Consider the following 72089-nt stretch of genomic DNA (forward strand, 5'->3'; position numbering starts at 1 on the left):
TTAACTAAAGGTTTTCTAAATAATTAATAACAAAATTTTCATTGTCCAAGTTATTTTCAATAACAATATATATACTAATCTCTCATTATATTAATTTTTAACGCTTACAGATATAAAATATATACCTCATCGAGTATAGATATCTGCTCAAAACTCGCATGCAATGCCATCTGGATATACTAACGTGTTTGTTTTTGCATCAAGAACGTTTCTCTGGTCTCGGATCGTCCGTACGACACCTCAAAACCTACATGCACTCGTTTTAAGTTACTAATTACATTATGAAATATGACCAGTAACTTACGACGTTTATAACTCACAACCCAGACATCTGATCATCAATTCCTTTTGTGAAGACAAAGATCTATGGGTTAGGAATGCTCACCCAAAATTTCAGCTCGATCCTACAGTTGGATCTACAAGAATCTGCATTTCTTTAGAGCTGCGTTTTCAAAATCCGCCAAGTGAACTGAACCCGAAAACGAGTCTAGAAACCCAACTTAAACTACTTCAAAATGATTATCTATGGGTTATGAACCCTCTGTTCATCTCCACCGTTCAAAATGATTATCTATGGGTTATGAACACTCTGTATACAAATAAAGATGATTGGACCGTTAGATCTTAAGTTATGGAACGATCTTTACAGACATGCAAAACTTATACAATCTATCCGGATTTTAAAACATTTTTTTAACGAACTTAAGCTCAAAATTATTACGACTGGAGCTTACCATCATGTTCAGGACGTCAAAAGAAGCTTCCGGATAGAACGTGCACCCCCTCCGGTCGCCGGCCACTTTGTCAGAATCCTCTTACCTCTCTCTACTCTCTCTCTCTCTCTCTAAGTTTTTCAGCTGCTATAATATTATGAGAGAAAATGAGTGTGGTTAGTCTTTTATACATACGGTTTTTAACGCGTTTTGCGGTCGTGTTTCGGTCTCTCACTCCAACGAATCCGCTACTTCAAGTGACGTTATATTTTCCAAATATATTTCGTCAAAATATTTATTTCTTTCTCAAGCTAAATTTGTCTCGTTGGCCTATTATCTTCGCTAATAAATTATTGTCGATCTTTATCCGTTATCGGTTCCGTGTTACTCCGAACTTAATAAAACCAGGGTAGTTGTTTTTCCCAAAATCAACTCATCCAAACTTATGGTGTCTATTCGATTTATTTTATCCAAACAATAAATCTCAAATACGAAGATAGTATTAAATTTAACAAGCTCCTCGGTGTTTGTGCTTTAACGACCACGCTTGAAAATACTAATGTGCATTTTCCCGCTTCGTTATAACTCAAAATTGAGTCACATTTTGGCATTCGTTCTCGATTTTCAATCCTTTACACTATTTAGTTGGATCCACCTATGAATCTCGAAAGTCGGGTTGAATATTATCACGTTTAGCCGAAAGTGTTCATTTCTTCTAATTTATCACCAAAATTTTTTTATTTAGTATAACTTCTCACATGCTTTCCGTTATATATATTACCTTCATTCTTAGAATAAAATAATATTTTAACTTACGGTCTTAATTTTTCACTTAATTCGGTCTAAACATGTCTTAATATCGATTATGGAATATAATAATACCTTTTATTTTACCGGGTGTCACAAAAGGGGCGGTCAATGTAGGTTATGACGGTGTTTGATGCATGAGAGAAGAGGTTGACAATGGTGGGTGGTAATCATAAGTAAAACGGTGATTGAGAGGATAGACCGGTGACAGAGAATATGTAGACGAGAGAAATTGTATTAACGTTTGATGTTAAAAGGGGTTTCACAAATAAATGAGATCTTATAACCAGTTTAAGGGTCATCCGAGTTTGGTGAGATCCATGAACCGTGATTATCCGGGTATGGTAAGACCCATACCTGCGAATTCGGGTTTGGTGAGACCCATGAACCATGTTTCAGAAATAATTGAGATCTTATAACCCTTTAAGATTATCCGGGTTCGGTAAGACCAATACCTGCAAATTCGGGTCAAATGTATAAGAAGCCACCATTCAGGAATGAAGCATTCTGGTGGTCCGAGAGGGGGTGGGGAGCAACCACATCGTAAAACATAGGATTTTTATGTAGGCAATTATATATATATATATATAATGAAAAACCTAAAATGTTTCCCTCGTCAGTCCGTAAAAAACTGACGAAAAGACACAATAATGAAAATAAACAAAAAGCACAATGATATATTAAAAAAAAGACACAATAGATCGTAAAATTTAACACAATGCTGATCGGCGAAAATATGACACAATGTTGAGTAATATAATACAATATCAAGAAAAAAAAACACAATGTTAAGGAAGAAAAACACAATCAATGACGAAAATAAACTAAATGCATAATGATAAATAAAAATACACAATGATTTTTTTCCTTAAGATTGTGGTTATTATTATATTTTTTTTTGAGAATGAGGAAGATGGTGGACACAAATTTTTTTTACTTTTTCGTGTTTTTATTAAATTTTGAGTTATGACTTTTTTTAATTATTTTTTTATTATTTTTTAGAGGTTTTCTTTTTTTGGCTGTAAATCCTTATCATTTTTGTCTCCACTTGTAGAATAGCTTGACCTTATACACACACACATTTATATATATATACGGTAAGAATCATAAGAAAACTTTGTAAAATTGAGAACTTTGATAATCATTTTGGACATAAAAAAACATCTTAAAAAATATAACAATAAAGTTATAAAAGAAAAATGAAGGAAAAAAAATTAAAAACAAAAATAATTATCTAGCATCCCTCGGTAAAAAAATAAATCGCTTTAGCCGTTGAGTTTAGTCTCTCTATATATATATATATATGTGTGTGTGTGTGTGTGTGTGTATGTATGTATATTTCATTAAATCTCTGTAACGCCCGTTAACTCCGGTTTCAAGAATTAAAGCTTGTAGAGTATTTATAACTATCGGGACTTAACCGACGTTTCTTGGAAGCCTTTACGTTATCCCGGTACGTTAAAGAACCTAACTCTTCCTTCCATTTTGCCTTACACTTCAATCTGGAGGGGCTAGAGTGTAAAATATTATGTTATAACATAACCTAACCCAAGCCCCCACCATTTTCTGCGATCGGCAGGTAGAGGGTGACCCAAGACCCACGATTTTCTTTTTTGCAGCCAATTCTAAGCCTTAGAACTTCAATTCAAGGTATGTACTACGATTCCCCAAGTCTTTTACATGTTAATTGATCCTTATATTGCGCGTATTGATCGAAAAACGTCTTGTTGTAGGCTAACCGGGTGGTTGCCCAATTGAGCTTTTCCGGGGCTGTTTTGAATGAGGTTTTCGCATCAAAATCCCACTAGGTATGACATGTACATCATATTATAATTTCATTGCCATTGGAGGTGTTTAGGTCGGTCAATCGATTTTAGTTCGAAAACTAGGGTTTACCGGGTGTAAAATTGCAAATTGTTGAGTTTGATGCGTTAATTGATCGGTGACCGACCGAATCAATTTGTACAGACCTAGGGGGGTTTAAGGGCTGTGAAAAAATTATTTTTTTGATGCTCGAGGCTGTTGTGGTTAGTGCTTCGTCAATCGAGTCGGCGGTGCGCGAATTTTCGTTTAAACGTTAAAGTAAGAGTTGTAAAAAGGAACCGTCAACTCTATCAACTCAGGTGACATAATCTTGCTGAATGAAAAGATTTAAAATGGAATTTGGTCCATTTGGGGCTGATTCATTTAACAAATGGTTTTAAGGTTTATTACATGCGCATTCGACCCGATTTGATTACCCTTGGGCCTTGGGCCAAGTTGTTGGGCCTTGGGCCAAGTGTTGGGCCTTGGGCCATAGTGTTGGGCTTGAATGTCCCATTAGACAAGAGTGTTCTTATGGTCTAGTTTAGTAACGTGTTGTGTATAATTTACAGGCCCTTGCTTGTGATTGTGCACTTAGGGATTTTCCTAGCTCGTTGCAGGTGTTCGATTGATTTCAGGTGAGTTCTTGATGCCCTGTTTGACTATTTTTAAGTTTTGGGCTAGCATGCACACCTAAGTGTTTTTCTTACTTGATGAAATGTTTGAATGGTTTTACATAGGCTTGCTAGTATCGGTAGGCCTTGGAATGTTATAGAATGTGTATGTATATATATATTTATATATATTTAGAATGGCCAATATTTGGCGAATGTTGTAGTCGTCTCGACTACTGAATGTTGCGTATGCCTACCTTGTGTTTGCACGCTCCGAATGTTACGTGTTTGAATTGTACGTTTGCTTGACCCTGAATGTTTGTAGTCGTCTCGACCACTGAATGTTGCGTATGCCTACTTCGTGTTTGCATGCGCTGAATGTTACGTTTTTGGGTTGTACGTTTTCTCGGCCCTGAATGTTATTATTGAATGTTATATGTATATATATTGATATATATAGGAATGCACGTATAGAGATGCTCACACGTAAGAATGACTATTTATTGAATGTGGTAACCTAACCGATGTACTTCCGTTTGCTGTTTTAAAACCGTTGGAATGATTATTAAAAAACTGTTGCTACTTATTTAAAACTTGAACTCACTCAGCTTAAGCTAACTTTGTGTGCATGTTAGTGTGAGTTTAGGTTAGGAAGAAGATGCCTTATCGCTTGGACGTGCACAGAGCTACTTGGACGGTGAAGGGCATACTGGAATGAAGAATTACTTATGAACCTTTTATTTCAAAAGATTTTTAAAAGTTATAAATAAATTTTGATTTTGGGAACTTATTCATCTACTTACGTTTTCTGCCGAATTATACTCTGTAATGCTATTTTAATGCAAAGAATTGTTTTTAAGTTTATTTATTTTCACAAGTGTTTTGTATGATTACCAACTGTGGGGTTCCCGGGGTTCGGGGCCTTATAAGTTGGTATCAGAGCCTTGGTTCGAGGGATCCGAGCATCCCCGAATGCTTGGACTTGAATTGTAAGAAAAGAGACCAGTATGCCCACCGCGAGTAGCTGCACACCAAGAGGTAACTTTTAATTAATTAGTCATTCCTTTAAATTTAAAAGTTCCCGGTATGTGATTAACTGTTTAAGTGTTAGATGGAAGGATAACGAGGTTAGGGGCAGGGGGGTGGTTAGGACATGCGGGTAAAGTAAACGACTAATTACACTTGATCAACATCATTAGCAGTTTACCCTTACCTTAAATGTTCTAATTACCACTTGTACTTGACCGTGTTAAGATTCTGTCTTTGTAGGGATAAATCATGGTTAATACTTGAGCAGCTAAGAGAGGTGGCTCTAGTGGTCGTGGTCGTGGTCGTGGTCGTGGTCGTGGTCGTAAGCCACGTGTCGAAGCCGAGAGCGAGATTCCTACTTCCCAGCAGGACACCCCGATTTATGAGGAGGGGGATAACCCCGCCTTAGATCCTGCTATGCGCGCGGCTATCGTGGATGAGGTTTACCAGGTGCTCCATAGCGCCATTACTGAGATCGTTGCTGAGGCCGTCAGAGCCATATCGTTTTCACTTTCGGGTCGGGATGCCACTTGGCTCGATTCGCAACCTACTGGAGCATTCACTACTTGGGAAGCGCTTCGCAATGCATTTATCAAGAAGTACTTTCCACGTGCTAAAGCTTCTCGCCTCCGTAATCAGATTCACTCCTTTCACATGGATCCGGATGAGCCATATTACCAGGCTTGGGAGCGCTTTCAGAATCTCTTTCCCGTTGTTAACAGCATGGGCTCACACCTTGGGCCCTTGTTGAGAAGTTTTACAATGGGCTTACTTATGAGGCTCAAACAAGGTTTGATACAGCTGCTGGGGGTCATTTGATGGACAAGAAGAATGTGACCGAGTGTAATGAGATGTTTGAAAGTTTCTTTCAATCGGAGTACACGAAGAAGCCACGAGGCCGGAATTCCAATCTCGTCACCAGTACACCCTCATCTGCTCGAGGTTGCTGCTTTGGACAATCTTACCCGAGAGGTAAAAGAGTTAAAGGCTAAAGTGGATATGTGTGAGCTGTGTAGGGGTGGTCATGGTACGTTGGAGTGTCCGTTGATGAACAATCAAGATTTTGATTTTGTGGCTGGTCAGAACAGGTTCCCTAATGCTTACAACAACAACAATCGAAACTGGAACAACTACAAGAATCAGAACTAGAATCAAGGGCAATGTAACTCGAATTGGCGCCCGGCCACCAAGATGCCTATAACCGAAATCAAGGTTAGTATAACAGTGAAGGTTCGAATGGTTAAAGTTCGAATAATGGGCCAGATCTGAGTAAGAGGTTGGAAGAGATGATGCAGCAAATCCTTAATAGAGATCAACTTACTCAAAAAACTCTTGCCGATCATGATCTGCTTTTGAAGAATCAACAGTCGTCTCTACTCGACAAGCCGGGGTCCATTAGCGATATTGCTTGACAATTAGATGAGATACCCCTGGGACAATATTCACGTTCTACTCAGCAGAATCCGGCCGCTCAACTAAAGGCGATTACTACTCATAGCGGCAGGGTTTTGGTTCCCGAGGAAAGAAGAGGTGAGGTTGAAGCGGAATAAAAGGAGGTGATAGATGAAGAGGTCAAGATGGAAGTACCGGGTAAAGTACAGAACACCGCACCAGTTGCACCGCCAGCAGAGAAGAAGATGGTTGAAGTCCAACCATCACCTGTGATTGATCATTCTCATGTCCCGTATCACGCTCGCGTAAAACATAAAAAATACACGCTGGAGTATGGGCACTTTCTCGACAATTTCCGACAGGTGAAGATTAATCTTTCATTCATTGAAACCCTCCAACACATGCCGAAGTACGCAAAGTTTTTGAAAGACCTGTTGAAGAGGAAGGATAGGTTGGGAGAGGTTTCATCGATTCCCCTTAGTGGAGATTGTTCAGCGGTAGTGTTGAACCCCGTACCCGAGAAGTTTTCGGATCCGGGTGTGTTTACGATTCCTTGTTTGTTTGGTAGTGACGCGATGAGCCATGCATTGACGGATTTGGGGGCTAGCATTAATTTGATGCCGTATTCTTTGTACGAGAAGTTGGAGTTGGGCGAGCTTACACCGACTCGCATGTCCTTGTCATTGGCCAATCGTTCGGTAAAGTATCCGCTGGGTATAATAGAGAATTTGCTAGTGAAGGTTGATAAGTTTGTGTTCTCGGTGGATTTTGTGGTGCTCGACATGGAGGCCGACGAGAAGGTCCCCATCATTCTTGGTCATCCATTTTTATGAACTGCAAAGGCGCTTATCGATGTGTATGATGGAAAGATCACACTTCGGGTTAGTGATGAGGATCTTACTTATGACGTGGCAAGGTCGAGGAGGCATCCGGGTGATCAAGATGATTTCAGTGGTCCATGCCACTCGGTTTATTTTATTAACTCTTTTATTGTAGGTGTGGATAGCTGTTTTAACTATATTTGTGGTGCGGATGTCGTGGGAAGTAATGGTTTGGTCGATTGTGATGATTTGGTTGAGGATGACTCATGTGAGAATGATTCGGTTTGTGATGAGTTGGTTGGGATTTCCGGTTTACCCAAGATAATAGAAGTTCATGAGATTAGTTGTGAGAGTGAGACGGGTCCCGTGGAGAAAACCCGCTCCGTTAGAGTTGAAACTTCTCCCGTCACACTTGGAGTATGCGTATCTTGATGAGGGCTCGAAGATGCCCGTTATTGTGTCTTTCAAGTTGGTGGAAAAAGAGAAGACGAAGTTGATAGACGTGTTGAAGTTGCACAAGGGGGCGATAGCATGGAGACTTTCTGATATTCAAGGTATTAGCCCCGCTTATTGCACGCACCGGATTCTAATGGAGGATGAGTACAAACCGGTGGTGCAACCACAAAGATGTCTCAATCCAAATATGCAAGAGGTGGTAAAGAAGGAGGTGTTGAAGTTGATGGATGCTGGTAGATTTACCCGATTTCCGATTCTCCATGGGTGAGCCCAACCCAAGTTGTTCCGAAGAAAGGAGGTATGACTGTGGTGATGAATGAGAAGAATGAGCTTATCCCTTCGTGTACAATTACCGGTTGGCGTGTGTGTATTGACTATCGGAGGTTGAATGATGCCACCAGGAAGGACAACTTCTCGTTGCCGTTTATTGATCAGATGTTGGAGCGTTTGGCAGGTCAGCAGTTTTATTGTTTTCTTGATGGTTTTTCGGGTTATTTTCAAATTCCCATTGCACCGGAAGACAAAGGGAAGACAACGTTTACATGTCCATATGGTACATTTGCATACTGTCGCATGCCGTTTGGACTTTGTAACGCTCCGGCTACCTTTCAATGTTGTATGGTGGCCATCTTTCAGAATATGATAGAGACGTCCATGGAGGTGTTTACGGACGATTTTTCGGTTTACATAAATTCTTTCGATCAATGTTTGGCTAATCTTGAGAAGATGTTGAAAAGGTGTATTGAAGGGATATTAAATTGATGTTAAATTGTGAGAAATGTCATTTTATGGTGACGGAAGGGATCGTGTTGGGACATGAGATCTTGATAGACAGTATTGAGGTGGATCGGGCAAAGATTGATACTATAAGTAGACTTCCTCCACCTACGAATGTGAAGGCGAATAGGAGTTTCTTGGGTCATGCGGGATTCTATCGACGGTTTATCAAAGACTTTTCCAAAATTACCCGCCCGATGACCCGAATCCTCGAGAAAGACGTGCCGTTTGTGTTTGATGAAGAATGTTTGAAGGCATTCACGTATTTGAAAGGGAAGCTCGTAAGTGCTCCCATTCTTTGTTATCCCGATTGGAGCTTGCCGTTTAAGATCATGTGTGATGCTAGTGATTATGCGGTTGGAGCGGTTTTGGGGCAAAGGCGAGATAAACATTTTCACCCCATATATTATGCTAGCAAGACGTTGAGCGATGCTCAAGAAAACTACACCACCACCAAGAAGGAACTTCTAGCTGTTGTGTTTGCATTTGACAAGTTCGCTCATATCTCGTACCTTCGAAGACCACCGTTTTTACCGATCATGAAGCCTTCGTTTCCTCTTTCAGAAGAACAACGCGAAACCTCGTCTTATACGGTGGATTGTCCTACTTTCGGAGTTCGACATCAAGAACAAAGATAAGAGGGGTGCGGAAAATGTAGCGGCCGATCATTTATCCCGTCTAGAGGACCTGAAGAGAGAAGAGTTGCGTGAGGAGGAGATCGGAGATACATTCCCTCACGAGTCGATTGATTTTGTTATGGCTGAAAAGCAAGTATGCCACGGTTCACTGATTTTGCTAATTATTTGGCTAATGGTTTTGTGTTGGAGGGTATGACTACGCAACAAAATAGGAAGTTCTTCCGGGATGTGAATAGGTATGTGTGGGATGACCCGTTTTTGTTTAAGGTTGGTGGTGATCAAATTCTGAGAAGATGTGCGACGAAAGAGGAAGGTTGGGATATTTTCAAGAATGTTCATGAAGGGTTGGAGGTCATCATGGTGCGCATGCTACCGCGCAGAAGGTGTTTGATAGTGGTTTCTATTGGCCGACGGTTGTTAAAGATGCTGAAGAGTTTGTGATGCTTTGTGATGCGTGCCAAAGAACTGGTAATATCTCTTCCAAGAATGAGATGCCTCAAAACCCCATACAAATTCTTGAAATCTTTGATGTTTGGGGCATCGACTTTATGGGACTGTTTCCCACGTCGAACGGTAAGTATATTTTGGTGGCTACTGATTATTTGTCAAAATGGGTGGAAGCCCAAGCATTGACTACCAATGATGCACGAGTTGTTGTAAGGTTCCTTAAGAAGTTGTTTACTCGTTTCGGTACTCCGAGAGCTATTATTAGTGATCGGGGAACCCATTTTTGTAATACCGTCATGGAGAAAGCGTTGGCTCGTTACGGATTTCTCATCGTACCTCTACCGCCTATCACCCTCAAACAAATGGGCAAGTTGAGAATGCAAATCGATAGGTGAAGAGGATTTTGGAGAAGACGGTTGGGGTTAGTTGGAAAGATTGGTCGGAAAAGTTAGATGATGCGTTGTGGGCATTCCAAACCGCGTACAAGACTCCGTTGAGTACTACACCGTTTATGCTTATTTATGGTAAGTCTAGTCATTTTCTAGTTGAATTGGAGCATCGTGCTTATTTGGCATTGAATACGGTAAATGTCGATCTTACCGGGGCCGCAAGGAAAAGGTATTATCAAATTCATGAGTTGGAGGAGCTTTTGGATGCGGCATATTCCCAATCGTTGAACATCAAAGAATATTCGAAAGCCTTACACGATCGACGGTTGAAAGGGAGCAAGGAGTTCAAGAAAGGTGATAAGGTATTATTATTTAACTCTCGTTTGAAGTTGTTTGCAGGAAAGTTGAGATCAAAGTGGATGGGACCGTACTTGGTGAAAGTGTCAAGACCGTAGATCTGGTGCAAACCTTTAAAAGGTTGACAAGAAAACACAGATCTAATAACCCAAAGGCCTATTGAATATCCCGGCGGAATCAAGATATTCAACAGATGGGAACTAGGGTATGAGATAATAGCAACAAAACAAAAAATATAGTCAATAAGAACAATATCAAAGACAAAGATTTACTGCATTTAATGTATCATTTAATGTAACAGTGAAGGGAATGTCTAGGGTTTCGTGACGGCGGCGGTACGAGGAGACAAAGAGAATATTCATTAGAATGTTTTTGCTCTCATATTGCGTGTGTTGTCACTGCCCTAAATGGAAATCTAGGACTCTATTTATAGACCCTGACATTCGTTCTAGAATCCCCTAATCATTACATAATGAATGACAAATAAAATACAAGTGTAAATCTCCTCGAGCATGATATGTATCTTGTTCGAGCAGACTTGATATGCAGTGCATGCTCGATGAGGGACTTCGAGCATACTTTACATAGAATATTTTCTAATAGAAAATATTCTCCTCTAGCACTCTTCATTCTTCTTGACTAATCCATGCTTTGCTCGAATTTGTCCATCGAGCAAGCATATTCTTCTTGATGTCTTCAATCCTGCCTTGTGACTTATTGAGCAATCTTCAGCATGCTCGGATGTGAAGCTTGCTCAGAACTGAACCATGCTCGAAGTCTATACTTAGAACATATGACATCTTCTTATTGCATCCATGCTCGACACCAATGTGCTCGGACCACTTGTGCTCAGATCACTTGGCTAAAGCTTGAATGATCAAGTCGTTTGCTCGATTGGCAATCCGTAGTCGATAGAAGAATACTCTTGCTCGGAGAAGTGTAGCTTGCTCGTAGCCTTCAACACTTAGAAGAATTCACCCAAATAACTCTGGAAGGCCATACTCGAGGTAGTAAACCATGCTCGATGATCCAGGCTTGCTCATAGTCCATACTTAGCCGATTTCTAGAGGAGGTTGAGAAGATTCCAATCTTCCTTTGCACAAATCCGACTCAACAGAAAGAAGTTTTCCCGTATGGAGTGGTAGAGTTGGAGAATCCGGATAACGGAACATCTTGGAAGGTGAACGATCATCGCTTAAAGCACTATCATGGAGGACCAGAAGAATCAATCGAGATGGAGGAAACTCCTCTCAATCCAGCGCACTAAATCGTCACACGAGGTTCTTGAGTGGAAACTCAAATGTAGAGTTTGTGCATTCTTTCGCTTTTTATTTTCTGTTTCATTTTTATTTTATTTTCTTTTAGTCACTAACCATAGTTTTCGTAGTTTTGTTTTGTGATGTTGAGTCGTTTCTAGGAATCATTACCGACATAGAGAAGGAATTATCAAGAAATCAGAGTTCCATGTAAGTTTTATGCGTAAAAATGTCATAGAAAGGGTCCAGGAAGGCTTGGTATTTTATCTAAATTTTTTCTAAGTAAATAAGCCTTTCAGGCATTGAAACTCTCTGGAAAAATGCCCTCCTTGCGTCACGCGAGGAGGGTACATATACCTGGACGCGCATCACCTAATTATTAAAATAAAAGAAAAGAAAAAATTGGCCGCGTAGCGCGAGATCTTTGGCTTAGTATCCGCGTAGCGCGGCCTGGTGATCAAGCCAGGTCGCATGGCGCCACCTGTTTACCCGAAAAAATATACTAATTAAGAAATCATAAAATAACAATATTATCTAGATCTGCACATACATCTTCAAACCCACAAAACCATCTTCTTCCTCTTTCCCTCTTTCAAACCCACATAACCCTTACTCATTCACCACCAATTCCACCATTAAAACATCATTTATCTTCAACTTAACTACCCAAATCACCACCATAACACCCCACCACCATAACTTATCCATCAATTTCATTTTTTTTTTCACCACTAATCAAACCCTAAACTATACTCCGACTTAGTATCCCTTGTGTACTCATCTAAAAGGTATGATTTCTTGTACTTTTGTGTCGTAATTTTTGTATTTTTAAATTTTTAGTTTTGTTGTTACCTTGAGTCACGGTTAGATGGGTTTTGTTAGTTTGCTAGTTAGGGTGCTTTAGTTAATACTTGAGGTTATGGGTTGGTATTGGTTGATTTTTATTCTCGTTCGTTGGTTGCGGGTTGTTATGGGTTGGTTTTTGAATATTGGTGAAGTTGCGGTTGGGTTGGTTTGGTATATAAACGAGTGTCTATTTAGGTTGGGGTTGATTGGGATTGTTGGACATTGGTTTTTCGAGGTCGAAACGAATTGGGAAACGATTTTTACTATATGATGGTTTTATATATTTTAGTTTTCCATTCTTTTTTACTCAATCTCGGTTTATTTGGTACTTGTGTTTAATTAGGGACACTTAAAGTGCCGGGAGGAGGTAGTGGACATTGAGTCTTTGTTGTAAAGTTTGTAAATTTTTTTTTAACTAAGCTTTGTTTAAATTCGGAACATCTGTTAATTCTAAAAGATGATAATATTTTGTAAATCGGATTTCCAGTTTTTATTAAAGTTGTTCATTTTTTTTTATTTTTTTTCAGTTTTTTTATAATAATAATAATAATTAATAATTATTATTATCATTGTTATTATTATTATTATTATTATTATTATAGTTTTAACTTACTAATTCTCCTTGTTGTTTGTCTTGTTTCTAGAATGTCAGGTGAAGGATCATCGCGAGAAGTTGAGAAGCACAGGAGAGGACCACCTCCGCGCCCACGAGGCAGACCGCCAGAAATAGTAATTGCTCAACCAAAAAGAAGAAGAATAGCGTACAGTGAAGATGAAGTTGTTCCAACAAGTAGATGTATAAGTCCCATTCTTTGTCCGTTACTTCGATTTGCAAGGGACACAAAAGAATCTTCAAAACTAAAAAGTTTGATTCTCACGGAGTTATTGACGTTCTAAACTATTGATTGGAGAATGTTGAATACGGTCGGTCAAAGGGTTCGCATTGAAGAATTATTGGGTCCAAAGTTTAAGGCTATGTTATGCATTGATGTGCCGCAATATCAAGAATTGATGTTAGAATTTTTATGCACCTTCAAATATAAAGATGGTAATTTTGCTCAAAAAAATGCGGTGTTATTTGCGTTGGGAAGAAACACTTATCAGATGACCATTGTCGAGTTTGGGGTGACAAGTCAATTTTACACGCAAGACAAGGTTGATTCACCAGAATTCCAAACAAGCCTCGGGGGTGCTTTTAAAATCCCGAAACCGATGAGTTTAGTTAACACTGATTTGGCTGGATTCTGGAGCACTATAGCGAACTCCCCTTTTCTGGTAGAATGCTGAGTTCGGAGATTCGTGACCCAGCCCTTCGATTTATTCATAAAATCTCGGCAACTACATTGATTGGAAGGGGTTCAGGTGAGAATAATATTAACTGGTTGAATTTGTTTTGTTTGTTGGTTATGTTGAAGCAGAGGCCAGTGAATTTGGCTAGTGTGTTGGCATGGTTGTTTCATAGATTCAGAAGTAGAGGTTCAAAGATGCGAGCAAAACTGGATATGGGCCCATACGTTACTTTAATCGCCCAAGTTTGGGAGTATCTAATAGGTACAAGCCCAAGTATTTGAGAAAACGACCCGATGTTGAGTTAATGAGGGTTAATGAATTCAGAATGGCGGGTATTTTGAAACCATTTGATTCGCCTGCTTGGGAGGATGTTAGGAGAGGCCCGCAGGGTAACCCGTCGGAGGATTCTGAAGCTGCCGCAGCTATGCGAGCCGGCTTGCCACCTCGTCACCAGCGACCTCTTCATCGTTTAGAGAGGCCGGCTATTCAGTTCCCGATACGAGAGCCCCGTCCCAAGTCAGGTTTTGATCAGATGAGGGGCTATATGACTGAGCAATGTAATGGGTTGAGACAAATGATGAGAGAGAATCAGCAAAGGCAAGATGATACATTGAGGAATTTAATGACAGGTTTGAATATTGGGTTACCTGATCATCTTCGACAGTAGCGTGTGCTTGGACCAAGTGGGTCGATTTTCCCGAGTGGTTCGGGAAACTATGGTTATGGTCATGGGTATGATTATAATGCACTGTTTTATGGGTCGGGGTCACATGAGTTCGAGAATGCTGTACCGTACACGACATTTGAGGCCAGTGAGGAAGACGAAGAGGAAGAGGAGAGCGAAGAAGTATAAGTGTGGGGATGCATCGGTAGCAGCAGGAGAATCTGTATCTTTTATGCTTATTTTCCTTTTTATAATATTTTTATTTCGTTGGTCTGTAGTATAATATTGTTATGGACTTGTATGCTAGGAGGATGTGTTGGTTTGTGATGTTTTCCAAGACACCTAAGTAGACTATATTTTCTAGATTTTCTATTGTGTTATCGCTTAGGTATGACGAGAGGAGAGGCCGTGTTCATTGAGAGAATGAGATACATAAATAACCATGGTGAGCGGTCGGTAAGGAGAGCATTCATGGCTACAAGACAAGCAGTTTAACAGTCTTCCATACTACCAGCTAAGTCTTTTCCTTTTAATTTTGTTTTTATATTTTTAGGTTTTAATTTTTAGCTTTGTTTTGTTTTTATTTATTTTTGTATTTTTAGGTTTTGGTTTTGTTTTAAATTTTTGTGTTGTTTTTCCGTCCCTGCATTGAGGACAATGCAAATTTTAAGTGTGGGGATAGGAACACATGTCTTTAGTTTGTTTTGTTATATTTACTTATTTAAAAAAAATGAAAAAAGTTTTGAAAAATGTCCTTTGAAATTGTCTCTTTTTGCATTTAAATAGGAGATGAGGATACTTATCAGGAATCGGTTTTTCAAACTACTAATAATAAGATATAAGTAAATAACACGCACTTAACTTGGGATGTGTCAGTAGGCTCAGCCTTGAGAATGAAAGGGCAGTTTGATAGTTGGTTTTAAACGATATAATATGATTTTTAGTGGGAAACATGTTGAGTCTGTATAAAATACGAGATGAAAGGTCGGGCCATACTCAAGCCTCAATTTTAGTTTGATTGTAGAAAATTATGAATTTTAAAGAAATCTGAATACGTTATCATACGATGCTTGGGTAGGTTTAACGTTAGAGTATGTCGTGTAGCCAGTGATATAAACTTAAATCTTACACTTCTAGTTTTAGTGGTTAACACTTCATAGGCGTATGGTTTTAAAACATTAAATCATGTATTGATGGAATTCTCCATGGTGGGGAGACCATGGGTCTGTATGCAGTTATTCATCTGGGTATTCATATTTCCTAAGTGGATTTATGGATATTTCAAAAGCCTATAAAGAGCAAACCCGCAGTTTATCTGCCAAATTATAGGTCATTAAACATGATCACAAAGTGCTTTAAAAGTACAAATTCACTACTGACTTGATCATACACGCTCTTAGTCATATGAGGTCCCCGTGCTCGCGTCTCATTACCATTAAGAAATGGACCACACGGGACACGTCATATGTAAACCTTACAGATGAATTCGTGCATACTCAACTATGGAGATGGACTTTGGGGTATTGCTTGATAATAGGGGTATGTCATGTAGTGGGGAACACTAACTAGTTAGTTGAATAATTGAACTTTAATCGTATCTAATGGCTGCTTGGTAGACTTTGATGCTTAAACTTAGGTGGATAAACAATATCCTTGATCGTCTTAGCTATTCATGAAAAATGTGCAACAAAGTTTTAATCTGCTATTTATAAGGTTTAAGTCAAATTGGGGTGGTTTGATTCAGTAAAATCTAAAATAAAACGGGTGTTGACTGTGGGTTCCACTAGATTATATAAAAATAATAATAATTGGATCTTACTTGTCCCACTAAAGACAAAGGCATGGGTTTAAGTGGACAACAATATCGGAGATCGAAGTTTTTGCGTTGTTCTAAATTTTAAAGATAACCTTATATGTTTTTAAGACTGTATTTCTCCGATTCTAATCCCATTGCAATTAGACTTTTTCAAGGACGAAAAAATGTTAAGTGTGGGAATATTTGATATAACGTTTAATATATAAAAATCCCGTGTACATTTTATTTAATATTCTATTAGTTTTGTTCGGTTTTGTTTAAGATTTGTATACTACTAAAATGATTCTATATTTTAGATTATGGGACTTGTTCGCGGTTAAAAAGAGCGAAAAATAAGCAAAAATGAGCTAAACCGACGAACCGGACCAGATCAGGAGTGAACCGGACCAGGACCAAATTAATTTGGCCACGCTGCGCGGCCAAATAAGGAGTTTTGGTAGCATAGCGCAGCCAAGAGGGGTATTTTGGTAGCGTGACGCGACCAACCTAATTTCTAGAATATTCCAGGTTTTGGGCCTTAATCACTATATAAACACCCCTAAACATAACCCTAAATATACATGAAGTTGCTAGCCGAATTTGTAGAGTTCCCGAGCTTAGGAATTGCTACTTTTGGCGACTTTAGAGTTGAAGAATCATTTGGTGGTGCGCATATTGGTTGAAGACGAAGAACACGGGTTTTATCTTCTATTTTCTTTCGTTTTCTTTTATATCCGCCATGAATTTTTCGTTGTTTGTTTTGTTTAAAATTAAGATGTTAGGCTAAATTGCATGAACTACTTAGGCTTTTGATGAACCTACTTTGACGTTTTGGTTTGATTTGGGATTATTAATCGTTATGGTTTTTATGATTTAGTAAAAGATTTATTTATATTAAATTGATTCGTATGAATGCTTCGGATTGTTTGATGAGTTTTATTCCATTGTTTCTTGAATGTTGTTTGTCATATGATAGGTTGCTATTAGATCAATTACTTTGTGTTCTTGATTATTTTATGATTGATTTCGCAATAAGATCATAGGAATAATATTGTCAAATAAACCTAAGTGTGCTGCTAACCTAAAATCTGTAAAGTGCTAGGTTATTAATAGATCTTTATTATTTAATCTTGCTAGATTTAGTTCTTCGTAAGGAGTCCGTCTAGGTTTTATTATTTATTGTTGTCTATTGAATCAATTAAATATATTAAATTGCCTTTCATTTCCGCGCTGTAAGGTAGGATTTCATTATAAAGGAACTAAATCATAATTAATTAGGTGACCGTAAGGGAACTTGATTTTAATACTGGTATGCGTTAAAACTTGTTAGAAACCCATAGGTGTCTCTTGAAAAGGGTCAAGGGTCCTGCTCGGGTTTTCTTTTAAGTGTCTAATTTACGATCCCAGTCTATAACTGAATATTTTCCCGGTTAATTCATAACTGAAATTTAGGGGATTATAGCCTAGGTAGTTTTCTTATCATCATCTTATTTAAATCAAACTTTTGCTTTCATTTAAAATTACTTGTTTTCTTAATTAGTATTTAAGTAATTAGTTTAATTAGTATTTTATTTAAATCCCCCCCCCCCAAAATATATATAAAAATTAATAAGTCGTGTGTGTAGTCGAGTCTAATTAGCTAATAAACGTAATTTAGAGAGTCTCGTGGGTTCGATATCCGGATTTACTTAGCTTTACTAGAGTCGATCGGTTCACTTACCGGTTAGTAATTTAGTCGAGTTTTAGAGAGTTTAGAGTATTCTTAGTGTTTATTTTTAGTTAATTTAGTCAATAATTATTAAACTACTTTTAGCACATCAATTCTCCATATTTTCTTCCCTCTTCTTCAACACTCTAGGGCTGGAGACGATGGTGATGGAATGAAGGTAAACCCTCACCTACCCTTGTTGCTGCACCGGCGTCGACTATAGAAGTGACGTGTCTGGTGATGTTAAAGGTATCCTTGGTGACCTTAGCCTTCAATTGCAATGCATAATCCCAATATATTGTTCATCCATTATGATGCAATAAAAAACAATAATCTATATCGATGCTCATATGTTTATACAGTGACATGAAATTTGAGCCCATACAAAGGGAAGCTAGGGTATGTGATTTCAATCCTTTTCTATATTTGGTTTATGGTTTAGTCGGTTTGCCTTTTGTTAATGATCTGATTATGTTGTCTAGAGAGTTATGTAGTTTTATACCCGTTCAGTGGACGGGGTACGTGTTAATATAGAGTGTTACTTTAATGGATTACAAAAAGATTAAAACCATTATAGTAGTAGGCCCACTTATACCACTCGATAGCATCAGTAATAGTTTTTTTATTTTCGATCAATAAAAAACTATTACCATTAAGTGTTAGTGTTATCCTCAACTTTCACATGTTTCCAAAATTACAATAAGTTTGATTTGCATCATATGTTTCCAAATTTGGCGTTGGTCATAATAAATTCATAACCAAGATTTGTCATTTTTGTTGTTGTTCACCAAATGACTATTTATCATAAATACCACTTTCTATAGTATCATTCCCTGCTTACATTGAGCCTTGGTCCATTGACTACAAAACATAAGAACATTATATAATCTAGTTAAAAGAAAATCTCAAGAAACAACCATACATGGTGAATAAAAGCCAAACTGTGCGAAATATTTAATTAAATGTCCTTGTTGTCTGGTCATTAAATCCTCGTGGCATCTGATTTTTCCTAGGTATGAGTTTTCCATGATATTGATCTGGGTCACGTTCTGTTGATGTGGTGGGAACTTTTGCATCATCCTCAGTAGCTTCTAGTTTAGAAATGACAGAAGTTGTCTCGTCTTCATTATCAATAACTGCCTGCAATTATTAGTCAATAAAGCATTAGATTGAAAAAGAAACAATGCATAATACAACATGAAACGTAAATATACCGATGAAGTGGTTGTAATAGATGAGACTAATGGAATGTGTGGTCCCGATAACAGTTCGTCTGCGAATTCCAATTCATAAGGTGTAATCTTTGCAAGAAACTCGGCGTGTTCATCTTCAACATCTTCTGAACCATCATCTTGGGGATGCGTCCACATGTAGCAACGACAGAGGTAATGCTATCTTTCGGTACCAAGGCCATATGATCACCAATGTATTTTGACATTGTAAACCGGCAAGAATAAAGAGATGCGAAATTGTGACCATCAATCTTAATCCTTAATATGACACTTGAACAAAGTAAACTTTCAAGCAAATAATTTTTAGCCCAAGAAGGGTCATCAACACCCTGTACAAAAATGACAACATCAGTATGTAGAAATATACATGGGTGAGAATATAAAAACATATACAAGAAAACACAAAAAAACAAACCCAACAAAGAATATGCATATACTTATGTCAAAAACAAACACATAAACACATAGCTGGATATATATATATATAGGCCTATATAAATAAATACATATAAGATTAAGAAGATTGATTTTAATTGTAAACCAGCAAGTTTGCAGCTCCTCAGCACTTATATTAAGAAGAGCAATGGCAGCATCGTCGAAAAGAACACACGTCATCTCTTCATCTTTATCACGCATGATGACAACAACTTTGTAACTATCCAAAAATCATTGTTAGGGGAAAAGAATAATTTTAACTGTCCAAAAATAAGTAACACTTGATGAAAGAGCGTTGAGTGTTTGTATTCTATCACATACCCGTGCGGCCGTGTCCATAGTTTCCTAACTGCAGGTTCTTGAACAATTTGCTTATTTGAAAGCTCCTGATCTATATAAATTGGAAGGAATGATGGTGTATAGATTAAACAAAACTAAGTGGTAAAAGTCAAAAAAATCATGTATTTTCAATTGAAAAAAGGAAAATATAAATTTAAAGAGAAGAAATTTTTATTGATTTACCTTCCAAGATGAACAGAATTGTTTAAAAGATCATGCAGAAACTGAGGTTTCAAACAAATATTTCTTCGACAAGCATTAAACAAACCTTAACTTTTAGTTACTTTTTGGTACAAATCCTCCTGCACATGAACACATAAATCATAAAAAACAAATATATTGATTGATGGCCAGTGAGTCATAATTTTGAATTTAATAATAAATAATAAGCTTGCAAATTAAGTTTTAGATACCTTTAGTTGAGATGCAGCATCGTCATTTGTACGTATTAGAAGGTAACATGCTCCAAAAACTGAACATAACAACATTATTTGCATTCAAATTACTGTAATTGTTATACCCCATGTGTATCTATTAGATTAGAAGGTGGTCCATTAGCATGCTTCATAAACTGAACCAAAATAAAATTACATGAAATTAAATCAATAAGGAAAACACATAAGCTAGGTATTGTGGATGTACCTTAGGAGAAGCAGCAATTGATGACGGAATTGAAGGAATCAGAGAAGCAATTGGGTAAAATTAGGAAGGGAGTATAAATTACAACTACATGCAATTATGAAATCCAAAATCAAAACCAACAAAGTTGATCTGAAATCGATGGCTACGAGACAGAAATCGACCGAGGTTCCTAGAAAAGATTTGGGGAGCCGGCTCTGATCAATTGGGGATTATGAAGAAAGTGAATTCGTATTTACTTCCCGGTGATTATTGAACTTTAGCGGTCGCTCTCTCCAAATTACATTATCAATACTATATATATAAACTGATTTCAACATGGTAATACTCCACGCAATTAGGGGGAGTGGGTTGGAAACAGTAACTGCAGCAGGCGAGGAAATTCCCTCACCGTTGAATATGTGGAGCTCGATCAGTTTTTTTTTGGCTGAATTTGTGGATTTGAAGAGAGAGACAATGGAACTTCTTTGAACCGCCTCTTTTAGAAGCTTTTTAGGGGGTTTGAAGGGCTGAAATTTAATCTTGTGAACTTTGAATGGTCAAGATGATGTCAAAAGTTAGTTTTAAATATGAAGAACAATATATTATTTAATTGTGTTTGTTTTTCTTTCAGTAAACCTGAACTTTCAAACATATTGTTATTCTCCCACTTGCTACTTGCAACATTCCAAGAGTTTGGCATTTTAGCACAAACCTTTCAGATTTTAAGTTATCATTGCCTTTATTTATATAAAGCCCAGATCCGGGTGTCCTACACTGGACATTAGATTTACTCATAAACACAATTCTAAATATCAAAGTGAAATATAAATTTTCACGGAATACATAACATTCAACCATATCTTACATAACCATTCGCTTCTTGTCTTAATTAACATTCAAGTTGTCTTAGATAAATAAATACATAACAAAAGAAACATCATCACATTCCTCTTCAAGATGCCAGCCTCTTCAGTACAATGTCATATGTCTCCCTCAAGCTAGATGCTTTAACCTATTTGCTTGTGTGCATACTAAAACTCAGCTACGCTAAGTAAGTTCTAGTTAATCAGGCAACATACTTTACATTCACATACATGTTAAGTATGTATCACTACATACTTAACATGTTTACCTTTCATATATACATACATACATTCTTACTTTCATACTTTCAAACATTCGTACTTTCATTCTTTCATGTTTTCTTGTTATAGCTTACTTAATACATACGTAATTACCTCTACGTTTTAATGAGCCTTTCTCCCTATAACCTCACAAATATTATTAGGGTCTGTTCTCTACATTCGCAAATATTTTTAGGGCTTGTTCCCTAAATTCGCATATATTATTAGGGTATGTTCCCTTCTTTCCATACAACCATACACCTTTCCCTTACATGAATATATATCATTCAATATTTCTATATCATTCATAGAACATTCGCATAGCATACAATTACCACTTAAAGCAGGTCTATTAATTAATCACATAGGAGTATGCACACAACCCCGAAAAACATACAGAGAAAGGGTCAGAAACTCACATGAATCCTGTTCCTTTCTGAGTTAATGGTAACTCCTCTCTTCAAATAGGCACGAGTAACTGCTTAAAAAGTATATGTGTGAAAAAACTATCTATCTAACTAAACCATACTACCCAAACTAGGGACTGATTTAACTTAGTGAATGGGCTACTGCTCCGAATTGACTCTCACAGGAAAGCAATTGCATTGTATATTTTATTTAATCGCATCACATAGGCAATTCAATCGCGTCGCATATGGGACCAATCGGATCGCATATGAAACCAATCGGATCGCATTATGAAACCAATTGGATCCCATTTCAACCAATCGGATCACATTTGGAACCAATCGGATCACATTTGCAACCAAGTGAGTAAATGGTTTATAAGAGAGAAAAAGTTTTTTTCTTCTTTTCTTTTTAGACAGAATTACAAATTTTGTCCTTCAAACATATGCGATTTATGGATCGGGTCCTTTAAAAAGTTTATTTGCATACAGTGTCCTTTACGTGACAAGTTTGTTCAATTTTCATCATTTTGACTAACTGTCATCTAAAAACTCAGTTAAATATTGGCATGTGCTACACATGCGAGGACATAAATGTAATTTTCACCTGTTTTAATAATTAATATATAAATATAATATAAGAAGAATATTAATATATAGATACAATTAAATTAATGTGGGTCCCACACCTTCATCCCCATCAACCCTCTCATCTGAACATTCACCACCATCAAAACTCAACCACCACACAACAACCACCTACAAAATTTGATTCACTTCAAAATCCATCTCTAATCGATCGATGCTTCTCGAGCCTCCAGATTCGTCAAAATCCAATATCACTCCGCTCTGCTGTTGTGACAAGTTGAGGGCCGGCCATTTCCGATCTAGGGTTTTTTAACTCAAAATCTTTCTCCAATCTAGGTTTTTTTTAACTTGTGGCTTCGTTTAGATCTAACTTCTCCTCTAACGATAATACCGGCCAAAAATCGTGAGCTTGCTAATTGGTAAAAACCCAACTGTATATTCGATACCTTCCCCAAATTCTATTGTTAGTGGCGACCGAAGGAACAACATTCGCGCCCGTGCGATGCTAAGGTTGGGATATGGATGTCGATCAGGTAATAAAACGGGATGATGGTATTCGTATTTCCAGCAACCACGAGCCGCAGTTGCAGGTGGTGGTTGTGTGGTGGGTGGGTCTTGGTGATGGTGAATGTCTAGAAGAGAGAGTTGATAGGGATGAAGGTGTGGGACCCACATTAATTTAATTGCTCTATATATTAATAATCCTTTTATTTTATATTATATTTATATATTAATTATTAAAACCGGTGGAAATTACATTTATGTCCTCACATGTTTAGCACATGTCAATATTTAACTGAGTTTTTGGATGACAGTTAGTCAAAAGGACAAAAATCGAACAAACTTATCATGTAAAGGATACCGCCTGCAAATAAACTTTTTAAAGGATCTGATCCATAAATCACATATGTTTAACAAAATTTGTAATTCTGTCTTCTTTTCATTTTTATTTTTTTGTGTTTGTAGGTGATCTGTCATTTGATATTATAGATCTTAAAATGTATTCTGATGCTGTCAAATCTAGTCCCGCGACATGGAAGTTTTGTATGAGATACACCATTTGAAAGGACAGAACCTATAAAAATAATGAGTTATCCGCCATTTAAAATAACGTTTATTTAATATAGTATACTCATCAGTCAAGTACATTTAAGATATGATTACATCTTTTTTCGGGGATCCGCTATCTCAAAAGGCGATCACACATTATTTTTACAAGTTTTGTCATTTCAAATGACGGTTCTCAAACAAAAATTCCATGTCACCAAACAAGATCTGACAACAACATAATAATTTTTAAGATCCGCTATTTCACATAGCAGATCTTGTTGCTACAAACATAAAAAAAATATTCTTTCTCTTACAAACCATTTACCCACTTAGGTGTTTTTTCCCATTTAAAAAAAATTCATGTAATTGATGATCTTAGCAAAGTGAAATGTGTAAAAATCCAAAACCAAATATTAAAAAAACGAAAAATGTCATGGACTTAATAAATACATATAGTAATCCAATATAATTAAGCTAGGTATGATTAATATGACGGCGCTTTACAAAAGAGTAAATAAATTGTGTTTTTATTACACATACGATGTTATACAAGTCTCTGAAGATAACTAACATGTTGTGATGTTGTTTGCAAAAGCAGCAACGCATGCAACTAGTTTATACATCAAATAAGATTGTTCATATTATTCTAATAAACAAGTGCCACTTAAATTTTATAGGATTCAAACGCTTAAGACACTATGCGTTTAAGATATTATAATCATTTTCCATCACTGGATTATTCTTAAAGCTGTGATAATGAGCGTTTTCGTCATCCAAATTGCCCAACAAACAAGAAGCTTGCGGTGCAGAAAACAAAGGTGGAGTCTGTTGGTATAGATGATCACAGTTGCTAGCATCATTAAACTGAAAGGAGAACGGTAACACATGATTCAGGTTATCGATATCTTGTAAACTTGCATGATTTGGCAGACCCAATGAAACATAACCCATCATGGTATTCGTTAGCTGATCTATCTCCTCTTGTAAGCTCGCCACCTGCAGGATTACACGAGGTTAAATAGAAGGTTTAAAGTAGTACGTGGTTTAAGATTCATGTAACTGTTTGTCGGTATTTTTGAATGTTCTTGAACTTTTCTAACCCAAAAAATACTGTGAATGAATTCACTTGCATGGGCAAGGAAGAACTTATAGAAAACATGCCTGAAAGTACTTTGTTGTATCCTAAACCACCTACTGATATCAAACTCGTTAAATTTGAACTAACAATGAGAACAGGATGTTTTGGTAACTGTTGATATTTATGAAACCTGTTGTTCAAGAGCAAATATTTGAGCCACACAGCCATATACAGGATCTTGCATTCGAGCCAACGCTTCATAAGATATAGTGATAGCGGCCTCACTTCGGTTTTGCAAAGGGATTTTCATTAACAGTTTAGAGACGTTGCTCGCACCGAAAACCTTGTGAACTGCTGCAAAGTGATCTGCTCCTTGGCTATAGCAGAAATATGGTGTGAAAACACATTCAATAGTGCACTTTCTTCTCAGAAACTTGCATGCACCACATGAAAAACCAGCTCCTGTCATTTTCTAAATCTTTTCTATTTATTTGATGATCTGATCTAATAAAGAAGATATGATAAGAGTTTATATTAGAGATTAATACTTGAAATATCATGATTAATATCCACCTGAAAAGGTGATATGACATGATTTTGGTGGCTTAGGGACAATGTAACATTAGACTAAAGTAGATTCTTTAAGGTCTCCTTTGTGGCCTACTCACTTTGGCCAATTCCTTCCTAATTTGTGCATTAAAGCAAACTAAAAGGTCCTTTTTCCATTTCTATAAATTCAGCATGGTAGCTGAATGGGGGCCTATTCTTTCTGTTTATGTGTTAAACAATAATTGCTAGATAAGAGTATTTTAACTCAACTTGATTGTGGTGCAATAGTTCTATTGTGACTGACACTCGAATGGCTCTTTTCGCTTTATTCTTTCTTGGGTAAACGTGACAGAAAACGATATGTACCTTATCTAGCCCCGGCCATCAAGAGTGCATTTTATGACATGCAGTGATACAGCAAACTGTTACAAACTTGTGGTGACTTGTTTATAAGTAATAGAAATAATTACACTTTTAACTTATAATAATAGTTACACTATAGTTAGGTAAAGAGCATGGTTCTTGTAGTGATTGTCCATTTGGTTTTTCTAAGTTAATTTTTGTAAAAAAATCATTTTACCCTTACAAAAAATACAAAAATGAAAATAACCTCACTCCGGTCATCCTCTCTTGTATAGGAATCCTACCACCTGTCTTTTTCTTGTACAAAAATGAAAATAACCACCTGGCTTAGGGCCGGCCACCCTTCACCTGTCCTTTTTTTTAAGGCAATTTCAACAAAAACCCAAGCTAAACAAGGCCAACGAAAACCAACATTCCTAGCATTGGTGTTCATCTGTAGTTGGATCTCATCTCTTTTGGGGTGGATTAATAGTCGTTGAGTTGGATGGTAAATGTACTGTTTATATACTAGTGTTGAGTTTGACGAAGCATATGTTGGATATCAAGAGCACATAATTACGAAACAATCACGCATCAAGAATAAGAACAAGGGATCAATTGAATAAATTTGTTCTGTCAACATAAACCAGTTTAGATTATGAAAATGATCAACGTATCTTTACAACTTTGGGCATATTATAGCCTATGAAGCAGTTTAACAAGGTGGTTATACCCATTTGTTTTTGGTACCATTATCTAATAAAGTACATATAAACGTAAGCTAAGTCTAGATTACATTCTAATGCACCTCCTAAGCTAGAATTGTATACATCTAACATAAATTAATCTTCATTCGAGTCTTCAATAGTCCTTGGAGGGTATGCCAAAATTTTGTTGAAGTTATCATGTGCCGCATTGTAGCCTTTCACATACGAGAGAGTAAACAACTCGGTTTCATAAATGAAATAAATCAAATCTTGAAAGTAATAATAAACTTGCGACTATTGGTTTCTTTCCTTGGCGCATGAAATAGAATCAATCCCGATCGAGTTAATACCCAACTCTGTTCACTTTTATTGCCCCCGATTTCACGAATCAGTGTTGGATATCAATAACACATAATTACGAGTCAATCACGTATCAAGAATAAGAACAAGGGATCAATAGGATAAAGGGAAACTAGTTTGGCAATTAATTATCGAAACTAGTTTGGCATTCAAAAGTTTCCCAAATTGTACTTTTGAAAAAACTAGCGTTGTTACTATAACCTGTAACTTCAATCATATAAGAATAGTTTCAGCTTTGTATTTTTAAGACAAATTTCATTTACTAATTTTAGGACTTGAATCAAGGATCTTTTAGTGTCTAAAACACCATCTCTACCAAAAATACGTCTCAATATTTATTTGTTAGTTCTTCACTCTTGTAGTGTAAACTTGAGCCATTCAACTTTCTGCTTGTGCTAATGAACATGTCATGTTTGGGTTTACGGTTACCAGAGTCGTGTAGGGGTGCAAACAAGCCGAGCCAAGCCCGAGCTTGACTAGGCTCGAGCTTGGCTTGTTTAGCTTACACATAGCTCGAGCTCGAGCTTGGCTCGTTTCGAGCACTATTTTCAAAGCTCGAGCTCGGCTCGTTTATTTTATATCAACTATTTTCTATATAATTATAATTATTTGTATATATATATTCTATTATAACTTTATGTATAAAATAATATATATTATTTAGTTATTTTTATTTACTTTTTAATAACATTATATATATATATATATATATATATATATATTAACTAACAATTATTAAATATATATTTTAAATAATTATATTAATGACAGGCTCGTTCAGGCTCGTGAGCCGTTTCGAGCTCGATAAGTGAAGCTTGTGCTCGGGCTCGTTTATTAAACGAGCATATTTTTAGGCTCGGGCTCGTTCTCGATTAAGCTCGGCTCGATCAAGCTTTTTAACGAGCCGCTCTCGAGGAGCTACTCATTTGCACCCCTAGTCGTGTTAAACATACCATGTCGAACAAAGCATGACACGTTTTTCCAGCAATAGTAAACACATGTAAGTCTGATTGTATCGAAGAATTAAAAAAACTGAAACATAATCCTAAAGAACCATTTATGATCGATTGTTGAGAATATGTTCATAAAACAAAGATGACATTATGCAAGAACAGATTATTAAAAGTGTGTCTAACATGAACATAAAATGAAATTACGATAATGAGAAACCATTAACTGTGAATCCTCCATCAACAGCAACGGTCTGTCCAGTGATATAAGAAGCAGCGGGTAGGCATAGAAACGTCACCATTGACGCAACTTCATTTGCTTCTCCGGGGCGTTTCAATGGAGTTCTAGATACCACCTTATCCAAAAACTGTTCATCGCTTAACAACTACACAAAACGAATTTAATTATTTAGGTTTTAGAAGGTATTTACATAAAACATCTTTGGCTACTAAGTTTGCAGGTTTAGAGTTTGTGGTTTCCATTTTGTAACGAATTTGGGGTGTAGGAGTAACTTTTGTTAGTTTTGAGAAAATGACCAAAATGCCCCTTTCCTATTTTACCGTAGACACCCGAAACTTCACAGACAACTTCAATTAAATGTATTCACCCTTGAAACCAAAGAAAATGGTTTTGTTCTCAGTTTGTAGGGGTGTGCACAAGTGCGCTGTAACCGGCCCAATAAAAAAACATGACGTAGTGTTATGATTCTTAAAAACTGATTTTTTAGTTCGGTTTCGATTTTCCATCAGCCCAATACCAAAACGAATTTAAGTAATTTACAAGAAATTATAAATGGTGTAACCAAAAATCTTTAGATTCATGTGTAATAATCAATTAATCCTTAACAAACTAAAACAAAATTAGACCCAAAGCTTAAAGCCCAAATTCAATATTTGTACAAAACAACTTCAGGCAAATATTATCAAGCACAAAATGTAAAACCAAAATTAAGGAAACTGAATCGAACGCATTGTAATAAAAAAATGAAAATCGAAAACACCGAAACGCTTTGCAAAACCTAAAAACCAAATTTTCAGTTTTTGGTTTGGTTTGATCCCAAAACAAACCTATGCACACCCCTAACAGCTTGAAACTTAAAACCGTCTGTATAAATCAAACCAATTGTTGACCTCTAGTATTTAAACTACTTCTTTCATTTTGAAAATATGTGGTTATGGATATCTATAATACGAATATAAATGAACGATTTTCACATTTTTGAATCTTAATACGAACAAGCGATGTTGAAATAAGTAGAACAAAAAAACAGTTCAAATCGGGTGAAACCAAACCATTTTGACCGTCCGGTTGACCCAAACTTGTATTATATTACAGAGTAAGAATATTACATGTTCGACAAGCGAGGTTTTGATGTACCATGGGGCTACACTATTAACCCGAATATTATCTTTTGCCCATTCACACGCTAAATTCTTTGCAAGCTGATTAATTGCACCTGAAAACAGACACTAAAAACCTAAGAAAATTTTAGATAATTTAAAGTGAGTCAGAAAAACATACCTTTGGTGGCTCCATAAACAGATCCAGAAAAAAGGTGAACGAGACCCGCCACAGAAGAAATGAAAACAATGGAACCAACACCAGAAGCCTTTAAAAGAGGGTGTGCGAGTTGACACAGATGATAAGCAGAATCCAAATTGGTAGTCATGAGAGTTGAATATTCTTCTGCAGTATACTCTGTTGTAGGTTTCCTAATGTTTGTCCCAACATTGTTTATCTACAAACATTTAACTGAGTGCTAAGAAACATGGCGTTGTTTATCTACACAAAAGGGGAAGGATCATTTGAAAACTCCCCTTTGCGGGTAAGCGGGTTAACAGGCTGCGGGTAGGCGGGTTGAAATGTGCAACCCGACCCAAACCCGACACATATTATTATTCGAGTCAAAGATTTCAACCGGACACACATAAATTTGGGTTGACCGGAACACGACCCATTTAACCCACTTTTAGAAAAATATATATATATACAAAATTGATATAGTTAGAGCTGGTAGAGTAAATGAGTAATATGAATATTTATTTTATAAAATTATTAAAAATCATGAAAACGAATTGGAAATTGCAAAAGCATCTTAAGAAAAGGCTTAGGATCCTCATACACCATTTTGGATTCTCACACACCATTTTTTGCCTATACAGGCCTATAGCTCCTGATTCGTGTTAGTTTGTGTCGGACGTTGTCGGTCATTGTTTGTAGTGCCTTGTATAGGCCTATACGGGGCCGTATAGACAACTTCTTGCACACAAATTTTTGATAACCATATATTTATGTGATTTATGAAGCCATCATCCGGACTTGCACCGTATTTTTTAGCAATTTTAGCCGCTCTTGTTTTCGACCCTTTCATGTTTTATTTCACCTACATAGAATTATGTTTTATACTGAATGGTTGAATAATATAATAGAATAAATTGTCTATTAAAATTTGCATAACATACTTGGCTAAGTAATTTGTAATTGTACCTCGAGAACTTTCGTTTAAGATTATATTATGTTACACCTTACAATAATCCATACACAATAATCAATCAATGATTAAGCAAACAGCAAAACAATTGGCGAAAACAACATACTAATAAACATCTGGTCCACATACATAAAAATAAGTTATCTATACGGTCGTATAGCCCTATACGACCGTATAGAGGTTTTATGGTGTACCAGGTGCTATACAAGCAATTAAATGCCTATACGGCTCGTATAGGTCTATACGGTAGTATAGGCTGCAAAAGGCTGTTTTTTTTGTCCCCTCCGTACACTTGTCAGTGATGCATAGCCTATACAGCTCCTATAGGTACGTATAGTCAGCCTAGGGGTGGTGTATGAGGATCACATCCCTAAGAAAAATGTAAAACTGGAAAAAGCCAGAAGCAAAAATATAATTATAAAAGTTTTTTTAAACTACTTAAACAGGTTAACCCGAAAACCTGTTTCTTTTTGTGTTAGGTTCGGGTTGGGTCTATCAATTGCCGTCCCTAAGCCAGTATATAATGCACATAAAAATGTGCTCATATTTGTATGTGAACAGTGAATATATGCTTTAGATCAGATACTATCAATCACCAGTAACATAATAATAATAATACCAGAATGTTGAGGTTTCCGTTGAAAATATGGGAGACTTTTTGTAAGAGGTGTTGGCGTTGAGAAGGAGATGATGCGTCGCAGACGGATCCGGTGACGGTGAAGCCTTTGGCGGACCATTCCTGTAAGCGTTGAGTAAGCTCGGCTTCGTTGCGAGAGCAGGTGTGTACGGCCGCCCCAAAAGCCGCCAGTTCCTCCACCACGGCGTACCCGATTCCGCGTGTGCCGCCGGTGACTAGAGCAGTTGTTCCGGCAAGAGACCATCGAGGAGTGCTCATGTTGTCCTATTTTACTTTTCTCTCGATATGTTTTGACTGTTTGTTGGGTTTATCCCTTTTTTTTTCTTGACCAAACAAGAGACTTTCATACAAATTTACTACTATTAAAAAAATAACTTTTTTCATTAATAAATAAATGTATTTTTTTAATTTTTATTAATAAAATAATTAAGCATATTCTAATCCGCTATACTATTATAATACCTGCGTTCCTTAATGATTTTAGATAGTTATTTTTTATTTTGGTTTCATTTTGGGTTTTGTTTAGTTTTAGTTTTTATAAACTTGTGCCGTTTAAGTTTCGTTTCTGTTCACTTTTTTTTTTATTTTAGTTTCGTTTTAGATGGATTTAACTACATTTAGTTTTTCGTTTCAGTTTTTAAAGGTTTGGTTTTTTGTTCGGTTTCAGATTTATCGGTTTTAGTTTTTCAGTTTTATTTCGGTTTTTGCTTTAGTTTTATTAGTATTTGGTTTTATTTTTAGGTGTTTAGTTTTTTTAGTTTTTTTCAATTTAGTTTCGTTTAAATTTGTATTTAGTTTGTTTGGTATTTGGTTTTAGTGTCTATTGAACAATGAAAGAATATTGAGGGTTTACAAATTAAGTGAAAAGTTCAAATGAGTTTAAACTTTCAAGTGTGTTAAAGTTATTGAAGCTTTATATATTTTTTTGGGGTCTTCATAGCTAGTAATAATGAATTCGCATTTGATAGAAAAGATTTCAAAAGCTAAAAACTTTGTATGTGTTGTTACCCTTCATTTTTCTTCTTACTCTACAAGTGTACTATTATTTCAATTTTCATTTATGAAAATGAGTCATTTCAAAAATGTTTCGATTTGATTTGTCTCTCGTCAAAATGGGTCATTTAAAAGGGTGTCAATTTAGTTCTGGTTAACAAGTCAATATAAAAAGGTATCGATTTCGTTTGGGTTTCAACTGGTCTTTTTAAAATTGTATCGAATTAGTTCGGTTCATAATGTGTCAATTTTAGAAGATATCGGTTTGGTTCGAGTTAAAATGGGTCATTCTCAAAACATATAGATTTGATTCTGGTCAAAATATGTCATTTTAAAAAGGTTTTGATTTGATTCCGGTCTTAAATGCGCTTTGGACGTGCTTCAATTTATTAGCATACAAGACTTTTCACATGAAATGTAAAAACAGTTTTCATAGTCAGCTAGTCACTATGTTTCTTAGATTGGTGTATGAATGTTTATGTCAGCAACTGTGTTCCCGGTCTAAGAAGAAAAGAATTCTGAATCACTCTTGGATGCTTGTCGGGAATCTTTCCTGGACGCTTATTTTCTGATTTGCTTGCTTTCAAGACTAATGTTAGTGAAGTTTGTTTGTTTTCTATTAATATTATTTTCTAAAGTTCATGAAATTTATGTTTTAAGATTTTAAAATATCTTCTTAAACATTCTACTATGCAAAGTCATTCTTTGTAAGTTTATTATGTATTACAATACTTTATTTGCATATGAATATAAATTGTAATTAAAAATCATGTTGCTGTCTCAAAAAATATATTAAAAATAACTTGTCGTTTGAAATTGTATATGTGTTAACTTGACGATGTTAATATTTACACCTGTCTCGTGCATTGGTCAATAACCTAGTAGTTAAGTATTTATTACTAGCTTGTATTCCACGCGGGTGGTTTTTAGATTTTTCGTAAACGAAAATTTTAAGCCATGTCTTTAGGATTATTTTTTATTTTATGAAATTAAACAGAGAGATTGGTTTTAAATATTTGAATAAAGTGCCAAAAAGTCCTCAAGGTTTGATCAAATATGCGACTTTCGTCCAAATAGTTTCGTTTTTGCAACCGAACAATTGAGGTTTCCCATTTATTGCCAATGTCGTCCAAATTGCAAGCTCTGTTAGTTTTTTAGCGTTGTATAAGGGGTATATCTATCTTTTTAATTAATTTGTTTTTTAAATAAAATAACACGTACACAAAACCACATTGAAACCCCACCACCACACCATCTCCACCATCACCAATTCACCATCAATCTGATCACCTCCTGTTCTTATTCACCATCATCATCCTAGTTTGACCTATTTGAAGACCTTTAGTTTGACCTAGGACCTCTAATTTTCCAACGACATTGCATCCTATCGACATTTACCATCTCTGGAAACATCTACTTTCCGATAAAAGAAACTAAAAAATCTTATTCAATTAGTGAGAGTGGGAGATGATAAATCGATTGACAGAGAGGAGAAAAAGATAGTTCCGAAACCTCGACAACGACATCTGCACAATTGTTCAGCATAAACCCATTTTATGATTTTGCCTTTCGATGTAACATTCGTTTTTTTCAAACTCGAAAACCCGACCTATTTTAAAATTTTCGGTTTTTGTTTATAAATATTATATATATATATATATATATATATATAAAGTTTTGTTGTATGTATTTATGTGTCATTCGTCATTTTAATTTATATTTGGATTTGTATTCGTTAAACGACACGTTTCGTCGTTTCATTCTATTCGTGTTTGACATTCGTCAGTAAGATAATATTTACGAGGATTTAAGTTATTGTTCGTTCGCTTTCTTTTCATTTTGATCGATTATCGAAACTATGAGGTTTAACTTTATTTAAGTTTAAACAAATTGCAAACTATCCGAGTATAATACGATCGTCATCTAAGTATATTAATTTCAATTCGTAATTTACCTTTTAATTCTTGATCTTAAACAATATGAAAACTATAAGGGCTAAATTGATATTTATACTTTAAGTTTTGTTTTAAATATATCATGAAAGATCAAGGGTTAAAAGTGAAAATTATTTAAATTAATATATTATTATATTATAACCCCCAAACTACCCAGCCGTCCCCTTCCCTCAAATCACGTTTATCCGGCCACCGTCGCTGGTGGCGGCGCCGGATTTCCGTTTTCCCTTTAATCTTCAATCTTTGAACCTATTATTTAGTTTAACGACTTTAAACCTCGATATTTTTTGATAACTAATATAGCAATCATACTATAACGTCCAATAAGTCACCAAATCAACCCCGTAAATTCCGCCGGAAATTGGGTAAATCGAATTAATGCAATTAACGCGTATACGCTCCTCTAACAAGTATAAATAGGACCATCTCATCATTCTAAACTCATCCCGACATTCACAACAAACACACACACCCTCTAAATCGTTTAATCCCGTCAAGTTGTTTTATTTTCTGGCGACCATGGTGACCGTGAATCAAGATCAGTACCAAGTAAGTATCATTTGGGTTTGTTTCGTTTTCTTTAATTAACAAAACCCCTAAACTTGTTTAACTAATCACGGAAAAGAACGATGGAATTAAGAGCCTAGGGTTTGAATAGTGAAGAAGATGAGTTTAACGATTCAGATATATATTGTTCTTTCTGTTTCAAATCCAAACAATCTGTCTAGACCAGCTGGTTGGTGCATTTGGACGTGAACAGAAGAACCCGGGTTCGAAATACAGGTCAGGCGATTGCCTTCCTTTATTTTTTATCAGCTTTAATAAATAAATAAAAAAATCAATTAAATTAATAATAAATAAAATAAAATTATTTTTTTTTAAAACTAAATAAAATTTTGTAAATTATAATTAATAATTTTACATGTAAAAACCAACTTTCATAAACATTAACCCATTAAAATAAAATCATTCGTTAACTTTGAATCATTAAACATTATTTCATTTTGCTATAATTCATTAAAATTTATTTTATTTTTAATTCGTTAAAACCGTTAGAAATTATTTTAATTCACAAACTTTAACCCGTGCCTTGCAAAAGTCATATTTTCTCTTATTAATGTTAAGTTATTAACCAAATGTTCTCGTTAACTAATAAGCTATGTTAAATCATTAAAAATTAGATTTTATTTCGATTCGTTAGCCTTAACTCGTCAAATTTAATATGTGCTTCGTATTTCAACATATTAATACCAAATTATTAATAATATTAAATAATATAAATCGTTAAGACCCATTAAAACTTAGAAATACTATTATAATATAAAATACCTTTCGTTAAGTGCTTATCGTTAACTTAATAATCTTTTCCAAAACAATATTATATTCAAGTGCCTTAAAATCCCATAAAATATATTAAATGCAACACCCCGTAACCAAATATTTACAACCTTATTTTTCCTGTTACCTAGTCTTTAAATTTTCGCATTTATTTATTTATAGTTCGAGATGTTCGGTTGCTTCGATTTCGTTAACGCGCTTTCGCTTTTTTATTTCAAGGTGATCTTCAATTTTAAGGTGAGTTTTTCACACCCCCTTTTAACGTTTTTTTATTACTTTTGGGGGTAGCATATGTATCCTACGAAACTTCAAGTATTTACAATATAGCTTACAAACTACAATTCACTACATGGACTTGTGTGTTTACTTGATTACTTGCTCAGAATTACTTGCTTAGTGGTTGCCTCAATAAGTATGATCGTACGCCCCCCTTTGCACTCAGGTCCAATTGCATTGAGTAGAAAAGGGACCCCATATCCGAGTACGTTGGTTGCCCCAACTGGAAAGGACCTTCATTTGTTCTTTAAACTCAGGTCCATTGCATCGAGTGTAAAGAACCCTTATATGCTCATTTCAAAAGTTTCATGGAATTGTATGATTTTTATGTATTATATCAAACTGTGGGAATCTCACCAGCTATGTTCTTTGCTGACTTTATTTTATACATATGTTACTGGTGTAAAGATACGAGGATGAAAGTTAGAAGACACATAGCATCCCCTATAGGATATTCAAAGAAGAACTTACCATTTGTTTATTTATTTGTTACAACTTGTATTATTTGATAAATTTGTGTTACACGAAGATTTAAATGAAATAATGTTATTATGGTCACCTAATAGTGTCACGTGTGTGTGAGCAATCTGTACGTCACACTCAGGCGTTTCCGCTGTAGCTGGGGTGTTACATTCGATTCCTGCATCAACGATTTTGGGTTTTTCGATTTTACAATCAAAGATTTGGTGGTTCAGTTTTACCTTTTGTTCTCTGGATTTGTAGCAGAGGCGTATAAATACGAGTTCGATTAGTAACCGTAGTTATGTTTGTTTTGTAATCAGGTGATGAAACCTCGTCTAAAAATCGAGGGAAGCACCATCGCCGCCCTTGGGTTCCTTAGCACCATCGTCATTGGGTGTTGTACCATACATGTGAAAGACCAACACAGTAAAGCACGATAATGGCCTTGGTGGAGGTCGCTGGGGGAGGTGGTGGTGGACGTTCAAGGGATTTTTCATATCGGGTTTCTTTTTGAATGAAGTGGTGGGGAAGATGAAGTAGGTGAGGTAAAATGACATAAATGTCCTTGAGTTAACGATGGAAATTAATGGAGTTAGCGATTTGGATGATAAAATGGGAAACCTCAATGATACAGCTGCAAAAACGAAACTATTTAGATGAAAGTCGCATATTTGACCAAACCTCGGATATCATTTTGGCACTTTATTCTAAATATTTTTTTTCTCCTTAACAAAGCCAACATAATAAACTAAGTATTTTAGTTATTATTATTAAAAAAATAATTTTGAAACGAATTTGTAGAGAATGTTTGACACAAAAGGTTGGCTTGGTTTTGGAAGTATCTAGTGTAGGAATGGAACATGGTATGTTAATTTGTTCCTAACTTGGACAGAGAAGTTGGTTCTAACCAGTTTGGATTGTTTCTCTTATAAGCCAGTTTCAATCCAAACCGGCTTAGATAGAACTAGTGTTGACTTTCATCGACCCAATTTGAATCGATTTCAAAAGTGATCCGGTTTGTGCACCATCGGTTATAAGCAATAGTTCAGAGGTCATTGATATATGGTCAACAAAAGTGGGACTTTGAATCATGATACTAATATTTTTCAATTCATGAGAAACCTTGACGTATTGACTCATATATGATAATTACATATCTACTCATGTGATATAGTCACTTGAGATTTATTAGGTTTAACTGTCTAAACCAGTGTGTGTTATGGAGTCAATTTTACCACAAGCATGCTCGAGTAGCATTCCCCAAGTATGCTCATTCAAAATCAATTTAGGTTTTAGTTGAGTGTTAAGTTGGAATAGCATTGCTTGAATAGCAAGTTTACTCGAAAGATAAATTTACTTAACCAATTTGTCAATTAAGCTATTAATCACTTCACACCTGTACTCGAGTACAAAATGTGCTCGAGTCCTTAACTTAAACAAAAATTCACACCACAAGAAACACAACAAAGTTTCAAGTATGCTCGTGTCACACCCCAACCTAAGGCGGAAATGCCGGGGCGTGATCTGATTGCTCACAGCTCGAAGATACTATCATACATAAAAGGTGACAATATCTAATTAATTATTTTATTGAAAGAATACATACAATATTCAAATACAACAAACAATTTAAATACATGAATGGAAGCTCAAATAATGATTATCTTGTTTATATCCTAAGGTCTTGTCTAAGTGTCCAACTTCAATCTTCAATACAAAGCAACTTGCATATGCATAGAAAATAAAAGAGTTTGCCAACAACACATGTTGAGTGAGATGATCACCAGATTTTTGACACAACAACAATATATATGGTAGATATATGATAAATGATAAATGATAAATGTTAAATACGCAAACCAACCTATGTGTTAATAATCAATCAAAGCTTAACAAACCATATACACAATCAAAGTCTTGCTAGTGTGCCATTGAATCGTTGCCAAGCGAATCGGACATGGTTTACGATGACTAAAATTGTCGGTTTACCTTCGCCAAGCGAATCGGGCTCCGGTTACTAAGACGGTCGTATGATCATACTAATGAGCACCCAATACAAGGGAATACGGTGGACCTCTCCGACAATTATAGAATATACACGTAAGCAAATAACATTTAATTGATATACACACAATGATCATGTTTGTGATTGTTTGAGATATATATATATATATATATATATATATATATATATATGATAGAAAATATGAATAAGTATGCATACGTCCCCAAATATAAAAAGGGGAATGATCAAACTCACCTTAGATTAATGGCAAACAATTAATAAATACGATTAAACGAGCTAACGAATAAACGAGTCGTCACTACACGACAAATATTATAAACAATCAGAATTTGAATCTTTGAGATATGATAATACAAGTAAAAAAAACTCGTGGCCGCTGAAATCAATCCAAACGGACATTTAGAATTTAAGTTATGTTTGTTTTAAGATTTAGGCGAGCCGGTACTGACCAGAATCCGAACAGCGAGTCAAAAGTCGGGTTTTGGTCAGTAGATTTAAAATTTCGTTACGAGAATAAAAGTATTCTGGACCGAACGTTAAGTCAAACTAGTTGACTATTTTGCCCTTTATCGAGTTTTAAACGAATTGACCAGTCAACACCCTTCAATCTTAGAAATTGATTGAAGGTTATTGACTAGGGAATGTTAATGAACGATTTCTATATTTACAACTTACCTGGAAAGCGAAAGAACAAGGAGATATGATGAGTCAACGGTCCACACGCATGCAAAGTCAAACGTTTAAGCGTATGTCTTTAACAAAATAGCCAAAAATTGAGAGAATATGAGATGGGCAGAGGATTATGACGGCTGGGGATGGTTCTTAGGGTTCATGTGAAGGTTTATGGCATATGTTTTGGTGTTGTTTATATAGGAAAAGCAAAACCGAACTGTTTATGGGCTTTTTACTCGTTTAAGCAAGAATATCTGATTTAAATGAAACAATCATCAAAATATTCATAAATATTTGATCTTGGGCAGAGGGAAACGAATTTAGACTTGTATCTTAGTTAAAACATGTTTATTTGGTCCTTAATTCTCTCGGTTATGCTTAAAATACAAGATTTTATACCAAAAACGAACTAGGAAAACGAGATCAAGTTAACAAACTATGCAGCTACTTCACCGTGCTGCGCGGCTGGCCACAACCCGGCCTTCGCGCGGCGCTCCGGGGGCTAGGAGGGCAGGTTTCAGTTGTTGGCATATTTAGTCCCTATAGTTTGAACATTGGTTATTTATTGAACTATTTATTTTAGAATTAAAGAATAATAAATAAATAAAACATGGAGGGCTTAACATGAACATTAAGTACTAGGTGACTCATTAATGCAAGGTATTATTAAAGATTTAGATCCGAATAACGTTCGTAAAATGATAAAAAGATACCAGTATGAAAACGGTAAAACTCGAAATGTTACAGCTCGCATGGGAGATCATACTAAAAAACACACAGCTCAATACTTATCACACATATTTGCATTCATAATACTCAGTATACTCGAATAAAAAAAAGTATGCATGTCAGTAAAACAAACAAAGTGAATTTACGCTCAAAACGAAGTCATGCTTGTAAACACTTAGAAAACTTTCATAAATAACATTCTGCTCGAGTATGTTATCATTGTGCTCGTTTGAGAAAACATGTATTCAACATAGTTAAAGTATGCTCGAAACACTTAGACAAATAACAAAACATGCTCGAGCACACTCAAATGATACATGTCACACCCCAACCTAAGGCGGAAATGTCGAGGCGTGAGCTGATTGTTCACAAGTCAAAGGTACTATCATAAAATAAAATGACAATATCTATTAAATTAATTATTTTAAATAAAGGTGCACAAATTATCCAAACATGACAAATAATCCAAACAAGTAAAAATAATCGCAAACAAAATTTAAATAAAAATAATCTCTATTAAGTTCCTTAAGGTCTTTAATAAGATGTCCTTCACGTAAAGCTTCAAGTCAACTGAAAACCTGCATATACGTAGAAAATAAATAGAGTTTGTCAACACGAGGTTGAGTGAGATTATCACCAGTTTTTCATGATATATTAATGATATAAATAAATAAGCAAAACGTAATAAATATGGTAATAAACAACCAAACCATGAGCAATTAAGGTGTCAGCTGACCATTGCCTAGCGACTCGGGTGTTGGCTATTGTGACAGTTGTATTAACATACTATATATGAGAATATGATGGACCTCTCCGAATGCGATAAAGTAAACACATAAGCATATAACAAGTATATTTGATCGATCACACACAATTACACGTTTGCTAGTTTGATGTATATATGTAATACAAAATAATGACTAGTACGCATACGTCCCCAAAACTTATGAAAATCAGTAAAATAAAGGGGAATGAGAAAAGTCACCTTAACTCGTAGGCAAGCGAATAAAAATAAGAATAATCGATTAAGAAATAAACGGATCGTCCTCTAACGTGTAGAAAGAAATAAAACAAATGAACCTAAAACTTTGATAACTAAATATGAGTAAAACAAAATACATTGCCGCTGGAATCGCTCCAAATGGATGCCTAGAACTCCGGTTTTGATAATTTAAATGTTTAAGCGAGCCGGTACTGACCAGAATCCGAACAGCGAGTCGGGAGTCGGGTTTTAGTCAGTAGCCTTAAAATATCGTTACGAAAATAAAATTCTTCTGGACCGAACGTCGTTTCCGACCAGATGCATGAGAAACTGAGTAGTCAAACTTGTTGACCAATATGCCCTTGAACGGGTTTTAATCGAATTGACTAGTCAATACCCTTCAATCTCATAAATTGATTGAAGTTAATGACTAGGGAATATATATGAATGAATTACAGCACACAACTTACCCGGAAAGTGTATGAATAAACCGAAAAGTGAAGTCAAAGGTTGAAGTAACGGTAAAGTCAACCACCAAAGCTTGTTTATTCGAGTATTATGGCAAAAGCGAGCAAGAACACGAAGTTCAGAGGTAGGTGAAGGCTGAGAGGGTATATTTAGGGTTTCGGGAAATTTTTTCGAGGTGAAATAAGTCTTCTTTATATAATATATGCAAGTTTGAGTCAAGTTTGGTTAGTTTACTCGTTTAAGAAACCGAATAAAGCTTTAATGATCAAATCAACAATATATGCACCCAAATTTCGTTCTTGAGGAAGGGGTAATGTATGTGGACAAGTACTTTGAACGGTGTGAGAAACTGAGAAAGAGATCTTTAGAATAGGGTTTGAACTTTGAAGTATAACATCGGTGATGTACTGGTGTGTTGAATTAGGTTGTGGACTTGTGGTGTGGGTATTTTGTTTAATTGTATTGGTCTAAGAAAGGATTAGGCTAGATACTTAAATGAATGTATACATAATATATATAAATATAATAAATTAAAATAAAATAGTTCGAGCCTATCGATTGAGCTCGAGTCGAGCTGGGGCTAGCTCAGGCTCGACTCGTTTAAAAATTGAGTCGAGCTCGGCTCGGCTCGATTACAATCGAGCCGATTTTGAGCGAGCTTTCTCCTAGCTTTTTTCGAGCCTATAAGTTGGATGTTTAATTATGTTTATATTGAGCCAAATCCTTTTAACTCGACCAAATTTTGGAGCGTTTTGTTTGTTTAATTTTCATATGTTAGGGGAGGCAAAACCGAGTACACGGATGTGGATATTGATGCTGTTTGAGAGGAATGGTCAAGGTATACCTCTCAGTTTATTTTCCGGTAGTGATATATGTGTATGCTCGCTTTTGAATATTAATGCTTTTGAATATTAACAAATATTTTTGTTAATTAACTTCTGAATATTTGTAACATTTTGACTTACGTTGTGTAATACATACATACATACATATATATATATATATATATATATATATATATATATATATATATATATAATTTTGATGCTATATTTGTGTATTTGTGTAATTAATGTGAAAATTAACAATTATGCAATATATATTATATAATATTTAAAAAAAAGTATACGATGACACGCATATATTCTTGTTCATAAATTAGTGTCATATATGTGAGTAACGAAAGCATGTCATACCTGTATGTCATAAATGCGTGTCACAAATGAGTGTCATTAAAGTGTGTCATATAATATGACACGCAGGTGCATGTCATATTTCGTTTATGACCTGGGCTTCAACGACGCGCATTTCCGTGTCATCTGTACCCATTAATGAATGTCTTTTTTCTGGTAGTTTTGATGTTTAGTTCAAAAGTAGTGTGGTAAATTTCGAGTTTTATTTGGTCTCTGTTTTCAGATTTGATGAAAGGGCATTTTGATCACAAATTTATTTTGGGTTAAATTCGACTTTAGGTTGCTAATACATATTGGCTCAAAAGATCATTTCAGGTTGATTATATTAAGGGTTAACAACAAAATCACTAACGGCCATTTCTGTTTTTTTATTTAGTTAAAGATTGTTTCAAGGAAAAAGTTCAAAACTAAAAGTTGTATTTTTCTTCGAACCATAAACTTTTTAAACAACCGAAAACTGCGAGAACCAAAACACAAAACAAAACACCCAAGGGTAACCTTCACAACCCGGAGAGACGCCCAAAAACGAAAAATTACATTAAAATCTTCAACCCTAACCCGACCTATATATTTTATTCATGTCACTTGTACGTTGATCCATTTGAATTCGAGTCGTGTTCGAGTCATGCTTAGGGTTGACCCATTTTAGGCTTATTTACGAATACAAGTAATTTCATGTGATTTAATAACAATTTAAACAGTTATATGCTTTGATTAATATATAACTCCTAATATTTTAATTGTTTTTTTGTATTTATCTCTAGCTCCCAATTAACAAACTTGAGTTCACTTATTATCTCGTGATTAGCATAAGCGAAAGAGAATGTCGAAGAACAAGCCGTTAACCTAATAAAATAAAAATGTTAGTAGCAAATATAAGATAAAAAAAATTCTTTAAGAAGTTAGTAGTTATATGAAAAATTAAAAATCTAACTATTTAGCTTTAAAATTTAACACTTATCATCTTTAAAATAAAATTACTAACTTATCTAAGACTTTTAAACGGGTTAACAGGTCAACCCATTTTTTAACGGGTCATTTTCGGGTTGACCCATATTTTAATGGGTCGTGTTCTGGTTGACCTGTTTAATAAAGTAGGTCGTGTCAACCAACTCAAAACCTATACATTTTTATATCACGTTCGGGTCGTGTAAGAAATTACCACCCTAACATTTGATTGCCTTCTTTGGCTTAGGCATGTTACTCAATCCGACCTGACCGCCTACTCAAAATAAAGCATGACTCATAATACAAGAAAATAAAATTTGGTTGGTAGGAGATTTAATATCGTAGTTGTTAAAATACAACAATCAATCATGTACTACAAGTCTACAATTACTTTTCCAGAACACAGAGTAGCAAAGGACTTCTTTTATATTTGAACGTTTTTTTAATGGACGTCCTTTAACAAAAGAAATGACAAAAAACATACATCATGTTTCAAATCCCTTTCACATTACGTCCTTTGATACTAATCCAGTTAATTTTTTTTGTTAAATATGGTCATGTACAAGGCACACGAGGGTAAATAGATCTTCTACTCCTTAAGGAACTATTTGGGTAGATTGTTTAAACCTTGAGACATGATGAAAACACTTAAAAAAATATAAAAAAAATATTAATTTAATAAATCATAGCCTCTATTTAAGCTCTTCTATCTCTCTCTAAAAAAACCACCTTCTGACCACCACCACAAACCACCAATATGAAACTTCTAATCATCTTCTTTGACTTAAACTCTCGGTGAGACCATAGATGCCGAAAAAGCGTAAACTGACGATGTTCCCTTTCTACTTGAACCACCATTTATTGTTGGTATTAGAGAAAGATCAAAGCAACTAAATCAAGCAAATGAATTGAATGAGAAAAGAAACTCTTCTTTGTTTCAAGAAATTGTTTTTTTTGTGATGATTACAATGTCAGATGCAACTTATTTAAATAATAAAAGTTGGTATTACAAAACAGGAAACAAAGCTAAAGACTAGGTAAAGCTAACAACCTAGCCATTTACATTTATTTGAATAAGAAACAGAAATTGACTAAGCACCCACATGGTCAATAACCACGTGCATGTGACCAACAACCAATGTTGCATGAAGACCCACGTTGCATGAAGAGTTCCTTATAGCATACTTGAATCATTCTTCATCACCTTTCCTTGATTCAAGTTCCATAACACATAGCTGGTCCCTGAAATAGGCAAACTTCTCTTGAGTCAAACTTTTGGTTAACACATCCGCCACCTGGTAATGAGTGCTACAGTAGTCCAGACTGACTTGTTTATGCAAAACCATCTCCCTAATGAAATGATATTTCAACTCAATATGCTTGGATAGGCTGTGAAGAACAGGATTTTTTGACAGATTGATAGCTGATTTGTTGTCGCACAGGATTACGGTAGGTTCTTTTTGACGAAAACTTAGGTCTTCAAGGATCCTCCTTAGCCAAATGGCTTGACAAGTAGCACTAGTGGCTGCAATGTATTCTGCTTCAGTACTAGACAAGGCTACAGTACTTTGTTTCTTCGAACTCCAAGCAATGACCCCACTACCCAAGCTAAAAGTGTATGCAAATATACTTTTTCGATCATCAACACATCCTGCCCAGTCACTATCATTATGGCCCACCAGTTTGATTTCTCCTCCCCCTTTGTACCAGATCCCATAGTTTAAGGTTGAAGCTACATACCTTAAAATTCTTCTTGCAGCTCCAAGATGTATTTTTGAAGGACTTTGCATGAATCTTGAAACTAATCTCACCGTGTATGATAAATCGGGCCTTGAATTTGTCAAGTATATGAGCCCCCCAACCAAGCTTCTATATAGTTCCTCATTGACTTTAGCAGCTCCATCATCAAGCATCAACTTCTCACTTACATTCATAGAAGTATTTTCATCCTTGCATTTAGTCAACCCAAACCGAGCTAACAAGGTACAGGCATACCTTGTTTGAGCTAAAAAGATTCCTTTCTTGGTCTGTTCAATCTCAAGACCCAGGAAGTATTTAAGCAATCCTATGTCTGTCATCTCAAAGTCTGTCTTCATACCTTGCTTAAACACTTCAATGAGGTTATCACAGGAGGATGTACAAATGATGTCATCAACGTAGAGACATACATAAATAACAACACCCGTGTTATGTTTTTTTAACATAAAGTGTAGGCTCATTGAGGCTTCGAATATATCCATGCTCAAAGAAATACTCATAAATCTTAGCATACCAGGCTCTAGGGGTCTGCTTCAAACCATACAATGCTTTGCTAAGTTTATACACCTTATCTTCCTCCTCAGGAATTTCAAATCCTTCTGGCTGTTGGACGTATATTTCTTCAGATAAATCACCATTAAGAAACGCTGATTTAACATCCATTTGATGAATTTTCCAACCCATATGAGCTGCAACTGCAAGTATCATTCTGATGGTCTCAAAGCGAGCAACCGGGGCAAAGGTCTCTTGGTAATCCACACCATGTTGTTGAGAGTATCCCTTTGCCACCAGTCGTGCCTTATACTTCACGACATTACCATCAGCCCCTAGCTTTGTTTTGAAAAGCCACTTTACACCGACTAAGTTTTTGCCAGAGGGTAGATGCATCAGTTCCCAAGTGTGATTTCGTTCAATAGCCTCCAACTCTGTTTGCATTGCCTCAAGCCAATCATTAGATTTTGTGGCCTCTTCAAACGTGATTGGGTCAGTGACATTTAATGCAAATTGGCATAAGGAAAAATCTCCTTCTCCATCTGATAAACCTTCACTACTAGTATAATCTTTGAGCCATGAGGGAGCTTTAGATCTTCTTTTAGTTGGGCCAGGTTTAGATTCAGTAGGTTGAGTGTTTAGGTGTGGTGAGGTTGGTGTGTTTAAAGTATTGTCATTTTCACTAGGTGACAAGAAAGAACTGGTGGCAGGTAAGGTACTATGGTCAACAGTTGTAGGTGTAGTGTTAGGAGAAGTATTATGTTCAGTGGGTAATGGTGAAGGTTCATTTATAGGAAAGGGGTCAATGGTAGTGGTACTTGCATGCTTTTTGTCATTTTCCCATGACCAGTTAGTGTTTTCAAGAAACACTACATCCTTTTTTACACAAAATCTTTTTTTTTAAGGATTATAAATCCGGTACCCCCTAGTTTGACTGGAGTGCCCAATAAAAATGGCCTTCTCTGATTTACCATCCAACTTTCTTCTTAGTTGGGCAGGCACCAGCCCATACACAATACAACCAAAAATTTTCATATAAGATACATCAGAAATCTTACCATACCAAGCTTCATATGGAGTTTGATTTAAAAGAGACTTTGTAGGAGACCGATTCAGCATGTAAACTGCTGTAGCTACTGCCTCAGCCCACAGAAAATTGGGTAAGCCTCTTCCTTTCAACCTACTTCGGGCCAGGTTCATAACACTTCTATTTTTACGTTCAACCACGCCATTGTGTTGAGGGGTGTATGCAACAGTAAGTTCTCTCTTGATTCCAGTTTGTTCACAAAATGAATTAAATTCTTATGAGCAGAACTCACCCCCCCTATCAGATCGTAAAGCCTTGATGGTCCTGTCACTTTCTTTCTTAACCATTGCTTTAAACAGTTTGAACTTCACAAAGGCTTCATTTTTGTTAGTCACAAAGTAAACCCAACACATACGTGTTAGGTCATCAATGAATAATAAGTAGTAGAGACTGTTACCGAGACTTTGCATGGGACCGCATAGATCGGTATGGATGAGGTCAAGCTTGCCTTTGACATGAGTTCCTGTTGACCTGAATGTGTACCTCGTTAGTTTGCTGCCTATGCATGCTTCACACGTCACTGGATTGTTAATCTTGGGCAAACCACGAACCATACTATGAATCTGCAACTGCTTGAGTCCACCAAAATGAAGATGGCCCAGCCTGCAGTGCCATTTGTATACTTCTTCATCATTTTGGTTACGAGGTGTGCTTTGAACAGTAAGAATGCATCTTGTATCTACTGCAAACATGTTGTTCGGGGCAACATGAGCTTCAATATGTTTCCTTCTAGTTGTTTTACTTCGAATGGTGCACATGCCATTGTCAAAAGATAAGGAGTAGCCCGACTTCATAAGTTGACCAACGCTGAGTAAGGTGTACTCAAGCTTTGGTGCATAGTACATATTTTCCAGGATTTTAAACTCGTCATCACCAATATCCCACTTCAAGGTCCCTTTTCCTTCAACCGCAAGAGGTTTCTTATCACCCAACCGGACGCTTAGCTTGAATGCTTAGTTCAATTCAATGAAGTTTTCTTTAGAACCTGTCATATGGTTAGAGCATCCGGAATCTATAAACCATACGTTATTAGTGTTACCCAATTCACCGATATTGATAACCAGTAGATGTAGATCATCGGTGTCGGCTGGTTCTTCTCCGCCTCCATTTTCAGCAACATTTACTTGTGGCTCGTTGTTGTACCAACAATCTTTCTTAAAGTGATCAAATTTTTTACACACATGACACTAGGGGACTTTGCTTCTATCAACTATGTTCCTTCCTCAGCCTCTACCTCGAAATCCACCACGACCATGACCTCCCCCACGTGGTGATACCACAAAGGGTTTGGTCGTTTCTTGCATTACTTGCAAGGCTTGTTCATTTAAACGTTCAACTGCCTTGTCTGGTTTTTCTGGCTTGGATCTGCTATCGATTCTTTCTTCCTGGGACTGGAGCAGCCCCATCAATTTTACCGGAGTAACTTCAGATAGATCGTACACAACTTCGATTGAAGGTATGACATAATCGAACTTAGGAGATAGACTCCTAAGTATTTTTTTCGACACTCTTCTGGTCACTCAGTTCTTCTCCATACGACCTTTGCTTCCTGACATTATTCATTACTCGTGAAAAGTAGTCACCAACTGACTCTTCATCCTTCATGGTTAGGTTCTCGAAAGCACAACGAAGCCCCTGGAGTTTGACGGATTTCACTTAAGAATCCCCTTGGAATTCAACCTGTAGAATTACCCAAGTTTGCTTGGCTGAATTAGCAACAGCAATACGAGAGAAAAGGCTATCATGAACACCTTGTTGAATGATAGTCATGGCCTGTGCATCCATTTTTATGGCTTCACGGTTGTTGTCGGTACCATTTCCAACAGCGGTGATTCCTAGGTACACAACATCCCATAGTTCTCGTGCTCGAAGGATGGTCTTCATACGAAAGCTCCAGTGTTCGTTGCCTTCTCCTTTAAACACTGGAATGATCGGAGCAGACTGGTTAACAACAATGTTGTTTTCAATCATGGTGAAAGTAGTCTTATGGCAAGAGGCTGAGAAACTGATTACAGATGGGAAAGAAGGAGCTTAACCAGGCTTTGATACCACAAATGTTGGTATTAGAGAAAGATCAAATCAACTAAATCAAGCAAATGAATTGAATGAGAAAAGGAACTCTTCTTTGTTTCAAGAAATTGTTTTTTGTGATGATTACAACGTCAGATGCAACTTATTTAAATAATAAAAGTAGGTACTATAAAATAGGAAACAAAGCTAAAGATTAGGTAAAGCAAACAACCTAGCCGTTTACATTTATTTGATTAAGAAACAGAAATTGACTAAGCACCCACATGGTCAATAACCACGTGCATGTGACCAACAACCCATGTTGCATGAAGACCCACATGTTGGAATGGATCAACACTTTCCTAGGCTGGCTTTGTCTGCTACGATCCAAGTCCTGACCTGAACCGAATTTGGATATGGATTTAGCAATAGTGCAGCGTGCAATACGATAACATGCTTCAGTAGCCTCTTTATAAAGCTTTGTCGAAACAATCCTTCGGCCACCGTTACCTCCAGCAGCAGCCATCACTAAACCCCCATTTCCGTTGTCTCCACCGTCGTCCAAACACTCTAATCACCCAAATCCCCAAATTCGTGCACAATTTGGTATTGATTGCTGTAGGTTCCCAGCCGGATCTACACGGAATATCTCGTTCTACGTAGGTGCGGAATCCCTACGTAAGACGTTACGAGCGTAGAAGACGATACGATTAAACACACTTTACAATAAACAAAGACACGTTGTATTGCAACTGTAAACACGTGATACAATGATCACACAAACTCTCTGACTCGTTACAACTCGATTAACAACTTCTAACTCAGCCGTAACCTAGCTGATTATATAGGCGACAACTTCGCCTGGCATGTTCAGGCGAAGTTGTTCCTAACTTCGCTTGTTCCACAAGTTCGCCTATAACAAGCGAACTTGTGAGAACTTCGCTTACATACATAACACAAATTCAACTAACTCGATTACAGACACTAGACACTGAACTACTGACATCATGCACCAACAGACTCCCCCTTGGCAGTAGCTTCATATCTTTATCTTCAAACACGTGTCTTGTAATCTTCAACAATCTTGTATCTTTCATCTTCAAGCATGCACTCCTTCTCGTACACAAACCGATACTATTCTTTGATATTTCTTCGCTTCGTCTTTCCAAGCAGGAATATAAAATATTTTCTTCTCATTCAGCACCTGCAGATCAGCTTGAGACAAATTTACCAAGTGCATCGGATCATACACTCTCAGCAGCTCTTGTTCATCTTCATCCTCCATTACGGCTTCAGCTGTTTCACAATCTACATACCACCACTTCAAATCTTTCAGCATATCCTTGGGCATTAGTTTCGTCGGCACTTCTTTCAAACACCGGATCGGCTTATACTTCATAATCATTATCAATAACAATCTCTGCACCAATCTTCTCTATCTCTTCCACCGGTAATACATCATCATCACCTACACACTCATCATCCATCTCCTCAACTTCCACGACCACCACCTCATCACCTGTACCGCCCGCCGCACTTGTTGACTCCCCCTGAGCTGTGGAAGTCCCAAGAGCTTGTTCAGTTCTTGGCAACTCTCCACCTGCACCTTTCGATGCATTGGGATCATCGTCTCAATCATTTCGTTTCTTCGTCCTCAGCTCATCGCCTTTACAGCTCGTCTCCCCCTGAGATGCCAAGAACTCCTTCAAAGCATCAATGATTTTGCCGTGTTCTATCAGCAGGGACGACTGTATCTGATTCTCTGCAACGAGGCGTTGAATTGCATGGGTCTGGATAAGATTCACCCTTGATTGTTCTGCCACGACCCGTTCAAGTGCTGCTATTCGTTCTGAGTCTGATAATGTTGCATCGAAATCAAACCTCAGATGTGATATATCTTGAGTGTACTGAGGAGGGATTTCCTATGTAAATGGGACCTCAGAAGTAGGCGTAAACGTAACCGCATGTGGTATCGTTACTGACAACCCTGCAGTCGCTACAACCGTCGACTCAATAAATGTTGCCACGACCTCCGTTGGAGTAAGAGTTGGAGGTGGCAAAGATACAATCTCCGAAGCCGATAGTTGGAATGAAATGGATGGGAGGCCAAATGAAGATGAGGTAGCCACCACGGGAACATCCGTGGCGCTTGGCCTTGTAACCTGTAATGATGAAGGAACCATAGTCATACCGGACAGTGCAGATGGAGTGAAACGTACCACCCTTGAGCTCTCACCAGCTCCCGAACCTGCACCTGTCCGTTCCCTTCTTGATCTGCGTACCAACTGATGTACTTCTTCCTCATAATCTGACTCGCTGTCATCATCAGTTCTCTTTCTTTTCCCCTGAATCCGTTCTTGGGTTACCAAAATTCGTCTTGCTTCATCCACTTCATCAACTGAATTAGAACCAGCCACCGTAGTAGCTGTCCTGGTAACATTCACACTCGAAACCTGTGCAACCGAGACCTGTACATTCTCCTGAGGATCAACCCGGTCCATATCAAAGAATCCTTGACCACCAAACAGTGCATCAAGATCTACATTCTCCTCCGGTGACACAACAGGAGCAGCAGGTATAGCTTGAGGCGCTCCAGCCTGTTGAGGTTGAGGATCCCGAAACTCGTCCCCACGAGCAAGAACATACTCTGGGTTGATCAAGTACCCGAATAAAGGAGTATGTCGAGGACTGAGCTCAGGTTTGCTCCTTGCACTGGATGATCTGCACTGAGCGAAGATTCTTTTACTAACACTTTCCACGTATCGAATCGGGCGACGTTGAGGTAGCGTGGGAGCAACATGATTCAAGATCATTTGGAGGAATCTTGGATACATGAGAAATCTCTCACGCGCCATCACTCTTCTTTGTCGATCTATCTCGTAAAAGACCATCTGACTAAAGCTGTAACGCTTATTGTAAGTCAGAGCAGTCATCGCCGACTGCATGGTCACGCCCATACCATCCGTACCAGCCTTTCTCCCTGACATGCACACGATCATCACATGCATGAGAAAGCGCCACTAGTCTAGCAGGAACCCCTTCCTTCTCTGAGTATCCCCCAAGGGACCAGAATATCCCATCCTCAGAAACACTCCATCTCTGAAAGGAGCTACAAAATCTGTAGAATCGTCTCTAGTCTCATCTACAAACCGTAAAGCCGCCCGGATCTGTTCAGATGAAAACTGAACAATCTGATTATTAACTATCGCACGCATAACCGGGGGCTCGACACGACAGTCATATTCCACGGTCTGCCAGAAATCTTCGATGTTTGGCAAAGATATCGGCAGTGTTGTGGTAATCGCGTGGAATATACGCGAGCGAAGGAGAAACGTGATGATCTCGCGAAATCATCAACACCGCTCGCCTCCGGGTCTAATGTTATGTACATGTTATGACCCGGGAAAAACTGTCGCTGGTTGTCTCCTCCATCATCACCACCTGCACCGCCTGCTCCAGCTACAGCAGCCATTTCTGCAACAAACAGACTAAGTTAGATAAACGTCAAGGCAAATCACAAGTTCGCTTGTTACCATGAGCGAAGTTGTGATTTATTCTGTATAGGCGAAGTTAGAGGTGGTGCGAAGTTGGGAACAACTTCGCTTCAACTTGAACTTCGTCTAATAAATGTTACGTAAAAAGGGCCAGGCGAAGTTAATGATAACTTCGCCTAACCATAACATCGCCTCAAATACTGTTACATAATTAATTATCAGGCGAAGTTAAACCTCAGGCGAAGTTAAGAATAACTTCGCCTAACCTGTAAGTTCGCCTGAATATGAATCGGCAACAGTTAGGTTTTCGATTCGACGTGTAGTGGGTGAATTTGGAGATTGAGGACTCCGTGAAACATGTTTTTATGAAGTTCTAGACGATCAATATGATTACGACCACGTAATAACACGTTTGAAAATCGGGTATTGAGTTTCGATTAAACGGGGTCGGTAATCGGGTCGATACAACCTCTGTTGAACATTAATGACAGTGAATATACGATATAGTAACCTACACACCTTAAATCGAATTAGAATAGAAGAAAAAATTAACACAGATGATGAAGATCGATAAGTTCGCTTAGGGTTTCGAGAGATAAGTTCGCTGGTTTTGAAAATAATGAACAGTTTGACCTTAAAACTTCTTTATATAGGGTCAGAGTTATACCGGCGAAGTTGTGGATAACTTAGCCTATTGCAGGCGAAGTTATGGACAAGTTCGCCGATATTTTACAAAACAAACCCCTATAATCTGAACAATTTGCAATTAAGTTTTAAAACATCCTTTAAAGAGTTAAATGATACGATCAAGACCAAGTTGTAGGTTCCTGGACGGATCGTACACGGGATATTCTCTAACAACGCAGGTGCGGAATCCCTGCGTAGGTAGGTTATGAGTGTAGATATAGAAGAACACGAGCAATGAATCAAACACGTTATATTAATAACCAAACACGTGACTCGTAGTCACTAATACAGACTCTGGAACTAGCAAACACGTCTGCTTAAACTCGAACACTTGACTGAAACCCTAAACGAACAACCTCTTCACGTTTCGGCTGAAACAGTGAATATATACACGACAACTTCGCCACAGGCGAAGTTGTCTGTAACTTCGCATATTCAACAAGTTCGCCTGAGCGAACTTGTTGACAACTTCGCTTGTTCAACAAGTTCGCCTGAGCAAACTTGTTGACAACTTTGCTAGTTACACAATCTAAAACATAATCAAATACACAATTACAATACAGACTCGATTACAATTACAAGACTATGAACTACTGACAAACATGCACCAACAGACTCCCCCTTGGCAGTAGCTTCATATCTTGATCTTCAAATCTCGAATCTTGTAATCTGCATCTCTAAGCGTGCGCCCCTTCTCTCACACATACTGTCACTACACTTTGATATCTCCTAGCTTGATCCTTCCAAGCAGGAATGTAGAAGATCTTCTTGTTGTTGAGTACTTCCAGATCAGCTTGCGACAGGTTAACAAGATGCATCGGGTCGTAAACCCGAAGCAGTTCTTGTTCATCCTCGTCCTCCATTACTGCCTCTGCAGTCTCACAGTCCACAAACCACCATTTCAAATCTTTCAGCACATCTCGAGGCATAGCTTTCATGGGTACCTCCTTGATACATCGGACTGGTTTGTACTTCATTACCATCCACGGTTTACCATCTGCTCTCATACCTCTCTCTGTATCCTTCACTAATTTTCCCTTTTGTGGCTTTAGCAACTCAAACTTCTTTTCTTTTACTCCTTCTTTCCACATTATCTTCTCAATCATTCTAGCCATATTGTCGTTGTTTCGGTTTATCAGGCCCAACCTGGCCAAATCTTTTACTTCGCATTCAGGCAATGTGTTGAACGATCTCAACATCTTCTTGAAATATTGAACGCCATCATAACGCTTCACCACAAACAACTTGAGCTGTGCATCATAGATCCAACAAATAATCCCCTTTTTCGCCTCTGCATACCCTTTAATATTGTAGCTCTTTCTGAACATGGTTGGAACAGCAGGCTTCTTGGTCTTGACAAACCAATGAGCATATTCTTCCTTCCATCTAGGCTGCTCTTCCCACATCGTCTCATCCAACACCGTTTCATCACCAACACCCGACTTTTCCACTTCGGGAATGTCATGCTCAACATCATCATCCATTATCTCACCTTCTTCTAACACATTTTCCACATTAATCTTTTCCCCAATCCTCTCTATCTCATCCACGGGCAACACGTCGTCATCATCCATAAACTCATCGTCTTCCTCATCATCCAACTCCTTTAAAGCATCGATAACGTCCTCAACATCAGCATCATCACCCATACCAACAACAACATCACCAGCTACATCTGTAGACTCCCCCTCAGTTGTGGAAGCCCCAAGAGCCTGAGAGGTTCTTGGCAGCTCACCACCTGCACCCGAAGGTGCATTGGGATCATCGTCATGATCTTCTCGTCTTTTCGTTCTCAACTCATCGCCCCTACACGTCTTCTCCCCCTGAGATGCCAAGTAATCCTTGAAGGCATCAATTATTCGGCCATGTTCTACCAGGAGGGCAGCTTGTAGTCGATTGGATTCCACTAGGCGTTCAATAGTCTTAGTCTGTTCGGCAACAATACGCTCTAGTGATGTAATCCGTTCAGCATCTGAAGTAGGCAATGGAGTTGGTGGAACATCAGTAGCAGAAGTGACCGCAGGTGGTACACTTGGTAACCCTGCAGTTGTTGTGATAGTCGAATCAACGAAGCGTGCGACTACCACCGGTGGATCAAACGGTTGTGGTGGTAGAGACACCACTGCTGGAGCTGACGCTTCGACAGTCGTAACCTGTGCAGTAGTAGGAAGCAGTGACATACCTGACAAGACAGGCGGAGCAAAACGTACATGCCTTGAAGTCTCCCCCGCTCCAGTAGCCATACCTAGTTGTTCTCGTCGCGAACGTCTCATCACAAGTTGTACCGCTTCTTCCTCATCTCCTTCCTCTTCCTCAACTCTCGGCCTCTTACCCGAAATCCTTTCACGAGTCACCATTAGCCGTCTGGCCTCAGCAAACGTTTCATCTAACTCGGATTCAGCTACCGAAGTAGCTGCTGTTGAAGCATCCATAACTTGAGGACCCGAGATATCCATATCAAACAAACCGTGTCCACTGAAAGCAGCATCCAGATCAACGTTTTCAGCCGTGGACATAGTCTGTGCAATAGTAGCTGGCACAACAGCAGAAGATACAACAGGCGCAGCTGATACAGCATGAGGTGCTGCCGCCTGATGTGGTTGGGGATCCCTGAACTCGTCCCCTCCTGCAGGAACATACTCCGGGTTTATGAGATACCCGAAAAGTGGAGTATGCCTTGGACGGCGTTCAGGGTTGCTACGAGTGCTCGACGTCCTACATTGAGCAAAAATACGCTTTGTAACACACTCAACATATCGAATAGGACGCCGTTGCGGTAGAGACGGAGCGACATGATTAATAATCATTTGAAGAAATCGCGGATACATGATAAATCGTTCTCGCGCCGTCGCCCGTCTCTGACGATCAATCTCATAGAAAATCATCTGACTAAAAGAGTAACGACGATTGTAAGTCAGGGCCGTCATGGCAGATTGCATCGTCGCACCCATCCCGTCTGTTCCTGCTTTCCTGCCGGACATGCACACAATTAACACGTGCATCAGAAAACGCCATTGGTCCAGCAGAAAGCCTTTCCTCCTCTGCGAGTCCCCCAGCGGACCCGAATAACCCATTCTCAAGTATGCTCCGTCACGGAAAGGAGCTACGAACTCCGTTGGATCGTCTCGTGTCTCATTGCCGAACTGCAGAGCCAACCGAATGTCTTCCGAAGAAAACTGTATGTTTTGACCATTGACGGTTGCTCGCATCACCGGAGGCTCAGGTCTGCAATCATAATACACCGTCTGCCAGAAATCTTGTATGTTAGGCAGAGATATGGGTAGTGTATTAGTGATCGCGTGAAACACCCTTGATCTCTGGAGAAAAGTGATAATCTCCCTGTAGTCGTCAACGCCTCGTGCGTCAGGATCCAAAGTAATGTATTGGTTATGAGCTGGAAAGAATTGTCGTTGCTCATCACCATCATCACCACCAGTTCCTCCAACTGCAGCCATATCTGCACAAAACAAATCAAGTTAGAGATGTTTTATGTAACTCACAAGTTCGCAGTGTAGCAAGTGCGAAGTTGTGATGTAAGATACACAGGCGAAATTAAAGTTGAGGCGAAGTTGAGAACAACTTCGCTTCATCAGTAAATTCGTCTACAAAACAGTTAAAATAAAAGGATATAGGCGAAGATAAGGATAACTTCGCCCTAGGCGAACTTAAGCGTCTGGCGAAGTTGAGATTAACTTCGCCAAAACCATAACTTCGCCTGAAACAGAATCGGCGACTGTTCGGATTCAGAGGTCGAAATCCGATGTTTTCGGACCGATTTGACGATATAAACATGAAGAACAACATATTTCAATGGTGTATGGACGAAAAGGTCGTCCATGAACACGTAACGTGAGGTCGAAAACCTTGGTTTCGAGGATTCTTCGAGTGTTCGACGACCCGAGGTAAAATTATAAAGAGAATGAAAGGATGAAATCGACAACACATACCACTCAGTATAGTAGAAACAAAGAACAAAAGATCGAAATCGAAAGTGTATATAAGAGATGTTAACCGGAATTAAGGTTAAGTTCGCCGGAAAAAGTTAATAAAAAAATTTACTGTTTAAAACCCCTTTTATAGGGCTGAGTTGGTTCAGGCGAAGTTATTCTTAACTTCGCCTAAGCGAAGTTAAGTACAACTTCGCCGATTCAACAACTTCGCCCGATATTTACAAAAACAGCCCTTTCAGTTTGAAAAATCTTGAATATATCCTTATAAGTTACCAAAAAAAGTTAAACAAAAATGATCAAGACCCAGTAACCAACAATAAAAATATAACTACAAAAACAGAAAATACTTATAAAATTTTAACGAAATAAGGGATCAAATTTCAGTCTAGTCAGGGACCACTACGTTTTAGAAAAGATCCGAACAGGAATCATACTAACTATGTGACTGTCACTTGGATCCGTGTTTAGCTGTATTATGACATAGAGAAACAGGTTATAAGCATGTAATAACTTAAATGGTTTTCATTGTTTCTGTGATACGGATTAAGGTTCAGTTAAGCTCAAAAATTTAAGTTGGCAACAACTCAGAGGTAATGATGCCTTCTATCTATTCTCAAAGCGTATTTGGCTATACCCAAGTCACCCCGAATTGACTTCGACCCATAGTGCCTGATTAACTTGTAGATACTCGTTGTCTGCTTCCCGTTTTCTTCTTACTCCAAACTTGAGAAATCTTGAGACGTTTTGGTTCTCGTGTTTATTGTCACTATTTCTCATAAGTACAAAAATTATACATGTATTTTTTTTTTTTTTTTTTTTTTTTTTTTTTTTTTGAATCAAACATAAGAATTTTCATCGGAGTACTAAACTACTGCAAGTCCCGAATCTGGATCACTGCAGTGTCTTGAAATGCTTTCTTCACGGGAATCAGAACACTCACGGGCTCGTGTATGACTGGGTAGTCGCTTTTCTGCCTATCCTTCGAAAAGATATGTATGAAGACATACAAAACTCTTAAGGAGTTTCCACGTAAATTCGAGTAAAATATAAGTTAGTATCACATCTACTTTTACGCACCATTAAAATTACCATGACATACAATGACTGTTCTAAAGCCTTTTAAGCTTAATAACTTCACTAGTTAGGCACACATAGTCAGTATATATATCATTTTCCAAGGTTGGATCAATTTTCTTTTAAACCCAGCAAAGAACTTCTTACGAAGTAATAGACTTGAAAAGTAATTTCATTTCCCGAAATAAAGTTTTGAATTCAATTGCCCCAATCATGTCAAAGTCATCAGGTAAACGGCTATCCTGAAGATCCATTGGATCAGCTGGACCGACCACATGCAAGTATGTGTCCTTCTTACTAAGAATGACCGACTAATTTTCAGCAACTGAAAGAAAAACATGTCAACACTGCCCCAGTTACTTTCAGTCTTCCGGTTAATGGCTATCCTCATTTCCTAAGTCGAAAACAAGGACCAAAACATATCCGAGGAGATGTCCATCAAACCGAGGTAACCGACTAATTTTAAGCAATAAAGACTCATTTTTTTTTTTTTTTTTTTTTTTTTTTTTTTTTTTTTTTTTTTTTTTTTTAAATCAAAAACGAAGACATGGTTACTCGGGATTGATCATCCCATTTAGCTCAATTAGGTTTTGAAATCTGGATTTATCAAACGCTTTTGTAAACAAGTCAGCAAAATTTTCAAGTGTATCAACTTTTTCGATCTTGATCAGTTTCTTCTCAGCACAATCCCGTATGAAGTGATGACGAATGTCAATATGCTTAGTTTTACTGTGCTTCACGGGATTGTTAATTACTGAGATGGCGGCAGTGTTATCAATTAAAATAGGAGTGAGTAAGAAATTCAGACCATAGTCGCGCAATTGTTGCTGAATCCATAAAACCTGAGAGCAGCAGTTGGATGCTGCCATGTATTCAGCTTCGCAAGTTGAAATTGCAACTGATGTCTGTTTCTTGCACTGCCAGGAAACTAATCTTCCTCCAAGAAACTGACAGCCTCCTGTTGTTGACTTCCGACTCTGATTACAACCTCCATAATCAGAATCAGTATATGCCACCAGTTCAACGTCTCCTCCCTTTGGGTACCACAATCCTAGTTTCGGCTTGCCCTTGAGATACCGCAAAATCCTCTTCACACCTTTCATGTGAGATTCCTTTGGGTTTGCCTGAAAGCGAGCACAAAGACAAACAGAAAACATTATATCAGGCCTAGAAGCAGTTAAATACATTAAAGAACCTATTATCGCCCGATACAGAGTAGGGTCCACATCTGCGTCACCATCTGATTCAGCTCCCAATTTGTGATTGACGCAGATTGGAGTGTCATATGGAGAACTGTCCTCCATCTTGAATCTTTTCAGCACATCATGAACATACTTTGTTTGATGAATGAACATCCCATCTTTCTTCTGATCAACCTGCAATCCTAGAAAGAAAGTTAGTTCACCCATAGCACTCATCTCGAAACGTTTCTTCATGACAGCCTCAAAATCTTGACACATGGATACTCTTGATGCAGCAAAAATGATGTCATCCACGTAGACTTGAACCAGTAAGAAGTCACATCCTTCTCTCTTCACAAACAGCGTACTGTCGATCAAACCCCTTTCAAAACCATTTTCCAGCAAGTAGTCCGATAACGTTGAATACCAGGCACGAGGTGCCTGATGTAAACCATATAACGCCTTGCTCAACCTGTATACATGATCAGGAAAGTCTGGGTCAGGAAAACCCGGTGGTTGCTCAACATACACAACCTCTTCAACTTTCCCGTTAAGAAACGCACTCTTTACATCCAACTGAAACACCTTCATCTTTTTGAAAGCAGCAAACGCCAAAAACAATCGAATCGCTTCTAACCGGGCAACAGGAGCGAAAACCTCATTGTAGTCAATACCCTCTTGCTGATTAAAACCTTTAACAACCAGCCTCGCCTTATTTCTCACAATAATCCCTTTTTCATCTCTCTTGCACTTGAACACCCATTTCGTGCCTATAGCATGTACATTCTTTGGTTTTTCGACCAAAGTCCAAACTTCCATTTTCTCGAACTGAGCCAACTCTTCTTGCATAGCTTCGACCCACGAGCTGTCCTTCAAAGCCATTTGATAATTCTTTGGTTCAATTTGGCTTATGAAGCAAGAGTACAAACATTCATTCATAATACCTGTATCTTTAATGCTTGTATAAACACAGGTGTGCTCATTCAAACTACTTCTGGTTTGTACACTAGAGGACACATCACCTATAACATTCTCCAAAGGGTGATCTTTGTGAATTCTCGTGGTCGGAACAGCACCGACATGTAAATTGTCTTCCAAGTTTGAAGAGATCTCATCTATGGTAGTTTCAGGCCGAGAGTGAAAAGGATTAATAAACTCATCTTCAGTTGAGGCCGCAGGGGTATCGATAGGGTTTGATGTGGAAGGTTGAGATTTTTCTATCATCTGATGTTGCACTAGCTCCTCTTCCTCATCAAATATCATCTTCGTCACAACTCTTTCGTCTTCTTCAGCAATTTCCAAATTAGGTACGTTAAACGACTTAAACAGTTTAACATAGTCAAAAAGCTCAGCAGGTCCATTGCTTGGTTTTGGCGGTTGATAACTAGAAATGTCGGTGTTACAAACCACCTCCACCTTGCAAGTTGTCGTATTGAAGACCCGTCTGTTGGGAGTCCCAACAACATAACCGACTAGGATTCCCTCATCGGCTACTTCACCAAATTTCGAGTTAGTCTTCAAAATCGAACAAGGAGACCCAAAAGGTTCAAGACCGCACAAGTTGGGCTTCCTTCCATGCATAAGCTCGTAACAAGTTTTTCCAAGTCTCTTAACTGTTAACACCCGATTCAGAACATAGCAGGCTGTAGCAACTGCTTCAGCCCAGAACATCACAGGAAGCTTTGAGTCGGCCAGCATAGTTCTGGCTCCTTCAATCAACGTTCGGTTCTTCCTTTCAGCTACTCCGTTCTGTTGTGGAGTATACGGAGCGCTATATTGATGCTCAATACCCTTCTGAAGACAAAAGATTTCCATCTCAAAGTTCTTGAACTCTGTCCCATTGTCGCTTCTGATGAATTTAACTGATTTACTCATGACGTTCTCGACTTTTGTAATGAGATTCTTTACCATCTGAGTCGTCTCGTCTTTCGTTTTCAGAAAATATACCCACGAGTATCGCGAGTAATCATCAGTTATCACCAAGCAGTAAGAAGTACCGCCTAAACTTTGTACATTCACCGGACCGAAGAGATCCATATGAAGTAGTTCTAGAGTACCATCAATTGAGTTGATCGTCTTGGTGAGATGGCTTTTCTTGTGTTGTTTTCCCTTCTTGCACGCTATGCATTTATCTTCAAAGTTAAAACTCTTTAAGGGAACGCCCATCACAAGCCCATTTTTGACAATGAAGTTCATCTTACGAAGATGAATATGTCCCATTCTCCTGTGCCATAACTCTGATTCTGATTCGCTTGCCTTTGTCATTAAACATGATTCTCTGGTGGCCATTTCAGTAGACCTCATATCCATCACGTATGTATTCGTTTCACGTGGAGCTTTCATTACTATCCATTCTTCTGGTATATGAAAACCAGGCTTCAATACAATCGCTTCATTCTTAGTGAAATGGACAGTGTATTCTTTATCACAGATCTGCGACACACTCAGCAGATTGTGCTTTAATTCCTCCACAAAGTTTACATTTTCAAGTGTCATTCTCCCATTTGACACAGTTCCTCTCCCAGTTATTCTTCCTCCGCTTTCACCAGCAAAACTAACTCTAGCTCCCTGAACAGGTTTTAAATCTTGCAACAAGTGTTTGTTGCCAGTCATGTGCCGGGAACAGCCGCTATCTACAATCCACAGATTGTTGGCAGCCCTGTTCAACTGTTCCTGCACAATAAAACAATGAGTTAGAATCTTGGGACCCAAGACCAATTGGTCTTGGATCGATACATCCCGTATCCTGGCTTTCTCAAGTTAGCATCAGGATAATTTCTGTACGTCCTGTTAGGGAATCTCCCTGCAGATTGAGTGTAATGCCTTCCAAACCTTTGAGAATAGAAAGTGTTATTTCTTGTGGTTTGGTTGTAAAAATGAGGTTGGTTTTTATGAAAACTTGAATTCGTTACATTTTGGCATTTTTTAAAGTTTTCATTTTTAGCAGGAACAAAATGACGCTTATCCTCATTTTTATTTGGCTTCACATCTCTAAATCTCGGTTTCAAAGGACAATCTGCAACAAGATGTCCTAACTTGTTACACCTAAAGCAACATCTACCCTCCATTTTCTTGTCAAATGTTGGTTTGGATGTAGAGGCAGTGTTACCAGCCGTTCGTCTCACATAAGGTGGGACGTACGGATTGAGTGGAGAACTCTTTTTAGAAACTTTATTTTTATCTCCATCGGTGGGTAAACCTACCTTCTCTTTTGTCTGACCAGATTCGGACAACATATCCGAATCTGATGAGACTGGACTTGATACAGAAATATTCACACTAGAAACAGGCGTACTTGTTTCGCCACAGCTAACATTTGGTTTTGTAATCTTGATTGGAGTTGTCTGAGGAACTTCGAAATCGACAGATTTCTGAACACTCGGATTATAAGTATAGTTGTGGTTAAAGGGTGGTGGAACTTCATTATATCCGATTCCTCCCCTCTTTGCAGAGGTACCTGGATCACTCACGAGGTGATCAAGGATGGCTGAGGAATTCCTGAACTGCTCAAGTTTGCGGTTCAGTTCCACCACCTTTACCTGGTGGTCAGCAATCTGTTTATCCCGATCAGCAATCACTTTAGTTTTTTCCTCCAAAACTTCATAACTAAGATCAATTATTTCAATTTTCTCAGCAAGTTTAATTTTTAAGCTTTGAACGTCTTTTTCACATGCTTTTATTTTAATTTTATAACTCGTTTCTCTTGCTTTCGTAAAATGGTGATCTTCTTTAACAGTTTTAAAGTCAGCATCTAAATGGACATACTGATCAGTTATTGTTTTAAGTTGCTCAGACAAATTCTCACAACTAGTACAAATAGTTTTAGGACTTACCTCGGAGCGATTATCTTTGTCATTTGCCATGAAGGCGGTTTCTTCTTCATTCGCTTTCTCTGTTTCTTCAACCTTCTCACATTCTTCAGCTTCAGTCTCAGCCATGTTAGCCTGTTCACCAGAACCACTTGGGCGTTGATTCCAGTTGTACTCTCCTGCCTCTCTGGTCAACATGGCATTTATCTCTCTGTTAACTCCTGAGTGTTGTGTAGGTCGACCTTGTCCACGTTCAACCCTCTCATTTCTGCATTCCTTGGCAAAGTGCCCGTACTGTTGACAATTGTAGCACCTTACCTTGGACTTGTCGAACCCGGGCCGACCACCAACGAACTTTCTCCCCGTTTTATTCATGAAACGCTTGACTCGCCTTACTATCATGGCCATTTGCCATTGCAAGTCCATCTCCTCCAGATCATCAGCATCGATCTGGTCATAATCCTCATCCAGAACAGCAGGGTCCACAATCTTCCCCTGGATGTAGTTTTCGTAGGAAGCAATAAATGAAGCATAGACTGCAAACTGCTCTTCAGCAGATTTTACACTCATAGGCATCTTGGTATAATTATTGCTTGATGCATTTACAGAAAAACTACTTGTGGATGCTTGAGGCTTTGAAGTACTAGATCCTCCAGCAACGAAACATACATCACCATTCGTGTTTACAGAAACGTTTCCATCATGAGGAGAGTCGGGACCTGACTCCCCTTTTGAGTAAAAAGCTGCAGATTCAGGTCTCGAGCTTGAGCCTGAGTTAATCTTTGCACCATACATACCAGGGTCTTGTATCTGGTCTGTTGGTGTTTCTTTTCGAACCATATTGAGCTCATAAGTTCTGAGCTTGTTTACTGCAGTTTCCAAATCACAGTTAGGAAAGTCTCTGTCTTCCCTCATAAGGACGGTGTACATTTCCCACTTCGGTGGGAGAGCATCGAGAAGCTTTTCGACGATCTCTTCTTCTCGGTAGGCAATCGAATAATTGCTAAGCTCTGTCATTAGATGATAGTATCTGGTGATAATATCATCCAAAGATTCATTCTTCAAATATTTGAAGACGGAGAACTGGGTCTTCAAGAGTTTAATCTTTGAGGCACGGATACCTACGTTCCCCTCGAATCTGTTTTCCAGAGCATCCCAAAGCTCTCTTGCAGAAGTGTACTTTCGGAACGTATGGAGAACTTCTTGAGGAAGTGCCATTGTTATCGCTGCATGGGCCTTGCTCTCGGCCTCATACATTTTCTTTTCTTCGTCCTCCATTTTACTGTACTTCTTCACCACGTCACGTCCTTCGTATTGCGCAGTTGGAGGGATATATCCATCCTGGATGCACACCCACATTTTGGCATCCTGATATTTGATGTATTGGATGAATCTGTCCTTCCATGCCACGAAGTCTGTTCCCTTCATCAACCTCGGAGCCTTAGTGGCTGACCCTGCCTCAACTTCCATCTTGACCAAATCGGAGATGTTGATAGACGACATCCTTGTAAAAACCTGAAAAACCTGAAAAAAAAAGAAAATATTAAAACAGCTCAGTAGGCGAAGTTAAGGATAACTTCGCTTGAAGGTCAACTTCGCTGAATAGAGAACTTCGCTGAGGTCTTTAATTCGCTGAGGTCTTAACTTCGCTTCGCTCAGGCGAACTTATGAGTTGAGCGAACTTGGGTAGTAAGCGAAGTTGTGGATAACTTCGCTAAGGCGAACTTATGAGTTGAGCGAAGTTGTGGTTAACTTCGCCAAACCTTATATCTTCGCCAAAAACCCTAACTCCAGTGACGGCAACTTCGCCAGAATTTAACAACTTCGCCTGAAGATCAGCAAGTTCGCCCGATGAACCTGGAAGATTTTCCAGATCTGTTTTCTTCAAACCAGAAGCTCCCGATCAATGCTAAGGCTTGAAAATGACTGTCAAGCACTATTAGAACACAATCCCAACAAAAATACGTCTCGCGAATAGGTCAAACGAGACGAAACTACACTCGCGTGAAATCCCGAACCTCACAATCGAGCCAATCGGCTCTGATACCAATTGTAGGTTCCTGGACGGATCGTACACGGGATATTCTCTAACAACGCAGGTGCGGAATCCCTGCGTAGGTAGGTTATGAGTGTAGATATAGAAGAACACGAGCAATGAATCAAACACGTTATATTAATAACCAAACACGTGACTCGTAGTCACTAATACAGACTCTGGAACTAGCAAACACGTCTGCTTAAACTCGAACACTTGACTGAAACCCTAAACGAACAACCTCTTCACGTTTCGGCTGAAACAGTGAATATATACACGACAACTTCGCCACAGGCGAAGTTGTCTGTAACTTCGCATATTCAACAAGTTCGCCTGAGCGAACTTGTTGACAACTTCGCTTGTTCAACAAGTTCGCCTGAGCAAACTTGTTGACAACTTTGCTAGTTACACAATCTAAAACATAATCAAATACACAATTACAATACAGACTCGATTACAATTACAAGACTATGAACTACTGACAAACATGCACCAACACAAGTAACCAGGAATAAAATCATACAACTACATAAGTAGAAAAAATTTTAAAAATAAAGTACACGGGATCAAATTTCAGTCTCGACAGGGACTACCATGTTTTAGAAAAGATCCGAACAGGAATCATACTAATTACGTGACTGTCACATAGATCCATGTTCAGCTGTATTATGACATAAAGAAACAGGTTGTAAGCAGGTAAATAACTTAAAATGGTTTTCATCGTTTCTGTGATACGGGTTAGGTTCAATTAAGCTCAAAACTTAAATGGGCAACAACTCAGAGATTATGATGCCTCCTATCTATTCTCAAAGCGTATTTGGCTTTCCCCAAGTCACCCCGAGTTGACCTCGACCCGTAGTGTCTGATTAAATTGTAAGTACTCTTCGATCGTAGACTCTTCTTCCTGTCCTCTTTCTTACATCTTGATTGAGAAGTATAAATATTATGAACTCTAGAATGTCTCAATAACACAATATTTTTTTTTTACACAACTTCAGAGTAGTAAACAACTGCAAGTCCCGATTCTGGATCACTGCAGTTCCTTGACACGCTATCTTCACGGGAATCAGAACACTCACGGGCTCGTGTATGACTGGGTAATCGCTTTTCTGCCTATCATTCGGAAAGATATATATGAAGACATGCACAACTCTTAAGGAGTTTCCACGTAAAATCGAGTAGATTTAGTTAGTATCACTTCTACTTTTACGCACCATAAAAAGCTACCATGACATACAATGACTGTTCTAAAGTCTTTTAGGCTTAATAACTTCACTAGTTAAGCACACAGAATCAGTATATCTATCACTTTCCAAGGTTGGATCAATTTTCTGTCAAACATAGTAAAGAAACTTCTTACGAAGTAGTAGACTTGAAAAATAATTTCATCTCCCAAAAAAAATTTTAACTTCTATCGCCCCGATCAAGTTGAAGTTTTCAGGTAAACGGCTATCCTGAAGATCCAATGGATCAGCTGGACCGACCACATACAAGTATGTGTTCTTCTAACTAAGTATGATCGACTAATTTTCAGCAAAAGAATAAAAACTCATCATAAACCGCCCCGGTCACTTTCAGTCATCTGGTTACTGGCTATCCTCATATTCTACAAGTAGAAATGAGGACCAAACATATCTGAAGATATGTCCTTCAAACTGAGGCAACCGACATAATTCTAAGCGATAGTGACGTTTTTTTTTTTTTTTACAAAAAGCACGGTTACTCGGGATTGATCATCCCATTCAGCTCAACAAGGTTTTGAAATCGAGTTTTGTCAAACGCTTTAGTGAACAAGTCAGCGAAATTATCTAACGTATCAACCTTTTCGAGCACAATCAGTTTCTTCTCAGCACAATCCCGTATAAAATGATGACGGATGTCAATGTGTTTAGTTTCACTGTGCTTTACGGGATTGTTAGTTACTGAGATAGCAGCAGTGTTATCAATGCAAATAGGAGTATGAGTGAAATTCAGACCATAATCGCGTAATTGTTGTTGAATCCAAAGAACCTGGGAGCAGCAGTTGGATGCTGCCATGTATTCTGCTTCACAGGTTGAAATGGCGACTGAGGTCTGCTTCTTGCATTGCCATGACACTAATCTGCCTCCAAGAAACTGACATCCACCTGTTGTTGACTTCCGATTCTGATTGCACCCTCCATAATCAGAATCCGTGTAGGCGACCAACTCCAAGTCTCCTCCTCTCGTGTACCACAACCCCAGCTTAGGTTTGCCTTTGAGATACCGCAGAATCCTCTTCGCACCCTTCAAATGAGATTCTTTTGGCTTTGCCTGAAAGCGAGCACAAAGACAAACTGCAAACATAATATCAGGTCTAGAAGCAGTTAAGTACATTAAAGAACCTATTATTGCCCGATATTGAGTTGGGTCCACGTCTGCATCATTGTCTGAATCAGCACCCAATTTATGGTTGACGCAGACTGGAGTATCAAATGGAGTGCTGTCCTCCATCTTGAAGCGTTTGAGAACATCATGGACATACTTAGTCTGATGAATGAACATCCCATCTTTCTTCTGATCAACCTGCAGTCCTAAAAAGAAAGTTAGTTCACCCATAGCACTCATTTCAAACCTCTTTTTCATGACGGCCTCAAACTCCTGACACATGGCGACTTTTGATGCAGCAAAGATGATGTCGTCCACGTAGACTTGCACCAGTAGAAAGTCGCTCCCTTTTCTCTTAAAGAACAATGTGCTATCAATCTTACCCCTTTCAAACTCATTCTCAAGCAAGTAATCGGATAAAGTTGAGTACCAGGCATGAGGTGCCTGATGTAGCCCGTACAGCGCTTTACTTAGCTTGTACACGTGATCGGGAAAGTCTGGGTCAGGAAAACCCGGAGGTTGCTCAACGTACACAACCTCATCGACTTTACCATTAAGGAACGCACTCTTCACGTCTAGCTGAAATACCTTCATCTCCTTGTGTGCAGCAAATGCCAAAAACAATCGAATGGCTTCCAATCTCGCCACAGGAGCAAACACCTCATTGTAGTCAATCCCCTCTTGCTGATTAAAACCTTTTACAACCAGCCTCGCCTTGTTCCAGATAATAATCCCTTTCTCATCTCTCTTGCATTTGAAAACCCATTTTGTGCCAATCGCATGCACATCCTTCGGTTTTGCAACCAAGTTCCATACCTCCATCTTCTTAAACTGGGTTAACTCTTCTTGCATGGCTTCGACCCACGAGCTGTCCTTGAGAGCCATTTGATAGTTCTTTGGTTCAATCTGGCTGATGAAGCAGGTGTACAAGCATTCGTTAATTATGCCTGATTCTTTAATGCTTGTGTAAACACAGGTGTGCTCATTCAAGCTTTGTCTTGTTTGTACACCGTCGGACAGATCACCTATCACGTTCTCCAAAGGGTGATTTTTGTGAACTCTCGTAGTCGGAACCGAACTGACTTGTAGATTGTCTTCCAGGTTCGAAGGTATCTCATCAATGGGTGATTGTTGTTGAGAGTGAAACGGATTGAAGAATTCCTCTTCTGTAGAGGCAGCAGGGGTATCGACAGCATTTGACGAGGAAGGCTGACATTCATCATACTGTGGTCGTTGCACCAAAGTGTCTTCCTCATCGTAAATCATCTTCGTAGCAATTCTCTCATCAACTTCTGCACAATCCAAATAAGGCATGTTAAAAGATTTAAAAAGCCTATCACAGTCGAAAACCCCAGCGGGTCCCGTGCTTGGTTTTGGTGATTTGTAACTCGTGATATCAGTGTTACACACCACCTCAACCTTGCTGGTCGATGTATTAAAGACTCGTCTGTTGGGAGTCCCAACAACGTATCCGACTAAAATACCTTCGTCGGCTATTTCACCAAATTTAGAATTTGTCTTTAATATCGAACACGGGGACCCGAATGGTTCGAGACCACTCAAGTTGGGCTTTCTCCCATGCATAAGTTCATAACATGTTTTATTCAGTCTTTTAACAGTTAACACTCTATTAAGGATGTAACAGGCTGTTGCAACAGCTTCAGCCCAGAACACCACAGGAAGCTTCGAATCAGCCAGCATGGTTCTGGCTCCTTCAATTAACGTTCTGTTCTTCCTCTCAGCCACCCCATTTTGTTGCGGAGTATACGGAGCGCTGTACTGGTGTTCTATCGCTTTCTGTAAGTAGAAGATCTCCATCTCATAGTTTTTGAACTCTGTCCCATTGTCACTCCTGATGTATTTAACCCTTTTCCCCATGATATTCTCAACCTTGGTAATCAAATTTTTTACCATCTGAACCGTTTCATCCTTTGACTTTAGGAAATATACCCAAGAATATCGAGAGAAATCATCAGTTATCACCAAGCAGTATGATGTTCCTCCTAGGCTTTTTACATTCACGGGACCGAAGAGATCCATGTGAAGTAGGTCTAGGGTACTGACTATTGAATTAACCTTTTTGGTGTGATGAGATTTCTTGTGTTGCTTTCCCTTTTTGCATGATAAGCATTGATCTTCAAAGTTGAAATTCTTCAAGGGAACACCCAGCACCAACCCATTCTTGACAATGTAGTTCATTTTCCGAAGATGAATATGCCCCATTCTTCTATGCCATAACTCGGACTCCGATTCAGTTGCTTTTAACAGAAGACACGATTCTTCTGTGGCCATCTCAGTCGACCTCATGTCCATAATATACGTATTCTTTTCTCTTGGAGCCTTCATAACAATCCAGTCCTCTGGTATCTTGAAACCAGGATATAGCACGATCGCCTCATTCTTGGTAAAGTGCACGGTGTACTCTTTGTCACAGATTTGCGATACACTCAGCAGATTATGCTTCAGTTCTTCAACAAAATTCACTTTCTCTAAAGTCATCTTTCCATTTGTCACCGTCCCAATTCTTGTAATCCTTCCACCGCTCTCTCCAGCAAAACTCACTCTTCCTCCTTGAACAGGTTTCCATTCGTGTAACAAATTCTTGTTACCCGTCATGTGCCGGGAACAGCCGCTATCCACAACCCATAGATTGTTTGCAGCCCTGTTCAACTGTTCCTGCACGATTAAAGCAGAGGATTAAAATCTGGGGACCCAAGACCTATTGGTCTTGGGTCGATACGTCCCGTACTTTGGCTGTCCAAAGTTAGTATTAGTATGATATCTGTAAGTCCTGAAAGGATACCTTCTTGTAGATTGACTATGAGGCCATCCAAACCTTCGTGAATTAAATGAATTATTATTTATGGTTTGGTTGTTAGCAGTGAAAAACTGAGATCGATTTCTAAGAAAACCTGGATTAGTCCAATTTCTGAACTTTGGTGAGTTTTCATTTTTACCATTATATTGATTACTGTTAGTTCTTTTCTCAGATTTTGAAGGCCTCACACCTCTGAATCTCTGCTTCAGAGGGCAATCAGCAATTAGGTGTCCTAATTGATTGCATCTGAAACAACTTCTGTGTTCAACTTTCTTCTCAATAGTTGTTTTAGATGTTGAGGCTGCATTACTGCCCGTTTGTCTCACATATGGTGGGACATACGGTTTAGTGAAGAATTCTTTTCAGTTGTTTTCTTTTTCTCTCCACATTTTGGTAACACTGCCTCTTGTTTTGTCTCACTCGACTCGGATGACTTGTCCGAATTTGATGAGACAGGACTAGGAACAGCAATCTTCACATTCGAAACAGGCTTACTTGTTTCGCCTTTACTAACTTCTGGTTCTTTAATAGTAACCTTAACCGGAACTGTCTGACCAAAATCAACATCAACAGATTTCTGATTACTAGGATCATAAGTATAGTTATGATTGTAAGGTGGTGGAACTTCATGATATCCAATTCCTCCCCTTTTAACTGGGGAACCTTGATCACTAACGAGGTGATCAAGTATAGCAGAGGAATTTCTGAATTGCTCAAGTTTTCTGTTAAGTTCCACCACTTTCACCTGGTGATCAGCTATCTGTTTATCCCTTTCAGCTATTAGTTTGGTTTTCTCTTCCAACACTTCATAGCTAAGATCAATTACTTGAATTTTTTCAGCTAGATTTGCTTTAAGACTTCTAATATCTTTCTCACTGGCTTTTATTTTTACCTTATAACTGTTTTCTCTAGCTTTAGTGAAATGATGATCTTCTTTTAATGTTTTAAATTGAGCATCCAAACTAACAAACTGATCAGTTATAGTTGTCAATTGTTCAGACAGATTTTCACATTTAGTACATGGGAGTTTGGTACTTACCTCGGAGAGCTGGTCTGTCACTTCTGCCATGTAAGCTTCATTTTCGCCAGTTCCTTTCTCACTTCCTGCAGTTTCGATGTTCGCCAAATTGGCCTGTTCGAACACTTCTTCTACATGCAGATTCCAGTTGTACTCCCCGTTCTGTCTGGAAATCATGGCTCTATTCTCATTACCACCCCCACTCTGTTGTGTAGACCTGTTTTGACTGCGTTCTACACGTTCATTTGTGCACTCCTTCGCAAAGTGGCCATTCTGTTGACAGTTGTAACACCTAACCTTTGACTTATCAAACCCTGGTCTTTCACCAACAAACTTCCTACCAGTCTTCTTCATAAACCGTTTAACCCTTCTCACAATCATCGCCATCTGCCACTGCAGATCCATCTCTTCCAGATCATCAGCATCGATCTGATCATAGTCTTCGTCCAAAGTTGCTGGATCAACAATCTTGCCTTGAATGTAATTTTCATACGAAGTAATGAAAGATGCATAGAGAGCAAACTGCTGTTCAGCAGATTTAACACTCATGGGCATCTTAGAGTAGTTGTTGTTCGAAACACTTGGGGAAAAACTACCCTTGGTCGCTTGAGGTTTAGAAGCATTTGATCCTCCAGCTACAAAGCACACATCACCATTCATGTTGAGAGATACATGTCCTTCATGTGTTGAGTTAGCGCCCGACTCTCCCTTTGAGTAGTAAGCAGATGATTCAGACTTCGAACTTGAACTTGAGTTAACTTTTGCACCATACATTCCCGGATCTTGAACCTGATCAGTAGGTGTCTCTTTTCGAACCATGTTTAGTTCAAAAGTTCGTAGCTTGTTAACTGCTGTTTCCAAGTCATATTCGGCAAAGTCTTTGTCTTCTCTCATCAACACAGTGTACATCTCCTATTTCGGTGGGAGAGCATCAAGAAGCTTTTCAACAATCTCATCTTCTTTGTAAGCAATTGAATAATTGCTGAGTTCTGTCATCAGGTGATAATATCTAGTGATGATATCATCAAGTGATTCATTCTTCAAGTACTTGAACATCGAGAATTGGGTTTTAAGTAGTTTAATCTTTGATGCACGAATCCCCACATTACCCTCAAATCGGTTTTCAAGCGCTTCCCAAAGCTCTCTGGCAGTTTTATACTTCCTGAAGGTGTGAAGAATCTCTTGTGGAAGAGCCATTGTTATCGCTGCATGAGCTTTACTTTCAGCCTCATACATTTTCTTCTCTTCCTCTTCCATCTTGTTGTATTTCTTTATCTGTTCACGACCCTCATACAAAGCAGTCGGTGGAATGTAACCATCTTGCATGCACACCCACATCTTAGCATCTTGGTATTTGACATACTGTTCAAAACGATCCTTCCAAGCTACAAAATCGGTTCCTTTCAGCATCTTCGGTGCCTTAGTAGCTGAACCCGCTTCCACTTCCATCTTCACCAGTTCCGTAATGTTTATTGAAGTCATCTCAGCCACGTTATCTAGTTCTTAAACCCGTCGAGTAAGTAGAATCGAGCAGATCTGGGTTTTAGGGTTTTTGAAAATTGATAATTTTGGGGG

General features: G+C 38.0%; 3 protein-coding genes across 3 annotated transcripts; 1 reads left to right on the top strand and 2 right to left on the bottom strand.

Moving 5' to 3' along the window:
- The first annotated feature begins 6543 nt into the window (after positions 1-6543).
- On the top strand, positions 6544-7191 carry LOC143633940 (uncharacterized). The gene has a single exon (XM_077102148.1). It carries the CDS (start codon positions 6544-6546, stop codon positions 7189-7191), a length of 648 nt encoding a protein of 215 aa, XP_076958263.1.
- A 17103-nt stretch (positions 7192-24294) lies between these two features.
- On the bottom strand, positions 24295-25145 carry LOC143633941 (LOB domain-containing protein 33-like). The gene is made up of 2 exons (XM_077102149.1): positions 24867-25145; positions 24295-24594 (listed from the first exon to the last, which is right to left on the bottom strand). Exons 1-2 carry the CDS (start codon positions 25143-25145, stop codon positions 24295-24297), a joined length of 579 nt encoding a protein of 192 aa, XP_076958264.1.
- Positions 25146-27675: 2530 nt separating this feature from the next.
- Positions 27676-30973, bottom strand: LOC143633930 (tropinone reductase homolog At5g06060-like). Its single transcript, XM_077102139.1, has 4 exons — positions 30696-30973; positions 29107-29323; positions 28935-29041; positions 27676-27970 (listed from the first exon to the last, which is right to left on the bottom strand). The coding sequence occupies exons 1-4, from the start codon at positions 30969-30971 to the stop codon at positions 27788-27790; spliced, it is 783 nt and encodes a 260-aa protein (XP_076958254.1). The 5' UTR covers positions 30972-30973; the 3' UTR covers positions 27676-27787.
- Between the last annotated feature and the right edge of the window lie 41116 nt (positions 30974-72089).

This window comes from Bidens hawaiensis, unplaced genomic scaffold (genome assembly GCF_021521415.1).
Source record: "Bidens hawaiensis isolate Kalapana, Puna unplaced genomic scaffold, B.hawaiensis_p1.1 tig00006950_1, whole genome shotgun sequence".
Classification (NCBI taxonomy): domain Eukaryota; kingdom Viridiplantae; phylum Streptophyta; class Magnoliopsida; order Asterales; family Asteraceae; genus Bidens; species Bidens hawaiensis.

Excerpts from the sequence above, each read along its gene's own strand:
- LOC143633940 (XM_077102148.1), top strand. The coding sequence starts at position 6,544 with ATGGAAGTACCGGGTAAAGTACAGAACACCGCACCAGTTGCACCGCCA.
- LOC143633930 (XM_077102139.1), bottom strand. The coding sequence starts at position 30,971 with ATGAGCACTCCTCGATGGTCTCTTGCCGGAACAACTGCTCTAGTCACC. Across the intron at positions 29,324-30,695 it reads ACGGAAACCTCAACATTCTG|ATAAACAATGTTGGGACAAA; the intron begins GTATTATTATTA and ends AAATGTTTGTAG. Across the intron at positions 27,971-28,934 it reads AAACCTCGCTTGTCGAACAT|TTGTTAAGCGATGAACAGTT; the intron begins GTAATATTCTTA and ends CGTTTTGTGTAG.
- LOC143633941 (XM_077102149.1), bottom strand. The coding sequence starts at position 25,145 with ATGACAGGAGCTGGTTTTTCATGTGGTGCATGCAAGTTTCTGAGAAGA. Across the intron at positions 24,595-24,866 it reads TATTTGCTCTTGAACAACAG|GTGGCGAGCTTACAAGAGGA; the intron begins GTTTCATAAATA and ends GTAATCCTGCAG.